The sequence below is a fragment of the Pseudophryne corroboree genome, chromosome 9 (assembly GCF_028390025.1).
Source record: "Pseudophryne corroboree isolate aPseCor3 chromosome 9, aPseCor3.hap2, whole genome shotgun sequence".
Taxonomy (NCBI): domain Eukaryota; kingdom Metazoa; phylum Chordata; class Amphibia; order Anura; family Myobatrachidae; genus Pseudophryne; species Pseudophryne corroboree.
This window is the reverse complement of record NC_086452.1, coordinates 295,828,616-295,900,704: the sequence shown is the minus strand read 5'-3', so window position 1 is coordinate 295,900,704 and position 72,089 is coordinate 295,828,616. Positions and strand designations below refer to the sequence as shown.

At 44.9% G+C, this 72,089-nt stretch overlaps 1 protein-coding gene across 1 annotated transcript; it reads left to right on the top strand.

The window, feature by feature from the left end:
• Nucleotides 1-27,302: 27,302 nt before the first annotated feature.
• On the top strand, nucleotides 27,303-42,689 carry GPRC5D (G protein-coupled receptor class C group 5 member D). Its single transcript, XM_063938787.1, has 4 exons — nucleotides 27,303-27,379; nucleotides 32,330-33,260; nucleotides 39,077-39,141; nucleotides 40,233-42,689. The coding sequence occupies exons 2-4, from the start codon at nucleotides 32,354-32,356 to the stop codon at nucleotides 40,326-40,328; spliced, it is 1,068 nt and encodes a 355-aa protein (XP_063794857.1). The 5' UTR covers nucleotides 27,303-27,379; nucleotides 32,330-32,353; the 3' UTR covers nucleotides 40,329-42,689.
• The last annotated feature ends 29,400 nt before the right edge of the window (nucleotides 42,690-72,089 follow it).

Below are 72,089 nucleotides of genomic sequence, written 5' to 3'. Positions count from 1 at the left end.
TAACAAAAAAATTACTATCATACAATAAAAAAATAGTATGACACTTACATAAACTTGTTTTTTTCTTTTTTAAAGAAATCATGTCATTATAATTTAAGATGAATGAAATGTCATATTGAGTGCTATAGATACTTTTTTTTACTACCTAATCTACACTATAGGAGGCTTTATGTGTCCCCTAAAATCAAAAGTGAAATTCACTAGTGTGCACAAATTGAGTATAAATTGGTTTAGCTATCTCTCTCTAGGGGAATAAGCTTTGGATTTTTATGTAGTTATTCTATTATCTCTCCTGAAAACAGTCCACACACAACTTTTCAAATATATGCTTTCTAGAAAGCACAGGCATTTCTGTGTGACTGAAACATATAGCCCATACAGACCTCTGCAATGTGGCTGGACCATTTGCAGTACAGTATGTATCACTAATCCTCATGTATCAAATCCCAATTTCCATATACTGTATATTGTAAGCTTCCAAGCAGGGCCTTCTTGCCTATTTGTCTTTCTGTTGTTACCAGTCTTATTTTATTACTGTCTTTTTCCCAGTTGTAAATGACAATGGAATTTGCTAGCGCTATATAAGTAAATTATTTTAATAACGTTAAGAATCATTTTAAGGTGTGATTGATTATAAGGATTATTTACAAATGAATTACAATGCATATAGCAAACATAAATGATAATACAATTATTATTATTATTGTTATTATTATTATTACAACAACAACAACAACAACAACAACAACAATATTTAAATGTGTGCTATACTTGCTGGAGTCCACATTTATAGTTACAACAAAGTGGTAGCTCCAAAAATCATATTTTGTTTTAAGTGTAAACTTAGATTTATTTCCCTTTAAAACTGAGTTCAGATCAATCATTTATAGTAGTTAATGCTCATGTCTAGCTATGCAAATATTGAATGTTCCCTTCAACCCTTCTGATTTCACTCAGATACTCTCCATGGAAATTCTTTAGAATCCACAGATGAATGAAATTAAAAGTTAACTATTTTAGATTAACCCATTAATGACTACATAATGTAGCACAGAAATCCATATAGGAAGGAATTTAAAACAAAAAGCAATTAATGTTATGAAAATAAGGTTAGTATATTCTGTTTTATTCCAAAAAGCTCCTTCCTTCACTGTGGTTTATGAATCCACTCATTACTTAACTGGGATGAGGTTCCAAAAACTATAAAATACATAGCCATATTGACCATGGAACTGCAACTATTTCTGTAAGGTGCCACAATATGCCTATATATTGTTATTAGATGTGCGCCAACCCATGTGTTTTTGTTTTGGTTCTAATTATTAATTGAGTTTTTGTTTTGCCAAAACAGGCCTCACTGGTTTTGGTTTGGGATCTGTATTTTTTCACATATTGTAAACACAGCAAAAATAAAATATTTTGGGCCTCTCTGTTTCAATAGTATTATTAACCTCAATAACATTAATTTCCAGTCATTTCCAGTTAACATTGACCATCTCATAGTTCACAATATTGTTTACTTCCAGTTTAGGCCAAAAGGTCCCACTGAGCTTGCTGGCTGATCAAGCCAAGTGGCAGCAGTGGGCGGCACAAACACGTGGCGGACCAATTTCAAACATGGCACATCTAGGAATCAGAGTGCCACTGCAGTGGCAAACAGGGATGGCAGTTTAGTAAACTATACGACCCTGTAGAAAGTAACCAGAAATGTTAATCAAGAACTAGATCAGAAGGAAGGAAGGATTTATTTATTTGTAATTTCATTTAATTCTTTGATACCGGACATTTTAATCAGTGGGGGCATTGGGAACAGTATTGAAAATTCTTCTTTTATAGCATTTTTTCTCCTCAGTTGATTTAAAACAGGCTACAGCTCTTGATCTAGGCCTCAAACATGTTAATTTTGATGAATAAATCCATAAATTGATCATTCTGGTGTTTGTTCTGTTATGGCCTTGTATCTCCTCATCCTCAGTTGCTGCAAAAAAGTCCTATCTCAAAAATGTAAAAGGTCTTGCACAGTTTTACAATCCAAGTACTTTAGCAACAGGGACTGTCACTTTTGTGTTTGAATGTTTGAGCCCCTACAAAACAAGCTACCAACAGTGTATTTAATGATGACCTTAAGCAGCTAACAGCCAAAATTAAAAGAAAAATAGGACATGATGAAATTGTACTAAAGCCCTCCCATCCATGGTTTTGTTGCATATTAAAAAAGACATGCACAGGGTAACAAACCAAGCACTTCAGCTACAGGGACTGACACTTTTGTAGCTGAAGTGCTTGGTTTGTTTGGCCCAACAAAACAATTATTTGGAAGGACTACCTACAATTACTAATAAGGAGGTTGATGATGAGGGTGTTAATTACAACAAATTATGATTTTGCTAAATAAATTTCATGATGTAATGATGTCACATGGAGGAGGTGTCTAAATAGTTAATGTCCCTACCTCTACTAACTCTGGCCTCACAAATGTAGCAGATGCCTTTACAAATGGTGTCAGAATTTGGGTAAAAACAATCCCACACCCAAGAGGTGGCTCTTTTGGTCTTATGCCCAGGCATCGCAATTGCTTTCTTTTTTATCACAGACAAGAACTGCAGCCACTGGTGGCTGACTAATACAAACAACAACAGCAACATCCTTATCATCAATATCCTAATTAGTGTCAGATAGTACACAAATACCCACCTCATCCTGTTGCACACTAGCATCCTCAATTCTTATTACGTCATCATCATCTTTACTTGTACTGTTCATCTCCACATTTGCAGATGGTGCAGAAATGGTTGAGGGAGGCTTTTCTACAAAAAATGTCACACTCACAAATAGCTAACAAGGACACCCCTGGAGTCTCCTCGGGTATTTGTGAACACACAGTTTGTTCTTCAGCATTAGTGGGGGGGGGGGTTTGGGGGGGTTTGGGCACTGATTTGCCTGTCATTAATGTGACACCTCTAACCATTGTGAAAGATTTTGATTTTAGGTGCCCCTTAATAAACTTTCTGCCCCCTGGACCACCTTTACTAGATGGTGTAGTACTATCATGACTGGTGGCAGCCACAGCACTAGTACTTGGTGGATGCTCCTGCTCTTCTATCAACTGATCATGATCCATTTCAACTCAGTGCTTATATTTATTAATGCAGTGGCATGGCACCTACTGAGCTTTATTGAATACACAAGTTGTACAAAAAAATATTTTTTTTCACGAATGACAACTCACACTGCAGAGTCACAGTTTATGTGAACACAGTGAGGTACAGCCTGCAGAGTCACAGTGCTTATATTTATGTGAACACAGTGGGGTATGGCACCTGTCATTTGAAACAGATAATTAAGGGAGAACTTGAGACACATATATAATTTTTGCAGTGGGGTACACTGGGGTTCCACAGGGAATAACATGATCCGAGGCACCAACAGGCTAAAAGCTTTGACTGTTCCCAAGATGCTCAGTGCCGCCTACTCTATAACCCCGCCTCGATGCACAGGAGCTCAGTTTGTAAGTTGGTGCTCTGCAAGCAGGACACTAACAGGCAGGGCTGCTCCAGCAACCCTGAAAAGAGCTTCTTAAAAGAAGATAGAAGACTTCAAGGGCTACAGCAGAGGCAGTGTTAGTGCTATATGTCATTCTGACATCTCCTGCTGCAGCTCCATCACCTCCCCCGGCGGCGCTGTATACTCCTGCGTCCTTGGTTGCCGGGTACTTACAGCGGAGGCTCCGGTTCTTCACCTAGGGCACACACACTTGCCGCAGCTCTCCAAGATCGCGTGGCCGCATCAAGGGAGGAGGTAAGAGGGTCCCCCAGGTGGGACTCTGTGAAAATCGTGATCCGGCGCGGCCATTAGGAGGCGGGCTGCGCATGCTGGCGTGGACATTGTGTTGGTACAGGGACCCCACTAGACCACCAGGGCAGATGCACAGGTCGGTTATATATATAACCGTTTTATTATGGCCCACAGTACCCGGTGGTGAAGTTCAGCAAGGGGATAAAGCTCTTACCTGTAGCCCCTCCCCCAGCCGCTGGGCGCCATTTAGAGTAAATGTTCCCACCCTGGAGCTGCATCTTTCTTTCTCCCTCACTCCCTGTCAGTGTTTGGGCGCCATTACACACATGCTATGTTGACTCTGGGGAATATAGGAATTACGGATTTTGTATTTTTCTATATGTTTTTCAGTCACATTTTACCTCACATTTTACCTCAGAAATCCTCTGTTTGTGCTCTGCCTTGCAGTCACACCATACAGGGGATTTTTGTCAGGTAGTTTGTCTGCTTATCTTGTACTGTTACACCCTAGGGTTACGCTTACATATCATGTCTGCTACACAGGGTGGTAAATCCATGGTTGATCCTGCACCATGCAGTGTTGATGCCATGGATTTCTGGGAGGAAAACGTAGCAGCTGAGGGTTCTGGTACTGGGGGTTCTATACCCCATGGTCAGTCTGCAGCAAAGGGGGAAAATCAAGACCCATCTTAGGCTGTTTTCTCTAATTTACTGACTACGCTAGTAATTAGACTTGTGCCCCTTGTGGGACCTCCTGTGCCATTACAGTCACATATTGTCCCTGCAGTTAATCCGCCGTGGGCAGATACTCTGTTCTCTCGGTTACAGCAATTACATCAGTCACTAGCTAAGCAAGCACCTGACTCTCGCCCGCCTAAGACCAGGTGGTCATCTAAACGGGCCATTACTTCCTCACAATCCACACTTGTTTCGGATACCTCATCTGATGCATATGGCGCGTTTACTGATCCTTCAGACTCTGATGCAGATGCTTCCGATGGGGAATTTCTGACACAGGTGGATGTTCCTGACCACTTGGAGGCTATCAGGTTGAACTTCAAATTAATGATGATGAAGACCTTCCAGATACCTCTGCAAAACCAGATAACTTTAAACGTCAGAAGGTTACTGTAAATGCTGATTTACTTACAGGACTAAAAGCAATACCTTAATACACTTAATATACTTAAATTCGAGCCGCTGTGGCCGCAGTATGTAATCCTTAACCTACGTACTTTTTACACAGTTAGCGTACAAAGGCCCGTATCGTGTACGCACTTTGTGTACACACGCCGCGACGGACGTACCAAGTACACGTAGTGCATACACACACACCGACACGCTGATTGCACTATGCAGCTACACGTGTGGCTGAGATACACTTTAAAACCTTAGCAGGAAAAGAGACACGACACCAATTGTATTTAAGATGTTGGGATCCGACCCACCAACATATAATTGCTGAAAGGGGGTTACAACAGATATACAATCACAATAACAGAAAAGAGGCTACAATCAATGGTACATACGTTTGGTTTCGCCAGCGCCACACAGTCCGGTGCTCAGGTCAATCAAGCAAGATGACCTTCAGAGAGATATGAATGACTGGCTAGGCAGCTTGGCTTTTATACAGTTGGTCAGAACACAATACAATAGAAACTGTAACCTCTTCATCTATAGGACAAAGGGCTGGTCATTTACAGTACAGGAGGGGTCATAGGTTGGTTTGAATAGGTGGGCGATGTCTGGTCCAGGTGTGCTTGCAGTTGGTTTCCACTGGGTTCCCGCCGAATATCAGAGTACAGTAAACACAGTATAATATTAATATCCTGTTCCTGCGCATAATTATGCGCAGGAGCGTGCTATCTTCTGCAAACTGCTACCGGAATGTTGCCCTTAAAATACCCTACAGTTGGATACCAAACACCACCTCATAACCTAATGCTGTCCCCTCATATCCTGTAAAGGTGAATCCCTTTGTTGTTGTACCTTTTAAACAAGTATAACTTGCTGGTGTGGTGCGTGTGGGCTATGTGTACATTGTGCACTATGTGGATTAAATATGAGATATGTCTTTGTGGCTTTTCCATGCAAATACAAATGCTACCGTAATTACTCATACCACACGCTAATACGCAGGACCGCATGAGCGGTCATACGCAACTTGCGAATATGCGCACGCACGGCAGAACAAGTATGCACACGGAGGCCATCTGTGTGTAGTTTGTACGTGATGTGTGTACTGTAATATTTTCAGACTTCGACAGTTACTAAGTTGGTTTTACCTCATTCTGACCACTTGGTTGATATTAGTCAGGAATCCTGGGAAAATTGAGTACTTGTCTACGAAGATGCTAGATCGTTATCCCCTCGCTGCAGAGTTAAGTAACAATTGGGAAACACCGCGGCATGTGGACTCACTAGTTGCGCGTCTTGTGGTCTCATCTGCTCTGCCTGTCAATGCTGTCACCTCCCTGAGGGGACCGACGGATAAGCGTGTGGAGGGTTGCTCGAAGTTTATTTACAGTCTGGCCTGAGCTATGCATAGGCTTACTATTGCGGCCTCTTGGGCTGCTAAAGCTATAGAGGCCCGGGTTCAGGAAGTTGAGGTGGAACTACCGTCTAATTTTCCTGATAATGCTAGGCAGTGTCTTTCATATATTATTATGGCCTCCCATTATATTTAGGAGGCGGCATCTGATGCAGGTATCCTGGCATCCAAAGCATCTACTACGTCTATTCTGGCTCGCCGGATCCTCTGGTTGCGATCCTGGTCTGTAGATCTAGAAAGGCCTTGGAGGTGATCCCTTTTGAGGGAAACATACTTTTTGGGGAAGATCTCAACAAGATCATTGCTGACTTAGCATCTGCTAAGACTGCATGTCTGCCTAGTACTACTCCTTCGGCTCCGAAGGCTAAGAGTACTTCCTTTCTTTCCTTTCGACCTCCAGGTTAGGCAAAGGGTCAGGTCAGTGGCGCACCCAGGGGGGGTTTCCGAGCACCCAGAAACCCCCCTCCACTAAAAAAAAAAAAAAAAAATTTTTTTTTTTTTTAGCTGCATGAGTATTATTAATGGCTGTCTAGCGTCCTCTGCAGCCTGCTGTCTTCCTGGTGGCACTTGTAAGTGCAATAAAAGTTTACTTTATTTTAATTATAGTACATATATATCCATGTGCATACATATATACACATGTATATACATACATACATATAAACACACACACACACACACACACACACACACACACACACACACACACACACACACACACACACATATGATATATATATATATACATGTGTATATATATGTGTACTGTATGTGTGTGTACATATATATATATATATATGTATGCATGTTTAATATGCTATGTATATGTGTATATGTATGTGTGTGTATGTATATATATATATATATATATATATATGTATATATGTGTAGATATATGTATATATATATATATATACACACACACACACACACACACACAGACACACTAGTTTTACGGACCAGCATATACTGGGTCACCTCAGTCCCCACCCCCGTGATTGGCTCTGCCCAGTTCTGGAAACCCCCCCATGCAAATCCTGCGTTTGCCACTGCAGGTGTACCCGATACAGGCTCACACTTCCAAATCCACTAAGCCCAAACCTAAACATGCCTGGACTGCCCATCAGCCTGCTTCCAAAACAGAGATGAAGACAACTTAAGACGCCTGGACATACAGGATGCTTATCTACATATACCTATTGCTGTGTTGCATCAGCTATTCCTGCGGATTGCTATTGGCAACCTCCATTATCAATTCAGGGCCTTACCCTTTGGACCTACTACGGCCCCGCGAATCTTCAACAAGGTCATGGCTGTGATGACAGCCCTGCTCCGCCATCAGGGTATCAGGATCCTACCGTATCTGGATGTCTTGCTGATCCTGGCGAATTCCCCAGACGTTCTCCTCCATCATCTGGATCTGACGGTCCAGTTTCTGCAAGCCCACGGGTGGCTCATCACTGGAAGAAATCATCCCTGGTCCCTGCTCAGAGCATGGTGCACCTGGGGACGTTGTTGGAAACACACAACCAGCAGTTGTTCTTGTCTCAGGAGAAAGTCTTGAAACTTCAGGTCAGGATGCGATGCTTCCTCTCTCGCCCGTGAGTGTCGATACACTCGGCGATGCAAGTACTAGGCCTCATGGTGTCGGCTTTCGACATGGTAGAGTACGCTCAATATCATTTCTGCCCTCTGATTCTTGCCAAGTGGGATGGCATGCCTCAACGGATCAGGTCTCACATGATCTCCTTGTCTTCGGAGGTCCGTCTGTCACTGAGCTGGTGGCTACCGGACCAACAATTGTGTAGGGGTTGTCCCTTCTGGATCTCCAACTGGGTCCTCCTGATGACGGATGCCAGTCTGAGGAGTTGGGACGTGGTGTTGGAGCAACATGCTCTTCAGGGTCGGTGGACCAGGGAGGAGTCTCTCCTCCCGATAAACATTCTGGAATTGCGGGCAGTGTTCCATGCTCTGAAACTGGCCCAGCATCTGGTACAGAACAGGCCTGTTCATGTACAGTCGGACAACGCCACCATGGTAGCATAGATAAATCATCAAGGCGGCACTCGAAGCCGCATGGCAATGATGGAAGTGTCAAAGATTCTTCAATGGGCGGAACGCCATCTGCCAGCCATCTCGGCAGTGTTCATTCTGGGGGTCCTCAACTGGGAAGCGGACTTCCTCAGTAGTCAGGACGTACACGCCGGAGAGTGGAGCCTTCATCCCGAAGTATTTAAATTCCTAGTAGACAAGTGGGGTCTACCAAATGTAGACCTAATGGCATCTCGACACAATCACAAGGTTCCGGTCTTCGGAGCTAGAACAAAGGATACTCAAGCGGAGTTCGTGGATGTATTGGCAATTCCATCGAACTTTCGGCTGCCATACGTGTTCCCTCTGGTGTCACTCCTGCCCAGAGTAATGAGGAAGTTCAGGCAAGAAGGAGGAATCCTACCTCTCATAGCTCAGGCGTGGCCCAGATGGCATTGGTTCTCAGACCTACAGGGTCTCCCAGTGGAGCATCCTCTTCTGCTTCCACAATGACCAGACCTACTCGTTCAGGGCCCTTGTGTCTACCAGGATCTGGCCTGGCTGGCTTTGACGCTTCCGTACTGAGGCCAAAGGATTTTCTGAGGCGGTCATTCTAACTATGTTGAAGGCCGGTAAGCCGGCTTCTGCTCGGATTTACCATAAGGTCTGGAAATCTTACTTTGCTTGGTGCACATCTAACAATCATGTCATTTACAAGTTTAGTACGGCCTAATTTTTGGCCTTCCTACAACAGGGCCTAGATTTGGGCCCTCGGCTGGCCTCCCTCAAGGTTCATATTTCTGCCTTGTCGGTATGGTTTCAGAGAAAAATTGCGACCTTGCCTGATGTTCATACATTCACTCAGGGTGTTTTATGGATTCAACCTCCCACCTATGGCTCCTTGGGATTTGTCGGTGGTTCTGGAGGCCTTGCAAGAGTCTCTGTTTGAACCTCTTGAATCTGCGGACCTTAAGTGGCTTTCTCTTAAAGTCTTGTTTCTGCTGGCTATTGCTTCTGCTAGATGGGGATCAGATTTGGGTGCCTTGTCTTGTAGGTCCCCCTATCTGATTTATCACCGTGACCGGGCGGTTCTTAGACCGTGCCCTGGTTATCTACCTAAGGTGGTGTCTTCTTTCCACCTTAACCAGGAGATTGTGGTTCCGGCTTTTTTCTCTCCTGAATTGTCTTCTATGTGAAGAGGACAGCCTTCGTTAGGAAGTCTGATTCTCTCTTTGTACTGTTTGGTTTTCACAATCGTGGCTGGCCTGCTAACAAGCAGACCTTGGCCAGATGGATTAGAATGGTGATTACACATGCTTATATACAGGCTGGCCTTCCAGCTCCTGCTACCATTCTACTCGGTCTGTTGGACCTTCTTGGGCGGCCCGCCGTGGTGCGACCCTTGAACAATTGTGCAAGCCGGCTATGTGGCCCTCAGTGAACACGTTCATAAGGTTCTGTGCCTTCGATACTTCTGCCTCCCAGGATGCTTCCTTTGGACGCCGGGTTCTTGTGCCCGCTACAGTGCGTCCCCTCCCATAAGGAATTTTTAACTACACGTTTACATTTAAGAGTGCCCTCCAAAAAGGGGGGTTTCTCTCTTGCAAAAACATAACCCCTAATGATATAACTGACATTACGTCCCTGGGGAGCACCATCAACTCTTACATAACAAGGATAGCTTTATCCTCCAATCACAAAAATAGTTGGCAGTAGAAATTATCACCATTATAATTTTTCTCTAGTGGTACAGGATCACCACCACTTACCAATATTATTTTAATCACTAATGACAGAAAAGGCACTACCTCCCCTGACAGCACATCGCTGGATTGGAGGGACCCATATGACCACAAAGAGTAATGATATGCTTTTATAAATGTTTTTATGTGAGTTTGATGTATAAATAAATCTTCTATATGTCCCTAGCAATGCTGCACTACGTTCTTGTTTTCTTTGCTTGCTTTTGAGATAAATATGCATATTTTGAAAGAGTGTACTTCAGAAATATACTAAAGGTGCACAAAAAAAGGAAGTGAATATAAGAATAAAAGAATAAGATCCAAAATCAAGAGACGTGAGTAGTGAATCCACATGTATTAAGAGTAAGACTCACTTTTATTTTGTAGAAGTATTTATCTTTAGGAGGACCGGTTTTGCCCAATTGTGGGATATTTTTATTTTATAAGTGATAAAAAGAAAGCCATTGTGATGCCTGGGCATAAGACCAAAAAAACATCTCTTAGGTGTTGAATTATTTTTACCCAAATCCTGACAATGTTTGTGAAGGCATCTGCTCCATTTGTGAGGCCAAAGTTAGTATAGGTAGGGACATTAACCATCTAGGCACCTCCTCCATGTTACGTCATTTGCAGCAAGTTCATGAAATTAATTTTTATAAGATTATAATGTAATTAACAACCTCACCATCAACCTCCTCCTTAGTGATCAGCTAAGGTAGTCCTTCCAAAAAATTGTCTTGTGGGGGCCCAAATAAACCAAGCATTTCAGCCACAAAAGTAGCAGTCCCTGTCGCTGAAGTGATTGATCTGTTAAATGGGATGTAGTGGCTTTACTGGCGGTTGGGATCCTGGTGGCCAGAATACTGATGCTGGAATCCCGACCGCTTACAATGCCGGCAGACAGAATGCCAGCAAACAGGGGCTATTCCCACTCATGGGTGTCCACGAAACCCATAAAGTGGGAATAGAACATGGTGAGCACAGCGAGCCTGCAAGGGGCTCCGTTGTGCTTGCCCCCAGCATTCTGGCGGCCGGGATCCCATGGTTGTGATACTTACCTCCGGGATCCTGACCACCGGCATTACAGCCCCAGCCCTGTTAATTTGTGCATATCCTTTTCAATAGCCAAAATAAGGGTGGATGGGAAAGGCCAAGGACAATTCCATCTTGCACAACTTTTCATTGTTGTCACTGCTGTGTGGCAATGTTTCTTAGAGCTGCTGTGTGTTTGTGCTGCTGCTGTGTCACTTAGTAACCAGCCAGCTCACTGCAGCCTTTGGACTAAAGCGGATGAAAACAATATTATGAGCTGTGAGGTGCTCAAAATTGACTGTAACTGAGTGGAAATGAATGTTATTGGGGTTAACAATATAGGGGGGAAAAAGGGCCCTAATTATATGATTTTAAGTTTTTTTGACAATTTTTTGGGGAAACCCAAACCAAAACTGTCACAGCCAAAAACCAAAACTGAATCCAAAACTAAAACTGGGTGATTAATTAGAACCAAAACCAGCAAAATTGGTACAGCGCACATCTCTAGTGCTAACTGAGCTGACCTATCTGACTTTTTACTTCACAGTTTTGACTATAAAAATTATTAGAATAATGCAAAGAAGATATTTATAATATATAGTTTTTGTATTTTTCATATACTTTAGTCAAAACTCTGGCGTATACTGCAGTATGACAGGAAAGGTCACTGCTATAGGGATAAAAGTATTTGGACGCTTGACCATTACACCAACAGGGACTTTAATGACACTGTATTCAAATACAGTACATATACTTTAATATGGAGTTGGCCTTCCTTTTGCAGCTATAACAGCTTCCACTCTTCTTGGAAAGATTTACACAAGATTTAGGAAAGTTTCTGTGGGAATTTGTGCCCATTTATTCTGAAATAATAAAACCATTGGTTTTCCCCTGCGGATGAAAGGAGCTAAAATTAGATATTCACGACCTGGGGGCTGCTGCAGAAGGAAGGAACGCAGTCATGATATTGTCCCAATCAGGACCAAAAAGGACCTTCCCTGAAAACAGTAGAGTCTCAAGTCTCAAAAAAACACTCCTCTCTGTGGGTACCAAAAATAGGAGTAAAAGTGGACTTACCATTGTTAACTCTCTTACTGCGAAGTACATAGGGTCCATAGGGAAACATCGGGGTGTAGAGATGGATCTGGATCCAGGGCACCAACAGGTTAAAGCTTTAGCTGTCCCAGAATGCATTGGGGACCTCCCCTATAACCCCACTCTAGGCACTGTGAGCTCAATTTTGTTAACTAGTCCAAATGCAGGAAGCAGGCAAGAGAGAAGGAAAAAGTTAGGCACGTAAGAATACATTCTACTGACAGGAAAGGGTAACTAGAGACCAATGCCATACAAACCCAAAGAAGCCAGGTGCGTCAGGGTGGGTGCCCTGTGGACTCTATGTACTTTGCCGAAAGAGAGTTAACAATGGTAAGTCTACCATAACTCTTACTTTCTGCAGCAAGGTTGGTTTCATAGGTTTCCACATGGAAACATCGGGGACATCCTAAAGCAGTATCTCAAGGGAGGTGACGTGCCTGGGCGGACATGAGAATCCGGCGTCCAAAGGAAGCATCATGGGAGGCAAAGGTATCAAAGGCATAGAACCTAAGAAACATATTCACTGAAGACCATTTAGCCACCTTGCACAACTGTTCAGCGGACACCGCACGGCGTGCTGCCCAAGAAGGTCCAACAGACCGAGTAGAATGGGCATTGATTGTAGCTGGAGCTGGAAGACCAGCTCAAGTATAAGCTTATGCAAACACCATTCAGCCCCTCTTGTGAAATCCGAAAAGGATAAATAGAGCATCAGACCGTCTAATGGAGGCTGTACGGTCCACATAGACACAGAGAGCCCTAACTACATTCAAAGAACTTTCTTTAGCCAACAGGTCTGGAGAGATAAAGGTCGGGACTACAATCTCTTGATTGAGGTGGAAGGATAACACCACCTTAGGCAGATAACCAGGCCGAGTATGAAGAACAGCCTTGTCCCATTGAAATATCAACAAGGGTAGACGACGGGATAATGCACTTAAGTCCAAAACCCTCCTTGCAGATGCAATGGCTAGCAGGAACAAGACCTCGTCCGTGAGTCATTTAAGGTCCACAGATTCTAGAGGTTCAAACGGAGCTTCTTGAAGAGCTTCCAATACAACAGACAGATCGCATGGTGCCACTGGAGGGACATAGGGAGGCTCAATACATTTCACACCCTGAAGGAATGTATTACATTAGGAATGGAGGCAATCTTGCGCTGAAACCATACAGACAAGGCCGATATCTGTACCTTGAGAGAGGCCAAAGTCCTACAATAAATCTAATCCTCGTTGAAGAAATGCCAGAAATCTGGTTGTTCTAAATTTCAAGGTGTCATTTTTCTTAGTAGCACACCAAGTGAAGTAAGCATGCCGCACTCTGTAATAAACTCTGACAGAGGCTGGTTTCTGGGCCTTCAGCATAGTTTAAATGAGAGAGTCTGGGAATCCTTTAGTTCACAGGAGTGAAGCTTCAAGCACCACACCATCAAAGCTAATCTGGCAAGTTCCGGATGAAGAAAGGGGTCCTGCTATAGGAGGTATATCAGGTTTTAAAATTGGCTTTATGTAAAGACATACCCCTCCACCCCGTTTATTTAATGTCTCTCTTGAACAGCGTATAACCCTCCAGATTGACTGTCCAATCATGAGATTTGTCCCACCAAGTTTCAGTAATGCCTATAATATCATACTGTTTGTTTGCTGCAAGGACTTCTAGTTCCCCCTTCCCAGTTAGTTTTCCGATATGTCCTTATCATCTTTGATTATGACACCCATGTTGCCTTTTAAAGGGCCTATACTCTTTTTCTTTAATCTGTTGCTGTTGATTTATTTAAAAAACTTTTTGGGGTTTGATTTACTTTCCTTTGCTAGTAGCTTTTCCATTTCTATTTTAGACGCTCTGATTCCTTCTTTTGCATATTTTGTTACAGTCCTTATAGTACTGGAATGACTCCACCTTTCCGTCTGATTTATACTTTTTGAATGGTCGCCTCTTTCTGGCTATTATTTCCTCAATCATTTTGTTAAGCCACATTGGTTTGGAATTATTACGCCCTCGTTTGCTGCCCATGGGAATGAATTTACGAGTATAACTAGCGAGATATATTTTTAGTACATCCCATTTCTCTGTGGTATTCTTGCCTTGAAACAAAATTTCCCAGTCAATGACCCTGAAAGCTTCCCTCATCCTGTCAAAGTTGGCTTTGCTAAAGTTAAGAGTCTTTGTTGAGCCTATACAGGGCTGCTTGTGAAAACCAATATTGAATGTGACCATATTGTGGTCGCTGTTTCCCATGGGCTCCCCTACTATAATATTTGATATCAATTCCTCATTATTTGTTAGTACCAGGTCTAAGATTGCATTGTACCTACCTAGTTGGTTCCCCTGATTAGTTGAAGTAAGAAGTTATCATTTAGTGTTTTTAAAAACCTATTAAATGCCTGTTATCTCTGGCAGTATCACATTAATCATTTGTCCAATTTATCTCTGGATAGTTAAAATCTCCCACAACTATTAGGTCTCCTAATCCTGCCACTTTTTCGATTTGTTTCAGTAACAATTCCTCATCAGACACATTAACATCAGGTGTCTTATAGCATATCCCTATAAGTATATTTTTAGTTCTCTTTCCCCTGCATGCAATTTCTACCCATAAAGTCTTCACACTATTTACTGTCCCATCGCGAATGTCTTCCTTTATATAAGGTTTTAAAAAAGATTTTACATAAAGACATAACCCTCCGCCCCATTTATTTAATCTGTCTCTCCTGAACGGTGTATAACCTTCCAGATTAACTGTCCAAACATGAGTTTCGTCCCACCAAGTTTCAGTAATACCTATAATATTGTACTGTTTATTTGCTGCAAGGACTTCTAGTACACAGTTACTTGTCTTTTTTGACTTGAGATTTTTGATGTTAGTGTCATACAATCTGTATCCTCTGCTTTCTTGGCAATATGTCCTACGAAAGAACAGTAAGGGCAATGTTACCCACTGGCACTTAAATACAATGAATATAGAGTCACATTGTTATAGTCACATTCAGTGGCGGCTCCTGAGGTGGGGCTGCAGCTCAGGTTCAAAATTCAAATAGGGGAGCCACACCAACTGGCAGTAAGTCTCAACTGGTGATGTTTGGCAGTGTTTGGGGTGGCAGTTGGTGTGGCTTTACTATTTGAATTTTTGACTGTACCTCAGCCCAACTTCTGGAGCCACCACTGTTCACATTCCCTTTCAAAACTGCGAAGTAGGTGAATCCGTCCTATGGCTCTTCACCACGGCACAGTGAATAAATGGTCTGTTTCTATGAATAGAACTGTAGTTTGTCTCGCTACCTCCTCCTTTTTCTAGTTTTCACCTTCATACATCCACACGTTATATAATGAATAGGTGGCTCAAAATAAAATATAGAGTGGCCCTGTCTTATATGCTGTAAAAATACAGGGGTGCTGTGAAAATAAATGTACACTGGCCCTGTCTTCTATGCTGTAAAAATACAGGGGTGCTGTGAAAATAAATGTGCACTGGCCCTGTCTTGTATGCTGTAAATTTACATGGTGCTGTTGTTAAAATAAAGGTACACTGGCCCTGTCTTATGTGCTGTAAAAATGCAGGGGTGCTGTGAAAATAAATGTACACTGGCCCTGTCTTGTATGCTGTAAAATTACAGGGGTGCTCTGAAAATAAATGTACACTGGCCCTGTCTTGTATGCTGTAAAAATACAAGGGTGCTGTGAAAATAAAGGTACACTGGCCCCGTCTTGTATGCTATAAAAATACAGGGGTGCTGTGAAAACAAATGTACACTGGCCCTGTCTTGTATGCTGTAAAAATACAGGGGTGCTGTGAAATAAAGGGGCACTGTTCTGTGTGCTGTAATAATAAAGGGGTGCTGTCCTGTGAAATGAAGAACAAAAATTTGGAGGAAAAAATAGTGAAAGATCAGAAACCACTTCCAGTTCATAGTACTAGTGCTGAAGCTGCTGCCACCAGTCATGACATTGATGATGCAATTCTATCAACATTGTCTGCTAAGGCCGATGCCCAATATCATAGAGGGCATGTAAAATCCAAGAAGCAAAAATTAATAAATAAATGAAAATGATCTGATGAGTAACATAAAATTGGCAATATGCCATTCACGACACGAAGTGGCAAGGAAAGGCTAAGGCCTTGGCCTATGTTCATGACTGGTGGTTCAGCTTCTTATGAAGATAGAAGCCCTTCTCCCTCTCAAAAAATTACAAAACTAAAGCTTGTTAAAGAACAGGAAAAAACAACTGTGCGTTCAGACTCAGAGATATCACAAATCCCCAAGGAGAGTCCAAGTGTGTCTGTGGTTGCGATGTCTAGGCCTGACCTTCACAACACTGTATGGGAAGAGGAGGTTCCTACCACCATTTGCACGCCCTCTACAAGTGCTGGGAGGAGCAGTGCCAGTCCAGTTGCTGATATTGAGATTGAGGATGTTACTGTAGAAGTACACCAGGATAAGGAGGATATTGGTGTTGCTTGCACTGAGGAGAAAGTTGACGATGAGGATTCTGATGGTGATGTGGTTTGTTTGAATAAGGCACCAGTGAAGACAGTTGTTGGCCATGGATGAAAAAGCCCATTGTCATGCCCGGGCAAAATACCAATAAATCTACCTCTTCAGTGTAGAATTATTTCTCTGTGAGGATGAGGATGTAAACACTGAAGGGAGAGAGGAATCGGAGGATGAGGATGACATTTTGTCTCTGTAGAGCAGTTTGTGCAAGGAAAGATTAATTGCTTCTTTTTTGGTGGGGGCCCAAACAAAGCAATAATTTCAGCCACAGTTGTGTGGTAGACCCTGTCGCTGAAATGATTGGTTTGTTAAAGTATGTCCTGTTTATACAACATAAGGGTGAGTGGGAGAGCCCAAGGACAATTGCATCTTGCACCTCTTTTTTTATTTATCTTTGCATCATGAGCTGTTTGGGGACTATTTTTATAAGTGCCATCCTGTCTGACACTGCAGTGCCACTCCTAGATGGGCCAGGTGTTTGTGCCGCCCACTTGGGTCGATTAGCTTAGTCATCCAGCGACCTCGGTGCAAATTTTAGGGTTAAAAATAATATTGTGAGGTGTGAGGTTTTCAGAATAGACTAGAAATTAGTGGCAATGAATGTTGTTGAGGTTAATAATACTATAGGATCAAAACTACCCCCAAATTCTGTGATTTTAGCTGTTTTTATGTTTTTTCAAAAAAATCCATATCCAAAACCAAAACCCGAAAGGGTCGTTTTGACAAAACCAATCCATATCCAAAACAAGAACAGAGATCCAGTTCCAAAATCATAACACAAAACCCGAAAAGTGTCCTGTGCACATCTCTAATAACTATAAAGAGGGGCCTAGAGAATCAGCCAGAGAAGCAAATACCAGCGTCGAGCAGGGGAATCCATATTCCAGGGTCCTTTTATACAAATAATAATCTGAGACCAGAATGAGGCAACTTGAGGACAAGACCAGAGAAGATGCCAGAAACCAACAGAAGAGGTTGCACATTTTGTGCAGGCATCAGAAGAAAATCCCCCCAAAACAATGAAGCTGGACAGGGGTCCAGTAAACCATATGAAGGAGGTAAAGCTGGATTTGCTGATTCCTGGCATACACTATGGCAGCCAAGAGAAACATCCAATCTTCATTGTACAAAACACCCAGTTCTACATCCCACTGAGTTCCAAGGGAGCATAATCCATCAGCTCACAGCCATAACAAAAGGGGGGAGTATACCCAAGAAATAGACTTCCAGCTAGAGAGGGTCCAGACTAACAATCGTACAGGGGACTCAGAGATGAGAGGCATATACAGATGGAGCCTCGCTCATCCAGGCTTCTCTGCTGCGCCTAGGTGCACCAAGGCTTATTAGCATAAGCCTTTCATCTATTGTTCTCAGCTGCAATACAATACAGAGAGAACAATACAGCAGGGGTTTTCATCATTATAGCAGGGGATTAAGTCTGACTGCCCTGGCTCAGTTAATCCTAGTAAAGGGATCGATGAGGAGGGCTCCATCTGTATCCCCCACTGTGCACACAGGGCATGTCTGAGCTGAAAATACCTAAAAACACAAGAGATGGGAGGCAGGGGACAAGTGAGCATAGGAATGCAAGCTCCTGTTTTGATACAGGTGACCAATAGAATTTATTCCTTAAGGCATCCACACATATCCTCCCTCAAGCGGAGAACAGAGATCAAGCGCAGACTCACCCAAGATCTTAGCTGCAGCAATCCAAACTTTACACACCTGTTGTAAATAGGGGGGCAGTAAGAGGGCTGGGATTTAGTCAGAAGAAAATTGTAGCAGAGTAAATACCAAACTGACTCTTGCAAGGAGAGCCAACAGTGCATCCCCCTGTGCCAATGGAGTAACCCATCACACAAGTGCACTAACTGGGCAGCAGGCTAATAAAGCTGCATATCTGACAGGGCCAAGGCCCCCTCCCACCAAACTTTACAGAGGGTTCGAGAGGCTATACAGGCCCTTCTATTTCCTCAAATAAACAAAGACACATCCCAAGTAATTGTAGCAAAGAGGGATAGGGGGATATAAACGGGAGAATTTTGTAACGCATATCAAAATGTGGGTTGAATCACCATTTTTACTAAATTTACTTGACCCATGACTGTCAGAGGAAGTGTCTTCCATACATGGGACTTAGGGTGTTATTCAGACCCTTCACCATGCGATCACATCCCAGAAAAATAGGGCAGGACAGCAGGAAACGCAGGTGTGTCATGGCCATTTTTTGGGGTTGGCAGATGACATCCCCAGTGTTTCCTGAAACTGGAAACATGGCGGCAGGAGCCCTGCTTAAGCAGCCAGGCTGTGTAGGCAGGGGTCTACCCCTATTTATTGTGATTGCAATTGAATTGTGATCGCATCGTGGGGTGGCGCCACACATACTGTGTGGCTTTGCCCTGTGCTGGGCGGCCCCCAGCATGTGAGTAGTATGATCGCTGAAATAGCAAAATCTGTGATCAACTCTGAATAGTCCCCCAAGTCTTTAAATAATCGATTTAAGAATGAACAATTAAAGAGACATATGCATCCGGAGAATGAGCAACCTGAATACTAGATTTCTTCTAAAGATATAGAGGATTCCAAATATGATTAGTTACAGTCAGACTAGGTCAGTAGAAGAATCTGATTAAAATAGGAGGCTAATTCAGAGTAAGAATAGTGGGCTCTAGTGTAGTAGACGTCAGTAAAATGGGCATTAAACACAGCAGCATTGGAGGGGATATCCTCATGGACCAACCCAGCTTGATCCAGCAATCTATGCACCGTGGTAGGGGAAGCCTGATCTGCCTGTAATCATGGGCTGTGAAGAGCTTATGAACAATGAGCCATTCTACCCTATCAGCCATAAGTCCACTAATTATGCCTCAGAGGGTAATTGAATCCCTAACCCTCGATTAATCTCATAAAATTTCCCCGTAGTTGATACCTTGACCCAGGATTCAAGAACAAAGGGCCAGTCCAGACAGCCTGTCCAGACAGTTCACAAAGAGACGAGTCAAGATATCCCTATGGAGACTTCAACCAGCACTGGCACAACTAGCAGAATTTGCCCTCACTACACTACTTCTTGAAGGAGATGATGAAGAGGAGGTGGATGTGGCTGAATGCATCCCACCAAGTACCACTTCCATTGTTAAAATATTGTAAGAATTGTCTCAAATATGTCCTTACTTTTATTACTTTACACTGATTAGTTTTCAATTACTTTCGCAGGACCAAGCTTTCAAGTAGTGGAAGACATTCAGCAAGGATTACCTTCGACAACAGTGCAATGAGTTTGAGGCCTGGCAAGCGAAATGGAGCGTTGACAAGACGAAGTCCAGAAGACTGTCGACATCAGATTGAATCAAATCGACCAGACCTTGGGAAGAGTTGTGTACATGGTCAAGGAACAGAATGAAGCATCCATGGAGAGATGGAAATCAATGGAGGAAAAGCTGGGCATCATGGTCTTCTGCAAGGATAAACTTATGGACAACTCAGCATGACAAGCAAGCTGCATGGACCAAATGAAGGACAGTTACAGGCAGACGGTGGCCAATACATCCCTCATTACGACATCCATGCAAAGCATGAATAAAACCATGCATGTGGCCTGGACACTAGCCTGCCCCCTTGGTATGCACAAGAGGCACAACAGTTTCCAGAATACCATCCAGGATATCAAATGTACCAACCGGTACCACCGCCCCCATGCCCAGCTCCCCCAATCACAGAATCAACTCTGGTAAACCCCCCCCCCCCCACCCCACCCCACTGTCCAGCAAGTTGGTATCTTACTCCACCAGTGACTATATCAGTGGAACAAAACACGGAAGTGCAGAATTAGGATCATTTCCCCTGGCTGAACAGTGATACAGTATCACTCCTATTACTTTATCCTTGCTTTTCCTCCCACAGGTTTTTATTTCTAAAGTTTGTTATTACTCTTACTCTGTTTTATTAACCCTGAGCCTTCTTCCCTTTAGTAGGACTTTAATCCCCGTTAAAAGTGTATTAGGGCGTTCCATAGGGAATACATGCACGTGCATGTATTTAAGTGGGGCAATGATTATATTACCTTACTGCCAGGTCTCAATTCCACATAGGCCAAAGCAAGCATAATATGAGCTCACTTTCCCTTTAAAAAAAAAAAATTGTTTTTTATTTTACATGTTTTTCACTTGTTTGTCGCAGGATTCTGAAATATAATTGCCGTACATTTACTTTTTTCATTTTTCTTTAATACTGTAGGAACATGATCTACCAAATCACAAAGAACCCAAAATTTAATGTCCAAGGTCAAGAAATAACACTGATCAACATCCTATGCCATGGAGTAAGTACCTTTGCAAAAATACCACATGCACATGCCAACATTTTAACCCACATATCCTTGTCACAACATGTGTAAAGTGTTTGGTTTATAAAGGACTCTATTATAAAGAACCTGCTCTTGTTGACGTAACTACCAATAATAAAACCATTATTCCCTTATTTAAACCTGTAACTTTACACACTGACAAGGGTCTGTAACACACTATTTATATGTATAGTCAAACACGGTATTCCCCCTTTAGTTACTATTAACACTTTATAGACATTAAACATGTCTTTCTGCAGCAGGGTACATAGGTTTCACAAGGTAACATCGGGGTGTAGAGATGGATCTGGATCCATGCACCAACAGGTTAAAGCTTTAGCTGTCCGAGGATGCATTAGTGCCATCCTCTACAACCCTGCCTCCAGGCACTGAGAGCTCAGTTTTGAAGTTGGTACCTGCAGTAGCAGGTCACTAAACAGGGGGGCTTTCTATTTTTTATGTAGAAATTGACTTTGTCTTCATGAGATTGCAGCACTGTAAGTCTGGGAGACTTCAGCGCTGCAGCTCCAGCTAGCTTGCCCGGGTACTTGTGGTGGTTTTTTTTAATGCCGGACTAGCAGTTTGTCACATACAGGTGAGCTACTCCCCTGGTACATTATTCTTTTAGATATTACAAGTATGGTAGTAGAGATTTTGAAATTCTGTTGAATTTCATTCATGTGGGGTAATAAATGTCGGACCAATTTCTTTATCATATTCACATAGAAAACTGTGGGTAGAGAAAAAATTCTTTAGTTCATTAGTTATTTATATTTGAAAAATGTTTTTAAACAAGACAATCTAAAAAAATGGTACAGTGTTAAAAATAAAAAAGAGGTATTTATGGATGTTTTCACAAGAAAATGGTTAAGAAGATATGGAAGATAAGAAAAAGGAGGTAACTGAAGAAAGAAGAAAGAACGGTGAACATGCCAAAAAAAAAAACCCTTTCCATTACAGTGAAGATATATTACAGCCACTAATCAAACAAACATGTTCCTTTCCAGTGTAATGTATAGTAATACGTAGTTTTATCAGCCTGCATTTTAAAAATGTTTACACTTGCATTTGAAATCCACTAATTGCTAATTGATAGTTGGCCATCCCAGGTCTTGTAGCTTCACCACACCTTTAATAGCTAGACAACCTATAGACCAGAGGTTCCCAAACGCGGTCCTCAAGGCACCCCAACAGTCCAGGTTTTAGGTATATCCATGGCTTAGCACAGATGGTTAAATCAAATTGACTAAGGTGCTAATTAAGTCACCTGTGACCAAGCATGGATACATTTAAAACCAAGACTGTTGGGGTTCCTTGAAGACCGCATTTGGGAACCTCTGCTATAGACATTCATGATGCAGCCTACTAAAAAGCCATCTCGAAAATGATAACAGGTATACTACACCAGCTAGCATATACAATTTGAAAGCATTTGGATCTAGTATTATGGCAATGAATACACTTTAAAATAATATATTTAAAACAGTGGTCGGGGAATAGGGGTAAATTACCCCAAATGGGGTAAAAATGAAATTCCTGGGGGTAATGGAGGGTCGCGCTGCCGAGACACAGCCCCGTCCAACACTGGCCGGCTCGCGATGTGATGTGTGGACGTCACACCGCGCTCCCTCCTGCCCGCCCTGCGCTGTCCTGTCCTCCCGCCTGCGGCCCGCCAACCCGCACACAGAACTTGAAGTGTTCTGTGGTAGACCGCTGACGGAGTTCCGCAGAATCAGACAGTGTCCCACATAACAATGGGAAATTCCCACTGACATTACTGAGGTGAGGATGTGACCATCTGTCTCCTAAAAGTCGTGTGTCCCCCATCCCCCTTCCTCCCTCATCAATCTTTCTCACATTCATTCTGGTGTTTTGGGGAGAAAGTGTTAATTAACCCATTCATTGCCAAAAAATAATTGGCGAAAATAATAATAAAAAAATTATATATATTTACATAAACACACACACAAACACACACACACACACACACACACACACACACACACACACACACACACACACACACACACACACACACAATCTCAGAAATGCCATATAAACAGTGATAACCAGTATATATGCACAATCATATATGATGTCCTTCCTTTCAAATCCAGGGGGTAACGTCGGCGTATCTAAATATATTTTGGGGTAAAAGGTAAAAAAATTCCCTGACCCCTGATTTAAAAGTTCTCCTTTCTGTGACAAACATGACTGATATTTGTAAAATGTGCCATTTGACAGATGTATTAAATGCTGGCAGAATACTTAATAAATCTTTATTTTAACACGCTAACCACCTGCCTAAGGTCACAACATACAGATATGGAAGCATGTTTCTATCACCATACACTGATATAAGCAAAGCATTTGTAGATACTGATGGGCTTACTTATATTTGAGCCCACTGGAATGGCTATTGCACGCTACTGACATCTACCTAAGGACAGAATTAGCTAAGTCATAACTAGTGAGTAGGGGTGTGCACCGGGCCATATTTGCGGGTTTTGTGTTTTGGTTTTGGATCTCCTTCGTGTTTTGGATCTGGATTGGTTTTGCCAAAACCACCCTTGCAGGTTTTGGTTTTGGATCTGTATTTTTTTGGAAAAAATAATCAAAATAGCTAAAATAACAGAAGTTGGGGGTGCTTGTGTTCCTACAGTATTATTAACCTCAATAACAATAATTTCCAGTCTATTCAGAACACCTCACAGCTCACAAAATTGTTTTTAGGCCAAATGGTTGCACCAAGGTACCTGGATGACTAAGCTAAGCGACAGTAGTGGGCCTCACAAACACGTGGCCCATCTAGGAGTGGCACTGTAGTGGCAGATAGGATGGCAGTTTTATAAACTATGCCCAAAAGATGCTCCAAAAAGCAAATAATGCAAAGAAAAGAGGTGCAAGATGGAATTGTCCTTGGGCCCTCCCACCCACTCTTATGTTGTATATATTAAACAGGGCATGCACAGTTTAAGAAACCAATAATTTCAGCAACAGGGACTGTCACTTGTTGCTGAAATGATTGGTTTGTGTGGACCCCCACAAAACAAGCTGGTAATGGGCAGTGCACAAACTAGCTTTAGTACTTTGAATAGGCATGATGTTGTCATCAGCATCCGATTCCTCACCCCCGTCGGTGTGTACATCTTCTTCTTCACAGACTATAAATTCGTCCCCATTGGAATCTACCATCACAGGTCCCTCTGTACTTTTTGGAGGTAGTTGCTGGTAAAGGTCTTCCTCGTGGAATTTGTAATTCATTTTGATGAGCATCATCTTTTACACATTTTGGGAAAGTAACCTCTTACGCCGATCACTGACAAGGTTCCCGGCTGCGCTAAAAACTCTTTCTGAGTACACACTGGAGGGTGGGCAACTTAAATAACACAAAGCCAGTTTGTGCAAGGGCCTCTAAATTGCCGCTTTTACCTGCCAGTATTGAAACGGAATGTCTGACATGCCAATTTGGATGCTATCACTAAAATAATCAGCAACCATTCTTTTAATGGTGATAGCATACATAAGCTTCATATGGTACAGCAACAGTGTCACACAAATGAGTCAGAAATATATTTTTTGCTCTGAATCACACACAGAGGATATATCATATAGCAGTAATGTATGGCAGCCACAATACTAGTATTCACTGAGTGACGCACCAATAGAAATATATTTTTTGCTCTGGATCACACACAGAGGATATATCTATATAGCAGAAGTGTACGGCAGCTGCAGTAATAGTAGTCAGAGTGACGCACCAATAGAAATATATTTTTTGCTTTGGATCACACACAGATATATAGCAGTAGTGTTCGGTAGCTGCAGTACTAGTAGTCAGAGTGAGACACCAATAGAAATATATTTTTTGCTTTGGATCACACACAGATATATAGCAGTAGTGTACGGCAGTACTAGTAATTACTGAGTGATCCACCAATAGAAATATATTTTTTGCTCTGGATCACACACAGAGGATATATCATATATAGCAGTAGTGTACGGCAGCTGCAGTAATAGTAGTCAGAGTGATGCACCAATAGAAATATATTTTTTTCTTTGGATCACACACAGATATATCGCAGTAGTGTATGGCAGTACTAGTAGTCACTGAGTGACGCACCAATGGAAATATATTTTTTGCTTTGGATCACACACAGATATATAGCAGTAGTGTACAGCAGTACTAGTAGTCACTGAGTGACGCACCAACAGAAATATATTTTTGCTCTGTATCACACACAGAGGATATATCAAATATAGCAGTATTGTACAGCAGTCGCAGTAATAGTAGTCAGAGTGATGCAGCAATAGAAATATATTTTTTGCTTTGGATCACACACAGAGGATATATAGTAGTGTATGGCAGTACACAACCCCTTATAGACAGAGAACAACATGTGGTCCTATACACAGCCACAGAATTGTGAGTGCCTACAGTGATCCTCTCTCTCCAGTATCAGCAGTGTGAATGCTGGAGAGAGAGGATCACTGTATGCACTCACAATTTTATTTGCCTCCTGATCCCTTGTGAAGTGCTAGATCAGTGGCTACAAAATTAAAATAAGAACCCTTCATCCTGGTTAATTAAAACCATTACATTGGGATCACGAGATTCACAGTATTCTCCTGGCCAGTAAAGATCATCAACTTTTTCGTTATAATCGGGCAAATATTTATTCTATCATACCTGAACCTACTTTGGAAGGAACTATGGCCCTCATTCTGAGTTGATCACTAGCTGCCGTTGTTCGCAGTGCAGCGATCAGGCTAAAAATCGGCACTTCTGCGCATGCGTACGGGCCACAGTACGCACGCGCAAAGTACTTTCACACAAAACTATGCAGTTTTACACAAGGGTGTGCAACGCTTTTCTGTCGCTCTGCTGATCGGTGAGTGATTGACAGGAAGTGGGTGTTTCTGGGAGGTAACTGACCATTTTCCAGGAGTGTGCTAAAAAAACGCAGGCGTGACAGGTGAAAACGCAGGCATTCCTGGGGAAACGGGGGAGTGGCTGGCCGACCGCAGGGCGTGTTTGTGACGTCAAAGCAGGAACTAAACTGACTGAAGTGATCGCAAGGTAGGAGTAGGTCTGGAGCTGCTCAGAAACTGCATGAAAAATTTCACGAGCAGTTCTGCTAAACTTTCGTTCGCACTTCTGCTAAGCTAAGATACACTCCCAGAGGGAGGCAGCTTAGCGTTTGTACTGCTGCTGAAAGCAGCTAGCGAGCGATCAACTCGGAATGAGGGCCCATATGCACCTACTCCAATATTTATTGGGGTTTTACCCCTGAAGAAGTCCGATTGTAGGACAAAACGCGTAGGGTTTTAAGGTGATTAGGATACCTTGATTGCATTTGGGAGTCCCCAACACTGAGCTCACATCCTAGGGTGGTTGGTAGCACTGGTTATTACATCTGCCCTGTTGTAAACTTGATTCCTTGAAAACACTGACAATCTCAATCCGACTTTAAAAAAGCCCCCGCCGCCATCACCCCCTGCGACCGCAGCTATCACCCCCCGCTGCCGCAGTCATCTCCCCCCACCGCTGCAGCCAGCTCCCTTCACCGCCGCCGCTGACAGCGCACCCAGCAGCTGCTGACAGCAGCAGCAGGACAGGATACTGGGAACGGACAAATCTGACAGTCGGATTTGGCTCAGATCCAACAGTCAGATTTGGACGTTCATTGAATCGCCCTTGCCGGATCCATTCTGACAAATACATGTCGGAATGGATCCGATACTTATTGAATATACTGTACCCCTTAGTGGGACATTTAACATGATACATTGTTGCTTCTAAATTATAATAAAGAAGCTGATAGAAAAATCGGAATATTATTTTAACATTATTGGTTAATCCATAGTAGACAGTATTTCACAAATTCACAGCATCAGAGGAAGTAATAGAAAAATAGATTGTTTCATTTTATTTCATAAAATCATTGTGATCCATACATATTTGGGTCCACCCATGTTTAGCTCACTCATAGGTTCACAATTCATGAAATGTGTTGCCTTTATATAGTGTATTGTTGTGATACAACTTAAAAGTTATGATATTGATTAATCACCCTTCTGGGACTTTCAACAAGTGATGCTTGCTGTTGAGCACTTTATTGGAATCTCTTTCCCAATACCCTACGGAGCTGTCAGACAGGTCCAGGTGTGTCTCTTCCTTGCTTTCCTTTCCGATTTCTAACACACCCTCTTTGTGTGACAGAAACTCTGCAACACCTAGAAGGTTTATAGATTTCTAGCAGACATTCAGTAAGAACACAGGAGCAGAAACAAGGTATGTGATAGCATCTCTTGTATATAAATGCAGTAGGCTCTAGAATCAGATAAAATGTACCAATTGGGGAATAGATAAGATTCATTGGAATGTGCTAAGTGCACTAAATAGTTAGGGTTTATTTTAATATTAGAGAAAGTTTTCTTTTTCATTCTGTACATAATATTTATTAACGGGTATCAGATTTTAATGTAGTTTCCAAAGAAAATATGTACATTAAATGACTGTAGAATAGAAATTGTTAATTTGTTTCTGAGAAATTTGAACGATCATATATACTTATACTGCGCAATGTAATTTCAAATGAAATATATTTATATATATACTGTATTTATACGTTTCTTTTGTTGGTACTGTGAACAGGTAGTTAATTGCAGTATTATGGAATAAACAATTAAACTTAGATTATGCCAACATTAGAATAAAATAGGAACGAATTTATAGCTAGTGGTAGACTTAAAAAGTAATAGGTCTAAAAATGATTGAAAATAATTTAAGACGTATTTAGGTTATAAAAATCATAGGAGAATGAAGCAAGGGTTAGTACTTTAACTGTAATGTTTAATAAACAACTCACCTATAGTGTGATAAGAGTTTGATTGAACCTTGTGCCATTAAATGCCATAGTACATGTGATCATGACAAAAAGGGACAGTGACGTTTAATGACAAAAGTTTTGTGCAATTGTATAAAAAACAACTCTTCTCCATTGCAGACTTCCATACACAAGATCAAATAAAATAAAAATGTACAGTAAATAGCCACATAGCAATAATACTCCAAACAGTAGCTAAATTGAAATTCCAGAAAATAACCTGCAATAATTATACAACAACTAAAAAGTATAGTAAATAAAAAAAAAAAATGTGCAGACAGATTAAAATACAAAAGGGAAATTATATTTCTTTTTAGGATACATGCTTTGCTAAATATGTCATACTTTCAATTTCTGAAATGTATCAGCTGTTATCAGAACACTCCTGTAATCCTGGGGAAGCTCTTCGTACCTGTACAAATAATAAACTTTCTATAAAATTCTAAATATAATTCTTAGTCTCCATGGAGGTTCTTGCTAACCTGTGAAGTAATGGTGTGTTCTTGGGATCGACTGCAATATTTTCAGGCAGTACAGATGGTGTAATGGTTAGCATTACTGCCTCACAGCACTAGGGTCTTTGGATAATTTCCCACCACCTAACTGTGTGCAGTTTGTATATTCTCCCCATGCTTGCGTAGGTTTCCTCCAGGTCAAAGGCATGGCTACCATAGGTGCAGGGAGTGCAGCTGGTATGGGGCCCAGAGCTGAGAGGGGCCCACCTTCCCTGTCACAGTTACATATGTTATATACTTTTTTTTAACACTGGTAAATACATAGGGCTCTTACAAAGTCTGCCCTTGGGGCCTGCAATATATCTAGTTATGCCCCTGGACCAGCTCATTGTAATGTGGTATAAAATTAACTAGAGCGCATTATAATATTACATAGTATAAACTGGGGCACTGTAATGTTGCACAGTATGCGGTGGAAGCACTATAGGCCCTCATTCCGAGTTGTTCGCTCGCAAGCTGCTTTTAGCAGCTTTGCACACGCTGAGCCACCGCCTACTGGGAGTGAATCTTAGCTTATCAAAATTGCGAACGAAAGATTAGCAGAATTGCGAATAGACACTTCTTAGCAGTTTCTGAGTAGCTCCACACTTACTCGGCAACTGCGATCAGTTCAGTCAGTTTCGTTCCTGGTTTGACGTCACAAACACACCCAGCGTTCGCCCAGACACTCCCCCGTTTCTCCGGCCACTCCCGCGTTTTCCCCAGAAACGGTAGCGTTTTTTCACACACTCCCATAAAACGGCCAGTTTCCGCCCAGAAACACCCACTTCCTGTCAATCACATTACGATCACCAGAACGAAGAAAAAACCTCGTAATGCCGTGAGTAAAAAACCTAACTGCATAGCAAATTTACTTGGCGCAGTCGCACTGCGGACATTGCGCATGCGCATTAGCGACTAATCGCTCCGTTGCGAAAAAAAATAACGAGCGAACAACTCGGAATGACCACCCTAGTGTGGTATAATATGAACTGGGGACACAGTATGTAATAATGTGAATTGGGGATACTGTGTTGTATAATGTGTACTGGCAGGACTACAATGTGACATAATGTGAACTAAGGCACTGCTATGGTTCATAAAATGATCTAGGGCACTATCATAGGACATAAAATAAACAACTGCTGCAGAGAGAGGTCTTTGTAGAAGCATTGGGACAGGTGCCCTTCAAAATGTGCCTATAGGACCCATAAAGTTCTAGCAACGCCCCTGCTCCAGGTACTCCGGTTTCCTCCCACAATCCAAAAATATACTGGTAGGTTAAATGACCCCTGACAAAAATGAACCGTAGTGTGTGTGTGTACATGGGAAGACTAGGGCCCAGATTTATCAAGCCGTGGAGAGTGATAAAATGCACGGTGATAAAGTACCAGACAATCAGCTCCTAACTGCCAAGTTACAGGTTGTGTTTGAAAAATGACATGAGCTGATTGGTTGATACTTTATCACCATGCAATTTAGCACTCTCCAAGGCTTGATAAATCTGTGCCTGGATGGGCTAAGTGGCTCTTATCTGGCGTCAAGTTCTATGAGTCTACATATTTAATACCAAATAGAGCATTATGGAGGATTTTGTAGCCACAAGTTTGGTGGCTCTTATAAAGTGTAAAGAGTGTATTCTAGTACTACCAACTGATCATTCTACTTTAATAGATTTTTATCAATGAATATAAATACATGCTAAAATAATACAATTCCCCCCCCAATTTATACATTTAGCACGTGACAGAGGGGAGCAGTGAGATGCTCAGCTAAGAGCAAATCTAGGAGGGGGTTCTCGCAGTGTGATCGCTGCTGCTAGGTAGGAGGGGCCTACGTGATTAGCCCCCCCCCCCCTTGGTGAATATATGGGCCACTGGGTGAATATATGGGTTTACATAAAGATAACAAACGTGCTCAGGACTCCAATATTATGCTCCCTCTAAATGCATAAAATAAGGGCCCCCACACTTGTAAATCAAAGATTAACTCGTGAATACGAGGAGTATGAAGGGGAGCAGGGCGGGATCCATGTGCTCCCTGGTCAGCAGAATGAGGGTGACAGTGAGCCTTGGCATTTCCCAGGTAGTGGTGCCCTGTAGGGGAGCAGGGCGGGATCCATGTGCTCCCTGGTCAGCAGAATGAAGGTGACAGTGAGCCTTGGCATTTCCCAGGTAGTGGTGCCCTGTAGGGACAGTAACCTGAAAGTTTCTAGCCTCATCCAGCCAAGGTGAGGAGCAAGGCCACGGGAGAGCAGCAGCCCTATATGTCTGTGAGGCCACCCTTCCCCCCTATATTAGTGAGGTGGTCCCTCCCATACACTGTGCACTCTCTGCTGGAGCACCCCACTTTCTGCCCTAAGAGTGGGTGTCCTATGTCTCAATCACCAGGAGTAAAACTACGGCATGGCAGATGCTGAAATCTTGCACTGGAAACCCTGCACACATTGACCATTTGGGTCAGTTTTTGTCAGACCTGCTCTAAGCTGTGGGTACAAAATAAAATGGTTCCCATGCTGTGCTTAAATGATTGATTTTTTTTTTAATTTCTTGTAAAAAATTCTCATGCCCAAGGTGAAATATATCAAAAGGTTGGTCTTGTACCAGGATTTACAGTATATTGCTATTTTTACAGATGTTGGAATAGCCAATAAAAAGACATATTTTGTTACTTTTTTTAATTCTTCCTCAACACAATAGTGAGTACTATGCTAGTGTAGCATATCTTGTGAAAAATGAACCTGTGCCTATGGAGATTCACATGATGGGACTCAAGGCACTTACAGTATAGTGGGAACATACCGTACAGTAGATGCATTTTAAACTGAGAAAGTCATAGAATTTGTGGGTATCAAGGGTATGTGCAGGTGACAATGATTTTCATTATTCTCATTTTATTATACTTGTGATTAGCTGTTTGCGAATACACCAATGATGCTGATTGATCTTTTCTTTGTTGCTAGAGAATAGTGATTATTTATTTAAGTAATGGCTATAAGCATGGGCAGAACTATATTTGATGTATGCCTGGCATAAACTGTCTGCATATATTATCTGCATATGCCTGGCATAAACTGTGTACATATAGGGGGTAATTCAGACCTGATTGTAGCAGCAAATTTGTTAGCAGTTGGGCAAAACCATGTGCACTGCAGGGGGGGCAGATATAACATGTGCAGAGAGAGTTAGATTTGGGTGAGGTGTGTTCAAACTGAAATCTAAATTGCAGTGTAAAAATAAAGGAGGCAGTACTTACTCTGCACAGAAACAATATAACCCACCCAAATCTAACTCTCTCATGTAACATGTTATATCTGCCTCCCATGCAGTGCAAATGGGTTTGCCAAACTGCTAACAAATTTGCTGCTGCGATCAGGTCTGAATTACCCCCAAGCTATCTACATGTATCTTTTTCCAACAGTCGCATCTTTTTTACTGAAAGCAATTTGCACTTGCGCTGTAGTGTACTATACTGTCCAACTTTGCATCATGCCCAATATGTTTTGGTAGGACTTTCAACTATTTGAGAAAGTATTTGTATTAAGTGTCTCTTTATTTCCTGTTGAATAAGTTATGTACACCTCAAAAAATGTCTTATCAAAAAATGTCTTATAAAAAATGTCAAATCAGTCACAATTTACAGGATGTAGCCAACTGCAATGATCATATACAGTATTGTAAAACTTGCAAATAATACAAATTTAAACTGTTTGTAAGTTATTTTAAGATCTGCTATGATAGATAGATAGATAGATAGATAGATAGATAGATAGATAGATAGATAGATAGAAATAATTAATAATAGCTCTGTGTATGTACTTAATAAAAATGGGAGTTTTATTAATTTATTTTTCCTTAACAGGAACTGGTGCAGACATCAGCAAAAATGTCTTGTAATGTTGCCGACACGTACATATTCCTGTGTAGTGAACAGGCTGTATGGGGAATCGTACTGGAAACTTTGGCGGCTGCAGGGGTTGTATTCACCATTGTCCTCATGTTAGCACTTATCATTATGGTTCCTCGTATCTGTGACAATGCCAAGCGGGCACTGGTTCCCATTCAATTCATTTTCCTCTTGGGTACATTTGGAATATTTGGCCTTACATTTGCCTTCATCATAAAACTGAACCGAAGTACTTGTCCAACGCGTTTCTTCCTGTTTGGAGTCCTATTTGCCATTTGTTTTTCTTGTCTTCTGGTTCATGCCAGCAAGCTAGTGAGACTGGTTCGTGGTGGAGTGGGTATGTCTTGGTGGATGATGCTAATCACTGTTCTTATTCTTTCACTTGTGCAAATTATAATAGCTATTTTGTACGTAGCAGTCTACCTGGGAAGAAATATGGACCAGTGTGATCTGCCTAACCCAAATCTTCCAGAGCGTAACAGAGACTTTGTGCTCATACTGATATATGTTTTGCTGCTAATGGCTATAACCTTTCTAGTGTCAATGATCGGTATGTGTGGACCATGCAAACACTGGAAGAGACATAGTGCCCATATTTATGTAACAATGTTTTTCTCGATTGCCATTTGGGTGGTTTGGATTGTTATGCTGCTTAGAGGAAATGCATCTCTAAATAAACAACCTCTGTGGGATGATCCTGTGATAGCCATCGCTTTAGTAGCCAATGGTTGGGTTTTCCTTATTCTGTACATGCTTCCAGAACTTTGTTTAATGACAAGAGGCAGTTCAGACTGTGGTCAAGAAAAATGCCAAACCCAACCACGTCTTCTTCGGCAAAACATTGGAGTAGACAACCGTGTTTTCACTAAAGAAGATTCAATCCAAGGTAGGTTTTTTGTGTAGTATAAAAAAAGTGTTTTACTTAAAATTTTACTTCTATCAACATGCTAAATATTATTTTCATATGCTGATTATGATTCTGATTAGCCATAAAATTAAAACCACCAGTCTAACATTGTGTAGGTCCTATTCATGCCCAGGGCCATCAAGAGTTAAACAAGACCCAGGTACTGGGGTGCATGGCCAAATCAGGGAGGTGTGGCCACACCCAACCCCCCAGAAAATGAAGAAATGCTATGTGTGGCTCAGCACCTGACCGCTGGGTCCCTTCAACAAGCCAGGGCCCTGGTAATCAGTACCAGCCCCCTTCAGTGCCCTTGCTTGTGTCACCAAACAACTGTGACCCATCGAGGCATGGATTCCACAATATCTCTGAAGGTGTCACGTGGTATTGGTAAATTGCGAGGTGGGGCCTCCATGGCTTGGGCTTGTTTTTCCATCATACCCTACAGATGCTTGATTGAATTGATACTTGGGCAATTTGAAGGCCAAGTCAACACCTTGAACTCTTTGTCATGCTCCTTAAACTATTTCTGAACAAATTTGCAGTGTGGCAGTGCATGTTATCCTGCTGAAAGAATCCACTGCCATCAGATACTACTATTTCCATGAAGGGTGTAATTGGTCTACAATAATATTTAGGTATGGTAGGTGGTAACATCCACATGAATACCAGGACCCAAGGTTTCCCAGTATAATATTGCCCAGAGCATCACAATTCCTCTGCCGCTTGCCTTATTCCCATAGTGCACCCTGGTGCCATTTCTTTGCCAGGTAAATAACTCACATGCATCTGGCCATCTACATGGTGTAAAAAAAGGACCATGCCATTGTATTCCATTGCTCCATGGCCCAATTCTGATGCAAGCTGCGATATGAGTGTATAATGCTTCCTGCTTTGCCTCCTTACCTAGGCAAAGCAGGAAGCTACATCAAAAAGCTGTATTATCATCTTCTCTGGTGGAGTGGAAGCATGAAAACTCCCTTCTTCCAGCGGTCGCTGTTAGAGCACATATCGCATCAGCTTAGTGCTGATGCGCCATGTTTCTCCCGCCACCTGGCTCCAGTGTGCATGTGAGAGATTTTGCTGCTCTTGCGAGATCTCACATGAAGTCCGGAGCCAGAAGCTGCGGCAGTCAGGGACAGCATTGTGGGCAATGACACCTGCAGCTGTTGAAATCGATTGTATAATTTGCTCTGATACTGCTTCTCCCCCATAATGACCTGTCATACAGCTACCCCATTATGTAGTTCCTCAAACTTCACATATACTGTAGCTATTCGCTATTATCAATGAACCTTGTGGATGCCCACACTAGGAAATGGAGGTTTTTTTTACAAATTTTGTGTGTGTTTAGTGAATAAGAAAGTTAAGAGATGTTATTATTGGTGTGATGATGATGATGATGATGATGATGATGATGATGATGAATAACAATAATAATAATAATAATCCTATATAATAAAAGGCTAACGTTGCTCCTCACATCTATGGGGTGAAGTGTATTTTGTGCTGACGGCCACTAGATAGCGCCCCGATGGAGCAATTCAAGCATTGCTCCATTCTGGGCGCACAGCCGCCAGCGCAGACATTACTGTTAAGGTGGGTACACACTGGCAGATATATCGGCCGTTCTCTTGAACGGCTGATATATTGCGGGTCCGTCGGCCAGTGTTCACAGGCGATATGTCTGTGAACTCCGTCGTTCACAGACATATTGCGTTGGCCCTGCAGCACACCCAACGGCCAATATGTCTACCGATATATTGGCGCATCGCTGTGTGTGTACAGGCGGTCGGCCGACCGCCCGTACACATGCTGCGGCAGCTGGCGATGATTGACAGCTGAACTGGGCGGGCGCGTGTACACACCCGCCCAGTTCATGACGTTAGTCCCCGACGGATCGGGCAGAGTGCTGTGCATACACAATTGATCGGCAGGTATATCTAGCAGTGTGTACCCACCTTTATGTTGTTCTCTCATTCTGACAGGCTGGTAACTAATAATAATAATAATAATAATAATGTTTTGCTGCTAAAGCGTTGATATATTACACTGCTTTATAAATTGAGGGGATCAATGACATTCAAAGACATAAAACAGCAGAAAAAGGTGGAACTCCTCAAATCAGCTTACAATCTAAGATGTGTGGGTAACGATACATAAAGTAGAGGAATAACATCTTGTAGAGAGTGTGCTTGCAGCTACAGACTGTTGACCAGGGTCGAGCAGAACAGGAAGCTGTATACCGTCTGTATAACTTACAGAATGTACGGTGAATTTCTCACCATACAGACGCAGAAACAAATAGCAGTAAAATAGAACACAGCGTATAAACTTAATTTTGAATACGTGTATAATGGGAGATGTGTCTGCTTCTGGGTAATGTCTAAACAAATACAATAAAAGAATGTAGAAAGGTGAATACTGTGAGTTTAGTCAGCTGTAGGGTGAATTTTCATCTTTCCACCATCAGTAAGGTCACATTTTAGCATGACTCAAATCCAAATCTGACACACCCATGAAAGCATAACTTTGTATTTGAAAATATATATTTAAAAGACAGGTGTAACCTTAAAAGTACAACAGTGTAGGTGCGTCTGTTTTTGGAAGTTATTATGGTACATCACAATTTTTTTTACCATAAAAATACAAAGTTGAAAATTATAAAATAATTAAAAGGGACAGGCCCAATTTAGGAATCCTTTACATTGTTATTATTTATTATTGGTGCAATATTAAACTGGTACACTGCCATCTCCTGTACCATGCTAACCCCTAAAGCAGGCTTATATACTAGTAAACCAACAAAGTGATCCAACTCTGGTAAAATACAACTGCATAAAAAATATATCCTACATAATATCCTACCCTGAAGCACAATGGTTATACTTTAAAGATTTTTTGTATACTGTACACCATACTGTACATGTTCTATAATGATTCTTTTTGTTCTGTGACAAATATTTAAAATAAAGAGTTTATAAAAAAAGAATAATATATTAAATCTCACATTCTCTGTTATTATCAACACATGACAATATTTACAAATATATTGTACAGATACTGTATGTAAACCAGAACATATGATGACCTCAAGAACATTACAAATATATTGTACAGATACTGTATGTAAACCAGAACATTTGATGACCTCAAGAACATTACAAATATATTGTACAGATACTGTATGTAAACCAGAACATATGATGACCTCAAGAACATTACAAATGTATTGTACAGATACTGTATGTAAACCAGAACATATGATGACCTCAAGAACATTACAACTATATTGTACAGATACTGTATGTAAACCAGAACATATGATGACCTCAAGAACATTACAAATATATTGTACAGATACTGTATGTAAACCAGAACGTATGATGACCTCAAGAACATTAAAGGGCCCCATGCACTTATGCGACGTGTCCAACCGCCATGTCGCCGGCGATCACCCCGGCAGCCTCCCGGGCAGCAGGATCTCCCAAGATACATCGTATGCTGTACTTTTACATACGATGTGTCTTGGACGATCCCAGCCATGCCCGCGGGGTCGGACATGATCGCTAGTGCAGCACGTTCAATCTGGAGAATCCGATGCTCACGGGAACGCGCATCGGATCGGATACACCTCCAAAATGCCCGATTTCACCTGATATATCGGGCCGAATACCCGAAATAGGATGAAATTGGGCATTATTGTTCTAGTGTATGGGGCCCTTTAGATAGCACACATATGTAGTACATTCTTAGATGCAGTACACATATAATGCAGTTCAAAAGGAATCATTTAATACAATATAAAAAAATCCCTCGCGGACTAGTAGCCAAAACTTGGTGGGCCCCATAGCAACATTTTGAAGAGGCCCCCCGTCCCAATGCTTCTAGAGAGACTCTTCTCTGCAGCAGTTGTTAATGTTATGCCCTGTAATAGTGCTCTAATTTTCTGATCCATAGTAGAGCCTTATGTAATGTTATGCTCCATAGTAGTGCCCTAGTTTCTTTTGTGAATCGCAGTAGTGCTTAAGTTCACCTTATGTCACATTTCCGAGCTGCCAGTACACATTATGCCGCACAGTACCCCCAATTCAGATTATGATATATCGTGCTCCCCATTCATATTGTGCCTCAATACAGTGCCCCGGTTCATATTATATAACATTAAAATGCCCTCCAGTTCAATTTATACCACACTACAATGAGCAGGTCCATGGGCATACCTAGATATATTGCTGGCCCCAAGGAAAAAGTTTGAAAGTACCCCTACGTACCACCCAATGGCAAAAAATGTATATAACTTTGACAGGGAAGGTGGGCCCCTCTAAGCTCTAGGCCCCATAGCAGCTGCACAGCCTACACCTATGGTTGCTACGCCCTTGCGGACTAGAGTTTTCCCAAGACCAGTGCTTTTTTAATGGTACCCAATGGGTACCTAGTACCGCCATCTTTTTTTATACATGTTTTTGGATCATTTTTAATTATTAAAACCAGTTCTGGAAACATCAACGTACAGAAGCTAATATAAATATCATATCAATTTGTAACTTGTAGCTAGGTAAGTGCCCATTGGCCTTACTATAATGGGTGAAGGGTGGTCAGCCCACACCGCACACCCTACACCCATGTTGCGAAAGGCAAAGAGCTTAAATCGCACATTTTTCAAACTCGCATGGGGCAATAGGATGCGGCAATATGCAAACATGCATGTTTCCTGCAATCCCAAAACTCGCAATGGCAAAACTCCCATCCAGACACCCTGTCATTGCACACATATAACTCGGGCAATATAATAGGGTGCGAGTTGTAAACCCGCACCTAAAACATTACCAAAAAAATAGACCAGCTTCTGGCTGGCGAATTTGACAGAAGCATGCACAGATCAGTGAGATCCGTGCATGCTTCTGTCAGGAAAAAAAAAATGACATAGGGGGTCCCCCATCCCCCCTCACTACCAAAGTATAACCAGCCCGGGGCTTTTTGAGCCTGTCCTGGTTGAAAAAATACAAGGCAAAAATTGTGGAGAGAATCCCTGTATTTTAACAACCAGCAATGGCCTCTTGGACCAGTTCTGGTTACAAAAATATGGGGGGGGGGGGAGAAGTAGGGGTCCCCCATATTTTTTAAACCAACACCGGGCTCCATTAGCCAGGAAGGCAATGCCACAGCCAGGGGACACATTTATATTGGTCTCTGCAGCTATAGTATTACCCCCCCCCCCCCCCCAATTAGTCAGCCCTGGATGGGGATTCCTGGGGAAAGGGGTCCCCCCTCCTTCACAGCACCCAAGGTCAGGGTTGAAACCCATTGCTATCCCCGACATCCCTTACTGGTGGAAGCCAATTTGATAGCTTTTAAGTGTAAAAAAAATAGAAATAATACTGATTTTTACAGATGGAACTACAGATCCCAGCAAGCCTCCCCCACATGCTGGTATTTGAGGACCTAAAAGTAGCAGCATGCAGGGCACTAAAAGGCCTGTTGGTACCTGTAGTCCCCCTGTAAAATAAATAAAGTATATTGTATGATAAACAACATGCTACTTTGTTCACTTTTAAAATTATACTCAAATGTATCAGTAAAATCTGTTGTCCTTCAGTAAATTTTATAAATATAAGAGAAGGATATTTTCAAGTTGTGACAATTTTGCCTCTGATGTATTAATGAGAGAGATTGGGGGGTCTAAGGACTGAATCAGAGAACAAAACTTCAGTTGACACTGAGGTATTACATATAGTATCTGTGCCATGTAGATATGCCATAACCATGTCCCTAATGTATCTTCTCTCTCTCACCAGCCCCATGCTCTGGGAGGAGTTCCCCATCATCTATGCCACGGTTTGATGCAACTATAGCAATGAGAGTAAGTATTGTACAAATCACTAGTGTTGCAGCAAACATGCTTCCCAATCAAAATTGCATATTTATCTAGTGTCATTTACACCCAATTTTTAACCAAATTTGATTCAGGACCAGAGTTTGGACTCTACCAATAACAAAAACAGTATGCAGTTGAGTTGCTGGCGATGGGATCCCGGCTGTCAGGATACTGCCGATGACAATGCTGACAGCTAAAATCCTGGCTAAAAGGGGCTATTCCCACTCGTGAGTGGCCACGCCACCCATAGAGTGGGAACAGATCCAGTGGCGAGCGCAGTGAGCTACCAAGCCCTCAACGGTACTCTGTGCTCGCCCCGCTGCTGGCGCTCTGGCGGGCAGGATGCTGCTGTCGGCATACTGACAGCCGGCATCCCACCTGCCGGTAAATCACATGTTACCCACAAAAACTGCTACTCTTCATGGAAAACTAGGACACAAGGGCATATCTATAATGGATGCAGAGTGGGGGTATACATGGGTCCTTGTGTCACGGGGGGCCCCACACTGCTCACCCTGCACATAAACTATACTTACATTTACACCACTACTGCAGAAATCACTAGGAAAATGGTGGTGGTGCTATTCTCCCAGAGATAGCTGTGTGTGCAGTAACCAGAGAATTTTAAGTGCATGCGCCAGTGCAAGAGAACCCACACAGAGACGGCACATGGACCCCTCCAGGATTTGTTAAATGGTTAATGATAAGTACACTAAAAAGAGCATTAAATACATACATTTTGCAGCACCTTACTAGAATGGTGTGGTATCTATCCAGTTTTCTCCTACTCTAGAGTCATGGAGGAATACAAATTAATCTGGATAGACAGCAATGGAGCTTAAGCTTAGGTCCACCTTGCTGCTTTAGTAGGCCTGGTTTATTAATGATGCCCTCTTTTGTGTAAATGGATTATTGCTTCTTTATCACAGGACATGCCCTAATAAGCATTCACAGAATAAATAAAAAACTATATTGTTCAAAACATATATACATCTATGTTGTATTAAGACACAAGCTACTTGCTAATCCTTGTGATTTGAAGCCTTGTATAAAGTATTCCATTTCTTTCGTTATAGGACATTGAACCGTCAAAGGAGTTCAGTATACCTCGTCCTCAGCCACGACCAAATGCATATATGCATTACCGAACTCATGACATTAGTCTCATGTAAACCACACAGGAGTTATTTTTCCTCCGGGATCAGCATGAAGAAACAAGCAGTGTAATAAAATAACAAACCACTTTATTCCCGTTTAATGACCAGAAGCTAGATATACTGTATATTATTTGGCTTTGTATGGATGAGAAGTAATGGCATTAGGCTAATGTTACACAGGGCTACTAATTGCTATCATTTACAGCAGCATCTAGCTTTATTCCCTGCCTGTCCTTCCCATTATTGTCCATAGGGACCTGCAATGCTCATATGAAAGAAGCTCAGATCAACCTATAGAATTGATATTTTCATCTTCTTTAGCTACAATGCTCTGGGTTCTTGCAGTCCTGTGTGACAATATGTGATTAGAGATGGAGTGAGGGCCAGTTTGTTGACACCTGCATCATACAGTAAATATGATTAGATGAAAAACAAAGGCGGCCATCATTCGGTCCACTGCGACTTGCCTCACTCATCGGTGGATGCAAGCTGAAATGAGCAATGTTAAGCCATATTACAGCACTTTAACTGCATTTAAATGTAGGAGAGATGTGTCAAACCTTGGAGAGATAAAGTACCAACCAATAAAGCTCCTAACTGTCATTTTTCAAACACACAGCCTGTAAAAGGCCAGCTAGACACTGATTGTTTAGTACTTTATCTTTCTCTGAAGTTTCATACATCTCCCTCTGTGTGCCATAACTTGCACTTAACAAATGGCCGACAAAGAATTAATTTGTTGGTAGAGAAAAGTATAACAATTATTTGAATTCATTCTGTGAGGTACTGACAATAATTAGCATGAAGATTAAGTAATATATGCTTGGCATATTATCATTTTAAAAAGATTGTTATAAATTGCAGCCTTTTTCTTGAAGTTTTGTCTTAGGGCCATTGGCATAGCCATCATAGCCGCAGGGAGTGCAGCTGCTATGGGACCCAGAACAGAGTGGGGCCTACCTCTCCCTGTCACAGTTACATGTTTCACATACATTTTTCACCATTGGGCAATATATAGAGGCCCTTACAAACTTTTGTTTTGGGGCCTACAGTATGTCTAGTTATGCCCCTGGATCTGCGCATTGTAATGTGGTATAAAATGAACTAAAGCGCATTATATTTTGACCTCATATGAAGTGGAGGCACTATAGTGTGGCATAATATGAACTGGGGACACTGTATGTCATAATGTGAATTTGGAATACTGTATTGCGTAATATGTACTAGCAGACCTACAATGTGACATAATATGAACTAGGGCACTACTATGGTTCATAAAATAAACTAGGGCACTATCATAGGACATAAAATAAACTAGGGCACTACTATGGGGCATAAAATAAACTAGAGCACTAGTATAGGGCATAAAATAAACTACAGCACTACTATGGGGCATAAAAAAACTAGAGCACTACTATGGGGCATAAAATAAACTAGAGCACTACTATGGGGCATAAAATAAACTAGAGCACTACTATGGGGCATAAAAATAGCAACTGCGTGGATAGGTGTCTCTCTAGAAGCATTGAAACGGGACGCTTCAAAATGTTTCAAATCTGCCCACAAAGTTCTAGCTATGTCCCTGCATAGGACATTATATTCCTTTCTAAATAACAGTTCTTAATCTGTTTTATCACATTTAGTTCAGTTACATTGTATTCTGTATGTTGGTAGGTATACTCAGTTTTCATAATACGTTTTTATGAAACAACTCCTCTCTACAGGTAAAGTAATTGCACTTCCAATGAAACACACAGATTTGATATTAGGTGACAAGATACCTGTCTGTAAGTTATTTTCAGTAGAGGAAGATACTTCAGGATATACATTACTATTTAGGCTTTGCTGATTTTTTTACCTGTATATAGGACTGCTATAATATTACTGTTTAAAGATTGTGAAATCCTCCCAAGTGCTACATTTAGGTGTTCTAGTAGTAACATCAGATAATCCCTGTTCACAACCCGATGCTCCTTTCCAAAGGAGATGGCGTAGATTCTCGCAGGCAAAGCTCCAACACCACATCCAGTAACTAAAGCTTACTTCCTTCTTTCACTTCCCTATTGTATCAAAAATAAAGCAAGAAAGCTGCTAGAAAGCTAAAACAATGGATTTACTAAAAAAGACAATAAATTCAATGTACGAGGTGACAATTGTACACACACTTTATAACTAAAATATTTTATGAGCACAGTATTCTAAATATAAATCCACCATAAAAACTAGAAGTTGGTGAATGAACAGTTTGCTGCAGAACACACAAACACATAGGGGCATATTCAATTTCACTGACATTTTTTTGTGGACCACACTATTAAATAAATAAAAAAACATTTTCAAAGTTTTTTTGCGGACAAGAACCTGAGGGAGGGGATTTCAGAAAGAAAAATCAGCATGCAGCCATCTGCCGATGCTGTGTGCGGGGAGGGGGTGCAGGGTTAGAGGTAGTGTAGTGCATACGGGGGGTTGGTGCAGGGTTAGGGGTAGTTTAATGGAGTGTAGTGCTGTGTGTGCGGGGAAGGGGTACAGGATTAGAGGCAGTGTAGTGCATGCAAGGGGTGGGTGCAGGGTTAGCCATAGTTTAGTGGAGTGAAGTCAGGGGCCTGGAAAAAATTCTACCAGTGGCCCCACATGGGCAGCACCAGAGGTGTAAGGTCTAGCCATGGGCCATGGCAGCAGCACCCTCCCCCCAAGACTTTCCAGATAGTGGGCATGTCCAACATCAAGGGGGAAGTTAAAAGGAAATAAAATTAAATATTATGAGCACATTATATGATACACCTTTAGAATTTAGGAAACTATATAATTCTTTCGAAAGATATATTTTCTTGCTTATTACACCAACCGTATCCCAATCAATATTCACTCAATCTTATATGTCAGCCAAGCAGGCAGACAGAGCATACACTAGATCATCTGCAATCACAGGCTAAGTGGCAAAGTAATTTTCATATATGCAAATTATTTTGCATCTTATTCATTATGTCTATAAATAGGACCACATGTCGTCAAACAAAACAGGCCCCGCGGGTGCGTAAGCCCACCGGGAATCTTCCCTGTAAGCCCTATGGCCAATCCGCTTCTGAGTGTAGTGCTGTGTGTGCAGGGACAGGGTGCAGGGTGAGAGGTAATAACTGTGCACAGACGGTACTAGGAAGCTTCTGCCTGTGAAGCTGGAGAAGAGATGAAAAGTGGAAGAGGAGGACAGCGCTGCAAAAGGTGAGTAATTATGGACTAATTAAGCTAACTGGAAACTTCCAATTGCTTAGTTTGTCATTCGGTGTTCAAAGGGTTCCAAAGCAAGTCCCAACTATTTTTCCTTAAAATATGGATTTTAGGAAAAATCGGACTTTATCTGGAGGTACTAAAAAAAAAAAAAAAAAATCTGCATCCAATTGATTACCAAAACCCTGCAGCATGAGATTTTTTTTTAAAAATGCCTGCAATTGAATATCCCCCTTAGTAGGTGCAAGTGTTCAGGCAATTTTTAGACTGATTTATTACACAATATTTATTTTCAGCAGAGCACAATTATGCAGTGAATAAATGCTGTATTTCTTTAGCTAATAGAAGCCGGTGTTTATAGCATGTGTCACACTAACATACAGGTCTTGAATGTGGGTACAGCTTCCAATAATGAATATTCTTCCTTGTATTTAACTCTTCCCTGTGTTTGCCCACTATGCCCAAATCTGCACTCTCTCTCCTCCATATCTCTATAATAAAAATGCTGAGTATACTGAAGTTATTTTGCCATTTTCACTGCAGTTCCCTTTTTTTTTTTTTAAATGTAGTAATTTTTTTAATGTTTACTGCATGTTGTTTGTTATTTGTGGAACGTATATGGCCCCATGTCCACTGGTGTTAATTACATACAGTACTTGTCTTCTGTTTTTAAAGAATGCATGTAAAGGACGCAGATTGCTGCATACACAGCCAGATCTGTGTCCATCTCCTCACATGCATTAAATCGGAGTGGCTGTGTGTGACGTCATGCAGCCCGCTCATCACGCAGCCCCCCCCCCCCCCCCGTAAAACGGTCCCGACCCTCCCCCATTCAGAATGCCCCACCCCCAACGCCACCCCACAAACTCCCTCTGCTGTCAATCAGATTGCAACGGCATCCTAAAGGGATGCGGCTGCAATGTAAATGGTTGCGCAGCCACTGCACATGAATCAGCACCATATTGCTAGAAAGCATTGTTGCTAGCGTCATGATATCACTACTGCTAGTACTAGCATACAGTATGCTTTATTGCATTAGCAATCCCTGTGTGTCCTGGAAAGCAGTAACTGCTAGCAATAACATGAATAAAAAATGCCTAGAAATCTTGTTTTACTTGTATTTTTACTAATATTACAAAATGTTAACTAACACCAATGAGCATCTGGTCTTAGAGACAGCTTTTTATATTTCATTTGTATGACAGATGTACAGCAAATCTTTACTCATTGGCCCTCATTCCGAGTTGTTCGCTCGGTATTTTTCATCGCATCGCAGTGAAAATCCGCTTAGTACGCATGCGCAATGTTCGCACTGCGACTGCGCCAAGTAACTTTACTATGAAGAAAGTATTTTTACTCACGGCTTTTTCTTCGCTCCGGCGAACGTAATGTGATTGACAGGAAATGGGTGTTACTGGGCGGAAACACGGCGTTTCAGGGGCGTGTGGCTGAAAACGCTACCGTTTCCGGAAAAAACGCAGGAGTGGCCGGGGAAACGGTGGGAGTGCCTGGGCGAACGCTGGGTGTGTTTGTGACGTCAACCAGGAACGACAAGCACTGAAATGATCGCACAGGCAGAGTAAGTCTGGAGCTACTCTGAAACTGCTAAGTAGTTAGTAATCGCATTATTGCGAATACATCGGTCGCAATTTTATGAAGCTAAGATTCACTCCCAGTAGGCGGCGGCTTAGCGTGTGTAACTCTGCTAAAATCGCCTTGCGACCGATCAACTCGGAATGAGGGCCCTTATTCAGTAATGCACTAAATAATTGTATTCTTTTTCATCTGTGAGTATTAATAGCCTTATCTTTGTTTGTAAATAGATATGTTGCTAAATAATGTTAAATTATTTATCCAATGCTATATTAAAAGTATATATAAATCTTGGTTTCTATGTCTTACTATGCTGCCTGCCTCGCCATAAAAAAAGTTCTAACACTCATGTAAGGGCGCATACACGCAATACATGATCATTATATTATTAATGTTATTCATTTGTGGGGGAAACAGAGTAAACATAAAACGGACATACAAGGTAGACAGATAACTACATATATATGAAATGATATGAAAAGTTGGGATACAAAGTGGGATACAACAATGGCCCTTATTCCGAGTTGTTCGCTCGCTAGCAGATTTTAGCAGCATTGCACACGCTAGGCCGCCGCCCTCTGGGAGTGTATCTTAGCTTAGCAGAATTGCGAACGAAAGATTAGCAGAATTGCGAATAGAAATTTCTTAGCAGTTTCTGAGTAGCTCGAGACTTACTCCTACATTGCGATCAGCTCAGCCCGTTTCGTTCCTGGTTTGACGTCACAAACACGCCCTGCGTTCAGCCAGCCACTCCCCCGTTTCTCCAGCCACTCCTGCGTTTTATCCTGGCACACCTGCGTTTTTCCGCACACTCCCAGAAAACGGTCAGTTTCTGCCCAGAAACACCCGCTTCCTGTCAACCACACTTCGATCACTTCAACGTTGAAAATTCTTTGTTCAGACGTGAGTAAATCTACTAAGTTTTGCGCTAAAATACTTACCATGCGCATGCGCATTTTTGCCTTAATCGCTCCGTTGCGAAAATCGGCAACGAGCGAACAACTCAGAATGACCCCCATTATTGTTTGGGTGCCTGCGTGCACTTGTGTAGTCTTGAAAAAGGCTCTGCAGTGGGCCGAAACGTCGACCTATTTTTAAAGATATGATGAAATGGGTGGTCTTCTGTATGCCGAATGTCGGGATCCCGGCGCACAGTATACCGGCGCCGGAATCCCGACACCCGGCATACCAACAACTATTCTCCCTCGTGGGGGGTCCCTGGAGGGAAAATAAAATAGTGTGGCGCGCGTAGCGCGCCACCGTGCCCATAGCGTGGTGAGCGCAGCGAGTCCGCAAGGGGCTCCTTTGCGCTCGCCATGCTGTCGGTATGCCGGCGGTCGGGCTCCCGGCACCGGTATGCTGGTCACCGGGAGCCCGAGCGCCGGCATACCATACTACACCCGATGAAATAAATAGTATACTGTATTTTAAACATGTTAAAAAAGTCTGGTGAGTGCCCTCTTCCTGCAATATATAAGGAGACATGAAGATTATTCTAATGGCTCTGGGGACGTCACCCCAGCTGTTGTGAACTACAAGAGTGAGGGTACAATCTACTTTCGGACTATATATATATATATATATATATATATATATAAAACACATGGCTACACTCAGGGCCGGTTCTACACCTTGTGGCGCCCAGTGTGAAAGTTTCCACTGGCGCTACCCCCTCCCCCGCGCCAAGACAGTTTGCGGAAAATAGGGGCGTGGCTTCATAGGGGAGGGTCGTGGCCACAGTTATGCCCCCAGCAGCTGTGCCCCCAGATTTGCCCCAAGTAGTTGTGCCCCCCCAGTTGATTTTCCCCCACTAGTTGTGCCCCCTGTACTTGTGCCCCCAGTTAATTTGCCCCCAGTAGCTGTTCCCCCTGTAGCAGTGCCCCTAGTAGTTGTGCCCCCTGTAGCTGTGCCCCTTGAAGCAGTGCCCCCTGTAGTAGTGCCCCCAGTAGCTGTGCCCCTTGTGGCTGTGCCCCCAGTTGATTTGCCCCCAGTAGCTGTTCCCCCTGTAGCAGTGCCCCCAGTATGTGCCCCCTGTAGTTGTGCCCCCAGTAGCTGTGCCCCCAGTAGCTGTGCCCCCAGTAGTAGCGCCGCTTTGAATCCCTAAAAAAACCCACAACAATACTTACCAGCCTCGCTCCAGTTTCCGGACCGCTGCTGCCACTGCTGCTGCTGTCTCCGGGCGCCAGCTCCTCTCTATGGGAGAGACGTCATGACCTCTCTCCCATAGCAGCGCCGCACTGACACTGGGGGTCAATTTTGACCTCTAGCGTCAGTCAGCGACGCCGGCTACAGCAGACGCACACGGTGCTCGCTGCAGCCGGAGAGCAGGAGGGTGGATTAGTAGCGGCTCTTGCCACGGCGGCGCCCTCAGGGTAGAATGCCTGCTTGTCCGTGGCAAGAGCCGCTACTGGATACACTGTGTGACAATGGTGTCACAACTGAGGGATGGTGTCGGCTGTGGGAAGCCTCAGTTGTAGGGGCTGAGGTGTATGTAAACGTGGGTGGTGAGATAGGACCCCTAGACATACGTGTGGACCTGCAGCACCAAGCCCGAAGGCGTGACCACGACAACAGAGGATACATTTAAAAGGTTTATTGAAACTCAGCTCACACGTATATGTCGGCAGTTGGCATTATGATCACTGAATATAAGTCACAGTTCTCAGGAGTGCATACAGGCAGTCTTTAGGTGTGGTATAACGTAGGAACAGTCTTTAAGGACTTGAAAATGGTATGTCCTTACCAACACCTATGCATTAGGTAGCAGATGGAAAGCAGAAGCTGGTGACTGTAAACTGCCGGGTGTTACCAGATGGGACTGGTCTAACAGGAGAGCTGAGTGGTTAGTGCAGGAGCGCACTAATTTAGCTTGAAAGCGAAAAATATGTTGGAGATAGAAACATAGAAACATAGAATTTGACGGCAGATAAGAACCACTTGGCCCATCTAGTCTGCCCCTTTTTTATTTTATCCTTTAGGCAATCTCAACCCTTTTTTAACCTTAAAAATGCTTGAGTGCGCAGATTACTAATACTGAGACAGGGCTCCGCTGGAAGCTGGAATGCTGAGAGCCGGTGTGCAAGTAATCTGTTCAAATGCAGGGTGCAATATTAGGATACTGCGGAGTCAGGCTGCACCGTGAGGATCGGAATTGGTGCCAGTCTCTAGTGGAGTTTTGCAGACGGCAATCAACACAAACAGGAGAGACTGCTATCACTGGAATGACCATTGAAGCACTGACAACTTTCCAGCCCAGGAACAGGATATTTATACCTGCTGGGAAGCAGGTATTGGCTGGACAAATTAACCAGAGACCAGAGTGCAGCTGCTGGGTAATCAGGCTGAGAGCAGAGTGCAGCTGATAGGCTGAAAGGTAACATGTGATTAGCTTTTGGAGGGAAAGTCTGTTTGTAACCTGCATGTGAAACTTAACCCTGATGCTGCCAGAATCACAGTGAGGAGACCTGAGACAATGGGATGCAGCGTGCTGCACGCAGACAGCACAGATGGAATCCGGGCTTGGAACGCTGGGACAGTCTCAGGAGGCATTTAGAAGGAAAGTATTGATGAGAAATTACCCGGATCGTGACAGCACCCCCCTACCCCTTTAGGAGTGGCCCCAGGATACTTCTTAGGCTTCTGAGGGAATCTGGTATGGAAATTCTGGACCAATTTTGGAGCATGGACATCTGATGCGGTCGTCCAAGAACGTTCCTCAGGACCATATCCCTTCCAATCGATCAGATACTGAAGATGACCATACCGGAGACGTGAATCCAGGATCTTGGCGACCTCATACTCAACACCTCGTTGAGGCTGGACCTTGGGAGCTGAGGGAAGCGCTGAATGATAGCGATTCAGAACTACTGGTTTTAGGAGAGAAACATGGAATGTTCTATGAATCTTCAGGAAAGGAGGTAGCTGAAGTCTGTAAGCCACTGGGTTGATGACTCGATCAATCAGGAAAGGCCCAATGTAGCGGGGAGCAAATTTCATGCTTGGAACCCTCAATCTTAGATTCTTTGTAGACAGCCAAACGATCACCAACCTTAAGAGCAGGAATTGCCCTACACTTTTTATCCGCAAATTTCTTGTACCTGGAGGATGCTTTCAACAAAGCTGCTCCTACCTTCTTCCAGTTATTCTAAAACTGATGAAGAGTGATATCAGCTGCAGGCACCGATGTTGCTGGAAGCGGGTGAAATTCTGGAACTTTTGGGTGGAACCCATAGTTGGTGAAGAATGGCGTGGACAAAGATGAGGAATGGTACTGATTGTTGTGGCAAAATTCAGCCCATGGGAGGAGCTGAACCCAATCATCTTGGGAAGAGGAAACATAGATGCGGAGGAAGGCCTCCAAGTCCTGATTCACCCCCTCCGTTTGCCCATTGGTTTGAGGGTGATAAACTGTAGAAAAGTTCAACTTGACTTGGAGAGCCTGGCAAAGACTTCGCCAGAACTTGGCCACAAACTGCACACCTCTGTCGGAAATTATCTCTACAGGAAGACCGTGAAGTCTGAAGATTTCTTGGATGAAGACTTGAGCCCACTTGGGGGCTGATGGAAGACCAGTGAGAGGAATGAAATGAGCCATCTTGGTGAACCTGTCAACTACCACCCAGATGGTGTTGAATTTGTTACACACAGGGAGATCCGTGACGAAATCCATCGATAGATGAGTCCACGGATGATGAGGAACAGACAAAGGAACCAGTTGCCCAGCGGGTGACTGGTGGGGTACTTTGTGTTGGGCACATTTTGGGCAGGAGGCCACAAATTCAGCAATGTCCTTCTTTAGGGTCGGCCACCAGTATGATCTGGAAACAAATTCTAAGGTCTTGTGTATGCCTGTGTGTCCGGCAAAGCAAGAGGAGTGTGCCCAATGCAAGAACTTCCTTCTGAGAGCTGGGTTCACGAAACATTTCCCTGGTGGGGGCATAGAGTCCATCCTCACTGCGGAGAACGCCACTGGATCAATAATATAATGCTTGTCAGTAGACTCAGACTCATTTTCTTGCTCCCAGGAGCGGGAAAGGGCATCAGCCTTGCGATTCTGTGACCCTGGACAAAACTGTAGTTTGAAGTCAAATCTGGAAAAGAAAAGTGCCAACCTGGCTTGGCGAGGGTTAATACATTGAGCGCCTTTTAGATAGAGGAGATTCTTGTGATCCATCACTTGCGCAAGTGAGCGGCGGCCGGAGAAGAGGACAAGTCGGAGCGGGGGAACCAGCCGGAGGAAGACGGACGTCACCTATAACAAGGTTGGTAGTATAGGGAGAGTCAGGTGCTCGGGACAATCAACACACGGACCGGCCTACACGGCTAATCACGGAACCCCCGCAATTATTTAACATCACTTGGAGATCCCAGCAATTTACACAAAAGGGCTGTAAACATCAGCATCTTTTTTGTTTGATTTTAACCAATGTTTTATTCACAGGTATTGCACTAAGTTACATTGTTCATTTAGCTACAATATAGCCATTCCACCACACTCATTGTTACATTCACATAATTTTCAAGCGCTTTGGTTTATTCATTTAAAAGTACTATCATATACGGAGCAGCTCAAGCATTTCAAATCCCAGGCTCAGCGCGTTTTTTTTAACGTTTACAAAGATGAGAATGTCATCGAGATAGACTACCACGTGACGATAGAGAATATCCCTGAAGATCTCGTTCACAAAGTGCTGGAATACAGCTAAAGCGTTGCTGAGCCCGAAAGGCATGACGAGGTACTCATAACAGTGATCGCAAAAATGCGCTTTTTTACCCGTTTTTTAAGACATGGGACTCCAGTTTACAAAGTGGGAGGGTCCCTGGGGACGCGCTCCTCATTAGCCAATCCCTAAGGGGGATTTGTTTAATTGACATGCTGGCCCCGGGCTGAATGATATAAAGAGGAGGTGGAGCCAGTTTCCCCTCCTCTTTGGCGCCTGGCTGCTTACGGAGGGTGACTCTGTGTCATTGAGTGAAGGGTAGTGCGGGTGGTGGATGGGTTACGGGGGGGGGGGTTTGCCACAGCGACTCTGGGGGGTGCTGGCAATGTGCAGGGATCGGCGTCCTCTGTGATCTAGTGGGTAAAGCTGGGCTTAGTGACTGGGGCTTCCCGCGGTGCCATCTGAGGTAGTGGCCGCGCTGCTGCTCTTGCTTTGAGAGACCACCTCAAAGCAAGAGCGGCAGCGCAGCGTGGCCACTGCCTCAGACGGCACCGCGGGAAGCCCCAGTCACTAAGCCCAGCTTTACCCACTAGATCACGGAGGACGCCGATCCCTGCACGTGTGGTGCGTTCCCTGTGTGACAGTCTGCTATGGCCACCCAGTGAAGTATGGTGGCGGTATTATAGCTGCGGCCATGACGCATGGCCGTGTGAGTGACTGCCTGGGCTTGCTGAGGGGGCCAGGGTTCCCGCGGCGATGGTGCAGCTGTATGGTGCCGGGAGTAAGAAGTGGTCGGTGACTAGTACGTTTATTGCTGTAAGGGTTCCCTGGCTGGCGTCTTCGGAGGGAGGGGGGCTGGAGCTGAGGTCGGCTGTGTTTTTTCCCATTACCGTGGGTGATGGATTGGCTGATAGTTCGGGGAGGGGGGGGAGGGGGGACAAGGTGATTACTGCAATGTGTTAGGTTCCTGGTGCTCAGAACAAGGGAGATGTTATGAAGCGAGTCCAGAGCACCAGGACGTAATGCTGGGAAAGGGGAATGGAAAGGGAATAGCCCCTGGCGCCCTAACTCCGTTGTCTCGCCCGTGTGGTCAGAAATCCCCTGCGAGACTATGGTTGCTTGAGCCCATGGCAGCCGCGTTTGAAGGGCGGATTATGTCTGCCCAACTCCGATGCCCCCTCAGGTCTTAATGGGAGACAAAGGGAAATCCGAGACAGGGTGATAACAAGGGGCCCTCTGACTAAACAACCAGGCCAGGGGCTACAAGCTAACTGACTAAACCTGAGGTATGTGCGGTAACCCGCCAGGGAAAAGGACAACCAAAATCCACTAGTCCGTACTCCTACCCAGCACCGCTGGATACCAGAGTGGATCTGTGGGAGCGGAATCCTCCGCAAAAGCTCCGGACCACAAATAATAAAAGATAAATAATTAAGCGGCCCAAGCCGCAACACACGGCTACGCCGTGACTCACGAACACCACTGGATGTTCAAAGGTGCTCAGTCAGGACTCCAGGAACAGATGACGACTTCCGAGTACAGGACAACTGAGAACAGGAACGACCGGATACAGCAGGACTGGAAACACTTTCAGCAAACAGATTCAGCATTCAGGAAGCTCAGGAACTAGCAGGAACCAAGCAGACTGAAAACCCAGAAATATCACCAGCATCTGCGAACTGCAATCAGCCAGCATATAACAGAGAGGCCTAATTAATAATCCAGTGCAGCTGGCCTATTGCAGGACTCCAAGCTGACAAGATGCAATTAGCAGCCAGATGAGGCTGAACACATGGGAACAAGCTGCAATTGCACAGACTCACCAGCGGCAGCAGACAAGAGTAATCTAAAACAGAGCAATGGGAAATCCTGGCATGCAAGACAACTAAATAAACATAAAATAGAAATGAACCACTACCTGTGGTTCATAACAGTATCCCCTCCTTAAGGGTGAGCTCCGAGCACCCCATGACACCCACGGGGAACATAAACATAAGTATAACATAAAATACATAACAAAAATGCAAAACAGGAATGAGCCACAGCCGTGGCTCATAACATTACTCCCCCCTTGAGGAGGGGTCAAAAGACCCCAAAATTCAGACTATCCAGAACAAGGGATACAAAAAAAAAAACAAACAAACCTGACACACTGGTCTAACAGACAAGAAAACAAAAACAAGCTGTAGCAACAACTTGTAACAGTGCCCTCCCCCTAACGGTGGCCACAGGACACAAGACAAGGAGAAAAAAAAAATCTCTTTTTTTTTTTTTTAAATCAAGGCAAGAGTCAAAAAATTATTTCTTTTTCTTCTTCTTTTTACAAAGCTCTTTAGGTCTGACCAAGGTAATTCCCCAAACATTGTCTGAACTGATGGTACCACCCAGCAAGGCTGCGTTCAAATCAGAGACAGGTTTCTTACCCTTGGGAGCTGAACTTTCTGGTAAAGTACTATTATTAGAAGAAGAAGAAGTCAAAAAAGCACATCCTGCAGTCAAAACATCGGGCTGGGACTCTTGTGCAGAGTTTACAGTATTTGGTGGACTCTCAGCAGACAAGACGGGTGACTTAGAGGAACCTGAACCAATTTCTTTGGAACCGTATCTTTTAACAATTGCATCACAGAATGCCAGGGGATCCTGAAGAATGGGATCTTCAGCTTTCATTAGGCTGGTTGCCCACTCAGAAGGCTCTCCTCTAAAAGAATAAATCAGATAGAGCCCAAGGTTTTCTGAAGTGATGCCCAGAAATGGTCTAGACAACATAATAGTGTAATAGTGTTTGAAAAGCGCCAGAAATTGGGCGAAGTCCCCATCAAAGGTTATGGATGTTGAGATATCAGAGTCAGGATCTGTTTCCTTCTCATCTGACTGACTGGAGTGCTTTGCTAGGACCTGGTCACTATTGACCTTATTCGAGGCTGAGACTCTCTGAACCCCACCCGGGGCTGAGACTTTCTGAACCCCACCCGGGGCAGTGACTTTCTGAACCCCACCCGGGGCAGTGACTTTCTGAACCCCACCCGGGGCAGTGACTTTCTGAACCCCACCCGGGGCAGTGACTTCCGGGAACCCCGCTGGGGCAGTGGCCTCCGGGAACCCCGCTGGGGCAGTGGCCTCCGGGAACCCCGCTGGGGCAGTGGCCTCCGGGAACCCCGCTGGGACAGTGGCCTCTGGGAACCCCGCTGGGACAGTGGCCTCCGGGAACCCCGCTGGGGCAGTGGCCTCCGGGAACCCCGCTGGGGCAGTGGCCTCCGAGAACCCCGCTGGGGCAGTGGCCTCCGAGAACCCCGCTGGGGCCAGCACCTCGGATTCTTTTACTGGGACCGGGCCGTTGGCCTCCCTGACTGGGATCGGGCCATCGGCCTCCCTCTCTGAGTCGATAATTATCGAAAGTTCTCCCGGGACTATGACTTCCGGGACTTTTGCTGAAGCAATAACGTTCAGATCCTCCACTAATGCTATGCTTCTTAAGTTCTTTCCTGGGGAAGCGACTTCTAGACCCTTCTTTGGGGCTGCGTCTCTCGAGACCCCACTTGGGGATATTACTTCAAAGATCCCTTCTGGGGTTTTGCTTCTCGAGTTCCCCTCAAGAACTATGGTTTTAGAGACCCTTTCTAGGGTTGCGCTTTTCAAGTCCCTACCTGGGGTAACAGCTTCTGAGACCCCTTCCGATATGGACACCTGAACTATAATATTTGATGTCCCTCTATAAGCTAGGGCATCAGGTACCGCTCCAGCACTCTGGGCATCGGGTACCGCTCCAGCACTCTGGGCATCGGGTACCGCTCCAGCACTCTGGGCATCGGGTACCGCTCCAGCACTCTGGGCATCGGGTACCGCTCCAGGACCCTGGGCTACGGGCACCACTCCAGGACCCTGGGCTACGGGCACCACTCCAGGACCCTGGGCTACGGGCACCACTCCAGGACCCTGGGCTACGGGCACCACTCCAGGACCCTGGGCTACGGGCACCACTCCAGGACCCTGGGCTACGGGCACCACTCCAGGACCCTGGGCTACGGGCACCACTCCAGGACCCTGGGCTACGGGCACCACTTCAGGACCTTGGGCATCGGGCACCACTCCAGGAACCTGGGCATCAGGCACCACTCCAGGAACCTGGGCATCAGGCACCACTCCAGGAACCTGGGCATCAGGCACCACTCCAGGAACCTGGGCATCAGGCACCACTCCAGGAACCTGGGCATCAGGCATCACTCCAGGGACTTGCAACTCCGCTTCCACAGGAACCTTAAGAGAGGAGAGAAACATTCTCTTTTGATTCCTGAATCTATAATGGGGCTCCCTTGCCCAAGGACCCCAATTATAGGACAGAGAGCTTTTTTGTGTGGGTTGTGTGACAAGTGCCTCTGCCACAGTAGAGACAGGAGTAGGTCTTGCATCGTGACTCAACTTGGCCAGAGGGCAAGACTCGTCACCACACTTTGGCTTGCGCAACTCACAGGTCTGCAGATAATGGCCTAAACCCCCACAATATAGGCATAAGTTTAAGTTTCTGCGACGCAGACGCTCCTCTTCTGAGAGCCTGGGCCGCAGAAAACTTTTAAACCTTTTCTCTTCAATTAGACCAGAGGATTCTCTTGTCACCATACTGTGAGCAAGAGTCTCTTTAGAGATAGATGTACTCTCAACGACTTCTGGCAAAATGAGCAAGATTTTAGTCAGAAGGTTTTGCAGTTGCTTTAGGGATTGCTGCAAAACTTCTAGTCGCTCTGGTCTCAAAGCACTGAATACAGAGTTCAGAGCTGCGAGAGATGCCTGCAGGGCTTGCATAGTAGACATAGGAGGATTTAAAACTAGACGAGACAAGACAAGGCAAGGCAAGACAAGGCAAGGCAAGACAAGGCAAGGCAAGACAAGACTAAATTTTGCTAAACAAACCAAGACTTTTTTTTTTTTTTTTAAACACCGGACTGGATTCTAAACACCGGACTGGATTCTAAACACCGGACTGGATTCTAAACACCGGACTGGATTCTAAACACCGGACTGGATTCTAGACTAGACACTGGACTTGGCCAAAAAAGAAAAAAAAGTTTTATTTCTTTTTTGTGGTATGGCTGGTGATAATGTTAGGTTCCTGGTGCTCAGAACAAGGGAGATGTTATGAAGCGAGTCCAGAGCACCAGGACGTAATGCTGGGAAAGGGGAATGGAAAGGGAATAGCCCCTGGCGCCCTAACTCCGTTGTCTCGCCCGTGTGGTCAGAAATCCCCTGCGAGACTATGGTTGCTTGAGCCCATGGCAGCCGCGTTTGAAGGGCGGATTATGTCTGCCCAACTCCGATGCCCCCTCAGGTCTTAATGGGAGACAAAGGGAAATCCGAGACAGGGTGATAACAAGGGGCCCTCTGACTAAACAACCAGGCCAGGGGCTACAAGCTAACTGACTAAACCTGAGGTATGTGCGGTAACCCGCCAGGGAAAAGGACAACCAAAATCCACTAGTCCGTACTCCTACCCAGCACCGCTGGATACCAGAGTGGATCTGTGGGAGCGGAATCCTCCGCAAAAGCTCCGGACCACAAATAATAAAAGATAAATAATTAAGCGGCCCAAGCCGCAACACACGGCTACGCCGTGACTCACGAACACCACTGGATGTTCAAAGGTGCTCAGTCAGGACTCCAGGAACAGATGACGACTTCCGAGTACAGGACAACTGAGAACAGGAACGACCGGATACAGCAGGACTGGAAACACTTTCAGCAAACAGATTCAGCATTCAGGAAGCTCAGGAACTAGCAGGAACCAAGCAGACTGAAAACCCAGAAATATCACCAGCATCTGCGAACTGCAATCAGCCAGCATATAACAGAGAGGCCTAATTAATAATCCAGTGCAGCTGGCCTATTGCAGGACTCCAAGCTGACAAGATGCAATTAGCAGCCAGATGAGGCTGAACACATGGGAACAAGCTGCAATTGCACAGACTCACCAGCGGCAGCAGACAAGAGTAATCTAAAACAGAGCAATGGGAAATCCTGGCATGCAAGACAACTAAATAAACATAAAATAGAAATGAACCACTACCTGTGGTTCATAACAGTATCCCCTCCTTAAGGGTGAGCTCCGAGCACCCCATGACACCCACGGGGAACATAAACATAAGTATAACATAAAATACATAACAAAAATGCAAAACAGGAATGAGCCACAGCCGTGGCTCATAACATTACTCCCCCCTTGAGGAGGGGTCAAAAGACCCCAAAATTCAGACTATCCAGAACAAGGGATACAAAAAAACAAACAAACAAACCTGACACACTGGTCTAACAGACAAGAAAACAAAAACAAGCTGTAGCAACAACTTGTAACAGTGCCCTCCCCCTAACGGTGGCCACAGGACACAAGACAAGGAGAAAAAAAAAATCTCTTTTTTTTTTTTTTAAATCAAGGCAAGAGTCAAAAAATTATTTCTTTTTCTTCTTCTTCTTTTTACAAAGCTCTTTAGGTCTGACCAAGGTAATTCCCCAAACATTGTCTGAACTGATGGTACCACCCAGCAAGGCTGCGTTCAAATCAGAGACAGGTTTCTTACCCTTGGGAGCTGAACTTTCTGGTAAAGTACTATTATTAGAAGAAGAAGAAGTCAAAAAAGCACATCCTGCAGTCAAAACATCGGGCTGGGACTCTTGTGCAGAGTTTACAGTATTTGGTGGACTCTCAGCAGACAAGACGGGTGACTTAGAGGAACCTGAACCAATTTCTTTGGAACCGTATCTTTTAACAATTGCATCACAGAATGCCAGGGGATCCTGAAGAATGGGATCTTCAGCTTTCATTAGGCTGGTTGCCCACTCAGAAGGCTCTCCTCTAAAAGAATAAATCAGATAGAGCCCAAGGTTTTCTGAAGTGATGCCCAGAAATGGTCTAGACAACATAATAGTGTAATAGTGTTTGAAAAGCGCCAGAAATTGGGCGAAGTCCCCATCAAAGGTTATGGATGTTGAGATATCAGAGTCAGGATCTGTTTCCTTCTCATCTGACTGACTGGAGTGCTTTGCTAGGACCTGGTCACTATTGACCTTATTCGAGGCTGAGACTCTCTGAACCCCACCCGGGGCTGAGACTTTCTGAACCCCACCCGGGGCAGTGACTTTCTGAACCCCACCCGGGGCAGTGACTTTCTGAACCCCACCCGGGGCAGTGACTTTCTGAACCCCACCCGGGGCAGTGACTTCCGGGAACCCCGCTGGGGCAGTGGCCTCCGGGAACCCCGCTGGGGCAGTGGCCTCCGGGAACCCCGCTGGGGCAGTGGCCTCCGGGAACCCCGCTGGGACAGTGGCCTCCGGGAACCCCGCTGGGACAGTGGCCTCCGGGAACCCCGCTGGGACAGTGGCCTCCGGGAACCCCGCTGGGGCAGTGGCCTCCGGAAACCCCGCTGGGGCAGTGGCCTCCGAGAACCCCGCTGGGGCAGTGGCCTCCGAGAACCCCGCTGGGGCCAGCACCTCGGATTCTTTTACTGGGACCGGGCCGTTGGCCTCCCTGACTGGGATCGGGCCATCGGCCTCCCTCTCTGAGTCGATAATTATCGAAAGTTCTCCCGGGACTATGACTTCCGGGACTTTTGCTGAAGCAATAACGTTCAGATCCTCCACTAATGCTATGCTTCTTAAGTTCTTTCCTGGGGAAGCGACTTCTAGACCCTTCTTTGGGGCTGCGTCTCTCGAGACCCCACTTGGGGATATTACTTCAAAGATCCCTTCTGGGGTTTTGCTTCTCGAGTTCCCCTCAAGAACTATGGTTTTAGAGACCCTTTCTAGGGTTGCGCTTTTCAAGTCCCTACCTGGGGTAACAGCTTCTGAGACCCCTTCCGATATGGACACCTGAACTATAATATTTGATGTCCCTCTATAAGCTAGGGCATCAGGTACCGCTCCAGCACTCTGGGCATCGGGTACCGCTCCAGCACTCTGGGCATCGGGTACCGCTCCAGCACTCTGGGCATCGGGTACCGCTCCAGCACTCTGGGCATCGGGTACCGCTCCAGCACTCTGGGCATCGGGCACCACTCCAGGACCCTGGGCTACGGGCACCACTCCAGGACCCTGGGCTACGGGCACCACTCCAGGACCCTGGGCTACGGGCACCACTCCAGGACCCTGGGCTACGGGCACCACTCCAGGACCCTGGGCTACGGGCACCACTTCAGGACCTTGGGCATCGGGCACCACTCCAGGAACCTGGGCATCAGGCACCACTCCAGGAACCTGGGCATCAGGCACCACTCCAGGAACCTGGGCATCAGGCACCACTCCAGGAACCTGGGCATCAGGCATCACTCCAGGGACTTGCAACTCCGCTTCCACAGGAACCTTAAGAGAGGAGAGAAACATTCTCTTTTGATTCCTGAATCTATAATGGGGCTCCCTTGCCCAAGGACCCCAATTATAGGACAGAGAGCTTTTTTGTGTGGGTTGTGTGACAAGTGCCTCTGCCACAGTAGAGACAGGAGTAGGTCTTGTATCATGACTCAACTTGGCCAGAGGGCAAGACTCGTCACCACACTTTGGCTTGCGCAACTCACAGGTCTGCAGATAATGGCCTAAACCCCCACAATATAGGCATAAGTTTAAGTTTCTGCGACGCAGACGCTCCTCTTCTGAGAGCCTGGGCCGCAGAAAACTTTTAAACCTTTTCTCTTCAATTAGACCAGAGGATTCTCTTGTCACCATACTGTGAGCAAGAGTCTCTTTAGAGATAGATGTACTCTCAACGACTTCTGGCAAAATGAGCAAGATTTTAGTCAGAAGGTTTTGCAGTTGCTTTAGGGATTGCTGCAAAACTTCTAGTCGCTCTGGTCTCAAAGCACTGAATACAGAGTTCAGAGCTGCGAGAGATGCCTGCAGGGCTTGCATAGTAGACATAGGAGGATTTAAAACTAGACGAGACAAGACAAGGCAAGGCAAGACAAGGCAAGGCAAGACAAGACTAAATTTTGCTAAACAAAACAAGACTTTTTTTTTTTTTTTTTTTTAACACCGGACTGGATTCTAAACACCGGACTGGATTCTAAACACCGGACTGGATTCTAAACACCGGACTGGATTCTAGACTAGACACTGGACTTTGCCAAAAAAGAAAAAAAAGTTTTATTTCTTTTTTGTGGTATGGCTGGTGATAATGTTAGGTTCCTGGTGCTCAGAACAAGGGAGATGTTATGAAGCGAGTCCAGAGCACCAGGACGTAATGCTGGGAAAGGGGAATGGAAAGGGAATAGCCCCTGGCGCCCTAACTCCGTTGTCTCGCCCGTGTGGTCAGAAATCCCCTGCGAGACTATGGTTGCTTGAGCCCATGGCAGCCGCGTTTGAAGGGCGGATTATGTCTGCCCAACTCCGATGCCCCCTCAGGTCTTAATGGGAGACAAAGGGAAATCCGAGACAGGGTGATAACAAGGGGCCCTCTGACTAAACAACCAGGCCAGGGGCTACAAGCTAACTGACTAAACCTGAGGTATGTGCGGTAACCCGCCAGGGAAAAGGACAACCAAAATCCACTAGTCCGTACTCCTACCCAGCACCGCTGGATACCAGAGTGGATCTGTGGGAGCGGAATCCTCCGCAAAAGCTCCGGACCACAAATAATAAAAGATAAATAATTAAGCGGCCCAAGCCGCAACACACGGCTACGCCGTGACTCACGAACACCACTGGATGTTCAAAGGTGCTCAGTCAGGACTCCAGGAACAGATGACGACTTCCGAGTACAGGACAACTGAGAACAGGAACGACCGGATACAGCAGGACTGGAAACACTTTCAGCAAACAGATTCAGCATTCAGGAAGCTCAGGAACTAGCAGGAACCAAGCAGACTGAAAACCCAGAAATATCACCAGCATCTGCGAACTGCAATCAGCCAGCATATAACAGAGAGGCCTAATTAATAATCCAGTGCAGCTGGCCTATTGCAGGACTCCAAGCTGACAAGATGCAATTAGCAGCCAGATGAGGCTGAACACATGGGAACAAGCTGCAATTGCACAGACTCACCAGCGGCAGCAGACAAGAGTAATCTAAAACAGAGCAATGGGAAATCCTGGCATGCAAGACAACTAAATAAACATAAAATAGAAATGAACCACTACCTGTGGTTCATAACAGTATCCCCTCCTTAAGGGTGAGCTCCGAGCACCCCATGACACCCACGGGGAACATAAACATAAGTATAACATAAAATACATAACAAAAATGCAAAACAGGAATGAGCCACAGCCGTGGCTCATAACACAATGTGCCTCAGTGCTCTTACCTGGTGTAGTGTGCCTCGGTGCTCTTACCTGGTGCAGTGTGCCTCAATGCTCTTACCTGGTGCAGTGTGCCTCAATGCTCTTACCTGGTGCAGTGTGCCTCAGTGCTCTTACCTGGTGCAGTGTGCCTCAGTGCTCTTACCTGGTGCAGTCTGCCTCAGTGCTCTTCCCCGGTGCAGTGTGCCTCAGTGCTCTTACCTGGTGCAGTGTGCCTCAGTGCTCTTACCTGGTGCAGTGTGCCTCAGTGCTCTTACCTGGTGCAGTGTGCCTCAGTGCTCTTACCGGGCGCATTGTGTATAACGTGCTCTTACCGGTTGCATTGTGTATAACGTGCTCTTACCGGGCGCATTGTGTATAACGTGCTCTTACCGGGCGCATTGTGTATAAAGTGCTCTAACCGGGCGCATTGTGTATAACGTGCTCTTACCGGGCGCATTGTGTATAACGTGCTCTTACCGGGCGCATGTTGTATAACGTGCTCTTACCGGGCGCATTGTGTATAACGTGCTGCTCTACCGGGCGCATTGTGTATAACGCGCTCTACCGGGCACATTGTGTATAATGCGCTCTTACTGGCGCAGTGTGTAAAACGCGCTCTAACTGGCGCAGTGTGTATAACGCGCTCTAACTGGCGCAGTGTGTATAACACGCTCTAACTGGCGCAATGTGTATAACGCGTTCTGCCTGGCACAATGTGTATAACGCGCTCTGCCTGGCGCAATGTGTATAACGTGCTCTAACTGGTGCAATGTGTATAAAGTGTTCTACCTGGTGCAATGTGTATAACGTGTTCTACCTGGTGCAAAGTGTATAACGTGCTGTACCTGGTGCAAAGTGTATAACGTGCTGTACCTGGTGCAAAGTGTATAACGTGCTGTACCTGGTGCAAAGTGTATAACGTGCTGTACCTGGTGCAAAGTGTATAACGTGCTGTACCTGGTGCAAAGTGTATAACGTGCTGTACCTGGCGCAGTGTGCATAACGTGCTGTACCTGGTGCAGGGTGCATAGGAGGTTCTACCTGGTGCAATGTGTATAAGCGGCACTACTGTGTGGTGTAATGTGAATTGGCACTATTATGTAGCCACGCCCCTTCCCCATGAACCCACGTCCCTAAACTTTTGTGACGCGCCTTCGGCGCGCATTGCCTATACTTTGCAGTCTGGGAGGTGGGACACCAATTCACTTTCTGCTTAAGGGCACCAAAATGTCTAGATACAGCTCTGGTGCAAGGTGTCCTGCACGCTACACAGCCCAGCAGCATCGTCACCCCATCCCCCCACCTTGCAACACTTTTGTAGTGTCAAAACAAGATTACGTTTAAAAAGAACCTTCATTCCGATGGGACCCAGAAAAAGACCGGTAGGACCCCAATTTTTAAAAGTGAGGGGTCCCTGGGACCCACTTTTTTTAGGGCTCAGCGCGATCACTGCATAATGTCCGTCACGAGTGTTAAAAGCGGTTTTCCACTCATCACCCTTCTGGATTCGAATGAGGTTGTAGGCACCCCTCAAATCTAGCTTTGTGAATATGGTGGCTCCACTGACGCGGTCGAATAACTCGGTGATAAGCGGCAGAGGGTACTGGTTTTTCACTGTGATGTCGTTTAGGCCTCGATAATCAATGCATGGCCGCAGGCCGCCATCCTTCTTCTTCACGAAGAAGAAGCCTGCGCCAGCCGGAGAGGAAGAAGGCCGGATAAATCCCTTCGCCAGATTTTCCTTAATGTATTCTTCCATAGAATGAGTCTCAGGCAACGACAAGGGATATGTGCGTCCTCGAGGTGGAGCCTTCCTTGGGATGAGATCGATAGGACAGTCCCATTCTCTATGAGGGAGAAGGATGTCTGCAGAGGATTTGCTGAAAACATCTGTGTAGTCTTGATAAGGCGGAGGTGGAACATCGGAAGACTTGGAGGAAGACGTGCAAACGGGAAGCACTTTAGACAAACAAGTCTCAGAGCAGAAGGGACCCCATGCCAGGATATGGGTAGTCCTCCAGTCAACCTGAGGATTGTGAAGACGGAGCCATGGGAGGCCCAGAACCACGGGATAAGTGGCCTTTGGAATCACTAGGAACGAAATCAGTTCTGAATGCAAGGCTCCTACCTTCAGACGGATAGGTAGAGTCTTGGACGTAACAACTGCATTGGAAATCCTACTACCGTCCACCGCAGTCAAGGATATGGGAGATGCCAGTTGCTCAGTGGGTAGGGACCACTGCTTGACATATCTCTCAGTCATAAAGTCTCCGCCTGCCCCGGAGTCCAACAAGGCTATAAGATTCCTGGTACGCAGGCCCACTTGAAGCGAGACTGAAAGATTGCAATCACTAGAAGATGGAGAGGAGGACATTACTCCTAGCCGATCCTCTCCTTGGTGGGCTAGGACTTGGAGTTTCCCGGACGCTCAGGACAAGCGTTGACGACATGGGAAGGTGCAGCACAATACAGGCAGAGATGTTTAGAAAGGCGTCTTCTTCACTCTGCTGGGGATAAACGAGAATGACCTATCTGCATTGGTTCGTCCTTAGGCGGAGACAGCTGACGAGGAGGAGGAGTAGAGGTCTTTGAGGATGTTGACCTGCCCCGCTCATTAGCCCTTTCACGGAACCGTAGGTCAACTTTAGTGCGGAGCGATATGAGCTCGTTCAACTTGGAAGGTAAGTCTCTGGTAGCAAGCTCATCTTTAATACGTTCAGATAAACCTTGCCAGAAGGCTGCATAGAGAGCGTCATCATTCCAGGAAATTTCGGAAGCCAAGGTCTGAAATTGAACTAAATACTGGCCAACAGTTCGTGCCCCCTGACGAAGCCGGAGGATTTCAGAAGAGGCAGATGTCACACGGCCTGGCTCGTCGAAGATGCGCCTAAAAGTTGCCACAAAGTCAGAATAGGAGGACAACAGAGGATCTGATCTCTCCCATAGAGGTGATGCCCAGTCGAGGGCGGAGCCACTGAGAAGGGAGATAACATAGGCAACTTTGGTGCGGTCTGTGAGAAAACTGCCAGGCTGTAACTCAAAGTGAATCTCACACTGGTTTAGGAATCCCCTGCAGGCTTTTGGAGACCCGTTGAACTTAGTAGGAGTCGGCAAGTGGAGACGTGGAGCACAGATGGGCATGGCGGGTGGGGACACCACCGTAGGTACTGCAGTCGACACACTGGACGCCCCTGACTCACGAAGGGTCGCTTGAATTTCATCCAGCCGGGAGCAGAGGTCCTGGAGACAGCGGATGACATGGCCTTTGGCGGCCTCCTGATGTTCAAGGCGGACCGCCAGTTCTTGCATAGGCCTCAACGCTTGGACTTGTTCTCCGACTGGCTCCATTAGGTCAGTGCTTACTGTCACAACTGAGGGTTGGTGTCGGCTGTGGGAAGCCTCAGTTATAGGGGCTGAGGTGTATGTAAACTTGGGTGGTGAGATAGGACCCCTAGACATACGTGTGGACCTGCAGCACCAAGCCCGAAGGCGTGACCACGACAACAGAGGATAAGTTTAAAAGGTTTATTGAAACTCAGCTCACACGTATATGTCGGCAGTTGGCAATATGATCACTGAATATAAGTCACAGTTCTCAGGAGTGCATACAGGCAGTCTTTAGGTGTGGTATAACGTAGGAACAGTCTTTAAGGACTTGAAGATGGTATGTCCTTACCAACACCTATGCATTAGGTAGCAGATGGAAAGCGGAAGCTGGTGACTGTAAACTGCCGGGTGTTACCAGATGGGACTGGTCTAACAGGAGAGCTGAGTGGTTAGTGCAGGAGCGCACTAATGTAGCTTGAGAGCGAAGAATATGTTGGAGATGCTTGAGTGCGCAGATTACTAATACTGAGACAGGGCGCCGCTGGAAGCTGGAATGCCGAGAGCCAGTGTGCAAGTAATCTGTTCAAACGCAGGGTGCAATATTAGGATACTGCGGAGTCAGGCTGCACCGTGAGGATAGGAATTGGTGCCAGTCTCTAGTGGAGTTTTGCAGACGGCAATCAACACAAACAGGAGAGACTGCTATCACTGGGATGACCATTGAAGCACTGACAACTTCCCAGCCCAGGAACAGGATATTTATACCTGCTGGGAAGCAGGTATTTGCTGGGCAATTAACCAGAGACCAAAGTGCAGCTGCTGGGTAATCAGGCTGAGAACAGAGTGCAGCTGATAGGCTGAAAGGTAACATGTGATTAGGAAAACATGGCTGCGCCCATGTTAGCTTTTGGAGGGAAAGTCTGTTTGTAACCTGCATGTGAAACTTAACCCTGATGCTGCCAGAATCACAGTGAGGAGTCCTGAGACAATGGGATGCAGCGTGCTGCACGCCGACAGCACAGATGAAATCTGGGCTTGGAACGCTGGGACAGTCTCAGGAGGCATTTAGAAGGTAAGTATTGACGAGAAATTACCTGGATCGTGACAAATGGAAGGTGGGCCAGGGTCAGACTCACAAGATTCAGCTGTCCTCAGCATATAGAATCAGTGATCACCGGAGGGTCCCATCTCACACAGTCCAGCAGCGTCCGGTGCACTGTTACTTGCTGCAGCACTGGCTGAGTGCTACCAGGGCATAGTTGCCTACCTGACCCTCTCCATGAGGGAGAAAATGACCTGTTCCTGGACTTTCCTGGTAATGTATGATTGCCATCACCTGTGGTGAGCTAGTTAATTGATAAGAAAGGTGTTTCACCACAGGTGATGGCAATCATACATTACCAGGAAAGTCCAGGAACAGAGCATTTTCTCCCTCATGGAGAGGGTCAGGCAGGCAAGTATGTACCAGGGATTAGCTGTCTTGTCCCCTACTGCAGGTGATAGCAGGGCTCTTGGGATAGAGCCAATCAACTATGCAGCAGGTGCGCCGCAGAGCTCCATTGGAAGAGCAGCGGCCACACTTGGATCACGCTGTGAACCACACAAGTGCTGCTGTACATGCAGGTACCCCTTCAGGGCTTGGAGCCCAGAGGCAGTTGTCTCCCTTGCCTCTGGAAGTTACGCCCCTGGAGGCAGCATTTGCAGCCATCTCTGAAAGTTATCTGTAATTTTATTCCTAATTTAATTATAAAATATAGTTTTGTATAATTAAAAGGTTTAAGATGCAGTGGTGGGGGGGTGTTTAGGTTTAGGCACCTCTGAGGAGAGTTAGGGTTAGGCTGTGGGGGGAAGGGGCAGGTTAGGTTTAGGTTGCTGATAGGGAGGGTTAGGGGGCTACTGGGGGAAGGTAAGTATATTTACCTAACCCTGTTGGGATTCCGATTATCGGGATGCCGCGGTCGGTATTGTGACCGCCGGTATATCGACCGCTGGCAAATCAATCCCAATCTGTAGAAATGCAAGGGGTAATTTATACCATATAGGGTTGATTGTTTACTCCATCAGCCAGTTGTTTACAGTCACATCTGTTGTTGCTAGGAAATCACTAAAGTAAATCAACTGAATCTATAACAGATAGATTAAATTAATCAGATAGAAGAAAGCTATAAGGTTTAGATTTGTTTTAAATGGCAGAGTACTGCAAAGGAAGGTTTGCTTGCCTACTTTAAACATAGAAACATATAATATTTGATGGCAGATAAGAACCACTTGGCCCATCTAGTCTGCCCCTTTTTTACATCAAACCTTATTTGACCTTATTTCTTTGTAAGGATATCCTTATGTCTATCGCATGCATGTTTAAATTGCTCTAAGGTCTTAGCCTCTACCACCTCTGATGGGAGGCTATTCCACTTGTCCACTACCCTTTCTGTGAAGTAATTTTTCCTCAAATTTCCCCTGAACCTCCCCCCCTCCAGTCTCAGTGCATATCCTCGAGTCCTATTGCTTCTCTTCATTTGAAGAATGTTTCCCTCCTGGACTTTCTTAAAACCCTTGATATATTTGAAAGTTTCTATCATGTCCCCCCTTTCCCTTCTCTGCTCCAAACTATACATATTGAGATTTTTTAGTCTTACTGGGTATGTTTTGTGATGTAGGCCATGCACCATTTTAGTTGCCCTTCTTTCTACAGTCTCTAATGTATTAATGTCCTTCTGAATATATAGGCCCTCATTTCGAGTTGATCACTCGCTGTCACGATCCGGGTATCTGGACGCCATTTCTTACCCATCAGATGCCTCCTAAGGCTGGCTCAGCGCTCCAGGACCGGATCCCATCTGTTATCCTAATGTTCACATTCCTGCATCCTCTCCTGTCTCTCTGAGACGCTGTCACAGTAACGCCTTATTACATCTGGCATGGCGTCTCCCGCGGCCTCCGCAGCCGTCCCTGAGCTTCTGCATGCAGAGTGTCAGAGTGGCGATTACGTCAGCCGCGGCCTCCGCTGTGTCCGCGTGGTTGGATGTGCACTTGTCAGCCTGGCGTCTCCTGTCTCCAGTGGCCGGCGCCGCCATTACTGTTTTCATTACCACATGGATTACAAACCAAACTTCCCTCCAAGTGTCTGCATGGGCGCAGCCATCTTGGATTCTGTCAGCTGATCATTTCCTCCAATCTGTTGTCAGTATTGTTAATCTGCATAATTGCCTAGCCAATCCCTTCCTTGCTGCAGGTATAAATACACTGTGCCTGAGCAAGGAAGGCGTCAGTGCTTTGGTTGTCAAACCTAGTTCCTGTTTGTCTCTCTCCTGTGATTGTCTTCCAGGTTCCAGCTCCTGTCTCAAGACTTCCACCATAGAGACCCGCACCAGCATTCCACCTGCGGTGTAGCCTGACTCTCCAATCCATTGTGGATTCATCTGTTTCCAGCTACAACATTACCTGCTTCCAGCTCAGCTTCCAGCAGAGTACAGCTTCCCTTAAAGGGCCGGTGTCCTTTCTACACTTTACCACTCTCCACCGGTATTATTATTTCTCCGCTCTCAAGTTCTACATTTCAGTTCATATTTCATCGCTCCCAAGTTCATTTATTATTTAACTGGTTCCAGCCAGTATCCACTCCGTGCTAACAACAGTCTGGTTCCAGCCAGTATCCACAGCAGCTGTTTTACCTTCAGCAACCCAGCTTTTCCTGGAACACCAGCTGGCACAATCCTGGGTTATCTCCACTGCTACAGTCGGGCCTGGTAAGGACTTTCCATCTAGAAGATCATAAGAACTATCTCACACTACCAGTGCCCTGTGGCTCCTGCCATCCTGTAGTACCCAGGAACTGTATTTATTATTTGCTGACTTTTACGTTTTCTTTTACTGCTGCTGTGTTGCGGAGTTGTCATAATAAACATCATTGACTTTTATCCAAGTTGTCGTGGTCACGCCTTCGGGCAGTTATTATTCATGTTACTTACATGTCCAGGGGTCTGATACAACCTCCCAGGTTCCGGTACATCTCAGCCCCTACAACTGAGGCTGCCTCCCGTCAGCTCAGGCCCTCAGTTGTGACAGTAAGCACTGACCTAATGAATCCAGCCGGAGACCAGGATCAAGCGGCCAGGCCGATGCAAGAACTGGCAGCCCGACTAGAACATCAGGAGGCTGCACAGGGCCATATCATCCGCTGTCTCCAGGATCTCTCTACTCGGCTGGATGGGATTCAGACAACTCTCCGTGGATCAGGCGCATCTGGTGCGTCAACCACAGTGACTCCAGCTATAACCCCACCCACCTTACCCATTTCTGCTCCACTTCTTCATCTTCCAACGCCAGCAAAATTTGACGGATCTCCAAGATTCTGCAGGGGATTTCTCAACCAGTGTGAGATTCAGTTTGAGCTACAACCTGGCAATTTTCCCAGTGACCGTACAAAAATTGCCTACATCATCTCTCTTCTCAGTGGCTCCGCCCTTGACTGGGCATCACCGTTATGGGAGAGGTCCGACACCCTGCTATCTTCTTACACTGCATTCGTGTCAACATTCAGGCGCATCTTCGACGAGCCAGGCCGGGTAACCTCAGCTTCATCCGAGATTCTCCGTTTACGCCAGGGGTCACATACTGTAGGACAATATCTGATACAGTTCCAGATCCTGGCATCCGAACTGGCATGGAACGACGAGGCCCTGTATGCTGCATTCTGGCATGGCTTATCTGAGCTTATTAAAAATGAGTTAGCTACCAGAGACTTACCTTCTAAGTTAGATGAGCTAATCTCACTCTGCACGAAAGTTGATTTACGTTTCAGAGAGAGAGCAACTGAGCGTGGAAGATCATCTGCTCCAAAATCTTCTGCTCCTCCTCCTCGTCAACTGTCACCATCTAAAGATGAGCCCATGCAAATTGGCCGTTCCCGTTTAACTCCTGCTGAGCGCCGAAGACGTCTCTCTGAGTCTCTTTGTCTTTACTGTGCAGCTCCGTCTCACACCATCAATGCCTGTCCCGAACGTCCGGGAAAACTCCAAACCCTAGCTCGCCCAGGAGAGGGCCGGCTAGGAGTAATGATCTCCTCTCCATCTCCTCATGATTGTAATCTCCCAGTCTCGCTTCAAGTTGCTCAACGTTATCGGAACGTCATTGCTCTCCTTGATTCCGGAGCAGCTGGGAACTTTATTACTGAAGCCTATGTTAAACGGTGGTCCCTACCCACCGAGAGACTTCCTTCCTCCTTTTCCTTAACTGCCGTGGATGGCAGTAAAATTTTTGATACTGTTATTGCTCTAAGGACTCTACCAGTTCGTCTGAGAGTGGGAGTTCTTCATTCCGAACTTATTTCACTTTTAGTGATTCCAAGAGCCACACATCCTGTGGTCCTGGGCCTTCCATGGCTCCGTCTTCACAATCCTACAATTGATTGGACGACTACGCAAATCCTGGCATGGGGTTCCTCCTGTGCAGAGACATGTTTGTTTAAAGTATTGCCTGTCTGTTCTTCCTCCCCCAGGTCGTCTGATGTTCCACCTCCTCCATATCAAGATTTCACGGATGTGTTCAGTAAAGCTTCTGCTGATATCCTTCCTCCTCATAGAGAATGGGACTGCCCGATTGATCTCGTTCCAGGGAAGGTTCCACCTCGAGGCCGAACTTATCCGTTGTCTCTGCCTGAGACGCATTCTATGGAGGAATACATTAAAGAGAACCTAGCAAAGGGGTTCATTCGACCTTCTTCTTCCCCAGCCGGCGCAGGCTTCTTTTTTGTAAAAAAGAAAGATGGTGGTCTGCGGCCGTGCATCGACTACAGAGGTTTGAACGACATTACCATCAAGAACCGTTATCCTTTACCCCTGATTACTGAGCTCTTTGACAGAGTTAGCGGAGCTACCATCTTTACAAAGCTGGACTTGCGAGGTGCATACAATCTCATCCGGATCCGTGAGGGTGACGAGTGGAAGACCGCCTTTAACACCCGTGACGGACATTATGAGTACCTCGTCATGCCCTTCGGATTGAGCAATGCTCCAGCTGTCTTCCAGCATTTTGTAAATGAGATCTTCAGAGACATTCTATACCGTCATGTCGTGGTCTATCTAGACGATATCCTCATTTTTGCCAACGATTTAGAGGAACATCGTTTTTGGGTTAAAGAGGTTCTGTCCCGTCTCCGTGTCAATCATCTCTATTGCAAATTAGAAAAATGCGTCTTTGAAGTCAAGTCCATTCCGTTTCTAGGGTACATTGTGTCCGGTTCCGGACTAGAGATGGATCCTGAGAAACTACAAGCAATTCAGAATTGGCCGGTACCCTTAACCCTCAAAGGGGTCCAGAGGTTTTTAGGGTTCGCCAATTATTACCGAAAGTTTATACGAGACTTTTCCACCATTGTGGCGCCTATTACTGCTTTCACCAAGAAGGGTGCTAACCCGTCCAAGTGGTCTGAAGAAGCCATGCAAGCTTTTCATCTTTTAAAACAGAGGTTCATCTCTGCGCCTGTCCTGAAACAGCCTGACATCGACTCTCCTTTCATCCTAGAGGTGGATGCCTCCTCCATTGGAGTAGGAGCGGTGTTATCTCAGAGGGCTAAAGATGGCCATTTACATCCTTGCAGTTTCTTCTCCCGGAAGTTCTCCCCAGCTGAGCGCAACTATGCCATTGGCGACCAGGAGTTGCTAGCCATCAAGCTCGCTCTAGAAGAGTGGAGGTATCTGTTGGAGGGAGCTTCTCATTTAATCACCATACTTACAGACCACAAGAACCTTTTATACCTGAAGGGCGCACAATGTCTCAACCCTCGTCAGGCCAGATGGGCACTTTTCTTTTCCAGGTTCGACTTTAAACTCCAGTTCTGTCCGGGCTCTCAGAATCGCAAGGCCGATGCCCTTTCCCGCTCATGGGAGCAAGAAAATGAGTCAGAGTCTTCAGACAAGCATCCTATTATAAATCCGTTGGCATTCTCCACGGTAGGGATGGACTCTACGCCCCCATCAGGGAAAAGTTTTGTGAAGCCGATGCTAAGGAAGAAGCTCATGCATTGGGCCCATGCTTCCCGTTTTGCCGGACATACAGGTATCCAAAAAACCCTGGAGTTTATCTCTAGGTCCTATTAGTGGCCAAGATCCTGGACTCACGTCACCGTTACGGTCAACTACAATATCTTATTGACTGGAAGGGTTATGGTCCTGAGGAACGTTCATGGACCAATGCTTCTGATGTCCATGCTCCTGCCTTGGTCCGGAGATTCCATTCCAAGTTTCCTCAAAAGCCAAAGAAGTGTCCTGGGGCCACTCCTAAAGGGGGGGGTGCTGTCACGATCCGGGTATCTGGACGCCATTTCTTACCCATCAGATGCCTCCTAAGGCTGGCTCAGCGCTCCAGGACCGGATCCCATCTGTTATCCTAATGTTCACATTCCTGCATCCTCTCCTGTCTCTCTGAGACGCTGTCACAGTAACGCCTTATTACATCTGGCATGGCGTCTCCCGCGGCCTCCGCCGCCGTCCCTGAGCTTCTGCATGCAGAGTGTCAGAGTGGCGATTACGTCAGCCGCGGCCTCCGCTGTGTCCGCGTGGTTGGATGTGCACTTGTCAGCCTGGCGTCTCCTGTCTCCAGTGGCCGGCGCCGCCATTACTGTTTTCATTACCACATGGATTACAAACCAAACTTCCCTCCAAGTGTCTGCATGGGCGCAGCCATCTTGGATTCTGTCAGCTGATCATTTCCTCCAATCTGT

What these genes read in the sequence shown, in the direction of transcription:
- GPRC5D (XM_063938787.1), top strand. Translation starts at nt 32,354, where the DNA reads ATGTCTTGTAATGTTGCCGACACGTACATATTCCTGTGTAGTGAACAG. An exon ending in TAAAGAAGATTCAATCCAAG is followed by an intron (nt 33,261 to 39,076) that starts GTAGGTTTTTTG and finishes CTCTCTCACCAG; the next exon opens with CCCCATGCTCTGGGAGGAGT. An exon ending in ATGCAACTATAGCAATGAGA is followed by an intron (nt 39,142 to 40,232) that starts GTAAGTATTGTA and finishes CTTTCGTTATAG; the next exon opens with GACATTGAACCGTCAAAGGA.